Genomic DNA, 72,089 nt, shown 5'->3' with positions numbered 1-72,089 from the left:
CATAGGAGTTCCCCCTGGATTGCTGTAACATCCCAAAATTCAAGACCAAAAATTTCATTTTAATTAAGTTATTATATAAAACCAACATTATAAAAAGATTCATAATAATATTTCATGTCAAAACCAAAGTGTCAATAATCAAAACATATTATCATAAAACCATATCAGAGTGTAATCCCAAGGATCTCATGTATGGAAAACATAGTGTGATGCGATGCGATCGAGCCGGATCCTTTCCTTTGAAAATGAGTATTTGAAACCAAAACTGTAAATCGTAAGCACGAAGCTTAGTGAGTTCCCCCATCATACCATATACCATACACATATACATTGCCAAGAATATATGGGTACTGGCCTCCCCTTCGGTGTATTTCAACCGGACATTGCCATGCATATCTGGGTGTTGGCCTCCCCTTAGGTCTATTTCAACCGGATAACTGCTTAGCATATCTGGGTGCTGGCCTACCCCTTCGGTATCTTTCAACCGGTAACCGGGGACTATTTCACCCCTACCACTACCACATAATAACATAGCATAACATACATACATAAATATACTGTCAGGGATATCTGGGTGCCCGACCTACCCCTTCAGTATCTTTCAACCGGTATTCGGGGACTATTTCACCCCTACCACTACCACATAATAACATAACATACTAGCACATAAAGCATACAGATAGTGGCATACCAGATAATTATCACAAAGACAATCATCTAACAAACAACTCCTACTAGTAGGCCGACATTGTGGCCTTAGACCCACTTCTACTGGAAGGTAACTCACCTCACACTGTTGAAGTCCCGCAGACCCAACCCCAGCTGTTGGATGATAGGTTCTCGAACTGTCAACATCAAAATAACACCCAATTAATAACTGGGTTCCAATACATAACCATAAGTCCATGCTTGGGGGTAAAAGACTACTCTACCCCTAACTTGGCTTGATTCAAGCCCAAGGCCCAAAAGTCTAACTATGGCTCAAGGCCCAACATATGGCCTAATTTTCCAAATTGGGCCCAAACCTTCACATGGTCTCATTCTAAGGCCCAACCATTTATTCCAGTCCAACAATTGACATTCTAATGGCCCAATATCATATAACCATTAAGGCCCAAACTATGGCCCATCTATGGCCTAATTTTCCAAATTGGGCCCAAATCCCTCACATGGGCCTTACCCTAAAGCCCATTAAATTATTCTAGTCCATTTGCTTGTTCTTGGATGGCCCATTAATAACCCAATTACCAAAGTCCAATAGAAAGGCCCAACTCAAGGCCCAATTAAAGATTAGGGTTTCTTACATGAAATGGTGATTAGGGTTACGTGTTCCTACTTAACCCATTAAGGACTTAATCTATCAAGTCCAATATTGCTTTAGGTTGATTGCAAATGATTATTAATTAATATATTAAGTTTAGTGAATAATTCAAGTGCGGGTCCCGATCAAATTCCCAAAATTAGGGTTTCACATAAAATGACAACTAGGGTTAAGTTTTCTCACTTAACCCATTAAGGACTTAATCCATTAAGTCCATCACTCTTCTAAATAAATCATATGGTGTGATTAGGCTATATACACAATTCCCATTCCAATGGCCCAAATGTGGGTCCCAATAAGTCCAAGGCCCATAAATCCAATATTAGGGTTTTCTAAACCTTAATTAGCGTTTCCAACCCCATCTTAGCCTAATAGGCCCAATAGCTAGGTCTTTTGATCAATTAAGGTTCATTAGGCCCATTAGTCACGTGTTTGGGCTTTTAGGTCAATTAGGGCTTCATTGGGCCCATTAGGGTTTATTAGCCCCATTAGGGTTTTAGTCCCTTTGTCCAAACATCCCAAATGAGTCACAATACAAACGAGGCACACCGCCACCCGACACGGCGGCCGGTGGCGGCAGCCACCACCCTATGGTGGTGGTTTTGAGCTTTCTTATTATTATTCCGGCACGGGTACAATTCTACAATGCAAAGACTCAAATAAACCCACACACTCGCTAAGATACACACACATACAGTGGTGCATGGTGGCAGCCACCACCTCACGGTGGTGGTGGTGGCTTTTCCCGATTCTCCGGCCAAACAACACCATACACACAAATACACCACTAATGGAAACACACCCACCCATGCTTCTGTTTGCAAGCACCTAGCCACCCTCCCGGTGGCGCACGGCGGTGGCAACAACGGTTGATGGCGGTGTTGACAGCAACAACCACCATGGCCGACTGTCATGGTGGTTCTTCACGACATTACTCGGTAGAAGGCCTGCCCACGCGAACACAACAACCCCCTTGGGATGGTAAACGATAACCGGAGCAGCAAGGGGAGTACACCGGCGGCGGTCTCGGTGGTTTTATGGCTCCAACACGGTAGCAGTGGCCTGAGATGCAGCAAGCGCAAGACGGAGGAAGGGGCGGCGACGCGAGTTGTAGCGGCAACAGTGGACAGAAGCGGCTGGAGTTGACGTCGGAACCGCAGTAGCAGTTGCGCCGTCGGTCGGAGATGACGGCGGCAGAAGGCATAAGAAGAAGAAGAAGATACGAAGGGACGGTGGCGGCGACACTTCATCGCTTAACGTCCGGTGGCAGTCCTGTGGTCGCTGGCGGCCATTTGTTGATCGGAAAATGGGGTAGCGGCGGCGTCGGTATGGGAGGCATAAGGGTGGAGGTGGCAGCTGCACTCCTTTAGGGTTAGGGTTTAGGGACCGGTGGGTTATGGTTATATACCCGGTGCCCTAAAATCTTATTTCCATAATGGCATAAACAGTCCCTCTCCATAAAATTCTTTTCAAAACAGCTCCCATATTTACCTATTACACCCTTGATCTTATAATTCTTTTCATAATTAATCCAACAGTTACTAAACAACCCCTCCCCTACAATTTATTTTCAAATGAAGTCCATATGTTACCATTCAACCCTTAGCTTCCAAAATCTCTTCAAATTAAGTCCCTATAATTTACCAAGTAGTCCCTACCTTCAAAAATATTTACGAAACCAATCCGAAACTTACACTTTTAACCCCCAACTTTAAAATTATGTCGGTTAACTCCTCGAAATCACACCTTGCTATATAATTATTGATTTTAGGGCTACTATTCGTTCATTAATTTTATTTATTTAATAAACGGGGTGTTACAATTGCGGATGGGAGTTCCCCCTGGATTGAAGAATGGGTGATAACTCTTGAGTCTGATCTTCTGTCAATGTTTTCAATTTCTGCATCATCAGAGTCCGAATGGACATTTGGTTGGATTGGGACTCTGTGAGAAGGTACTGGAGCTGCATCTTCTAGTACTGGAACATCGATAGTTGGCTGAACCAGAGTTTAACTTTCCCCATCAACCGATGAGGTGGAGGTATTGAGTGATAAGTCATCAGAGAGAGATGGACCAGATACTTCAGCGTGTTGTTGTTGAACTACCGGAGACACAAGTATTTCAGAGAGGTGGTCAGTCTCTGCGGGATCAAATAGATCATCATAGTTAACTTCAATTATGTGTAGGGGACCCGAAGAGGCTGGGATACCACTCTCTAGGATGAATTTTGTTTCGGTTGAAGGAGCAGTGTTGCGGACATAATAGTCATCAAATTTAACATCGAAGCTTTCGACTATCAGTCTTGTTAGTATGATGAGAAGCCGGTAAGCCACTTTGTTGGTAGAGTAACCAAGAAAAATGCCTTCATCTGATTTGGGTGCAAATTTGTTAAGATGATCCTTGTTGTTGATCACAAAACATCTGCACCCGAAGATGTGAAAGAATCTGACATTTGGTTTGCGATTGTTCAGGCCCTCATATGGAGTTTTGTTTAGACGCTTGCAAATGATGCTTTGGTTTTGAACAAAGCATGCAGTTGCCACTGCTTCGGCCCAAAAGTATAGAGGAAGGTTGGCAAATTTTAACATTGATCTAGCTGCTTCAACCAATGTGCGTTTCCTTCACTCTACAACTCCATTTTGTTGCGGTGTGTATGGAGCTGAAAAATTGTGCCTGATGCCTTTGGGAACCAAGAAATTGTTCAAAAGATGATTAGTGAACTCGGTTCCAATGTCACTTCTGATTATTCAGACTTGTAATTTGATTTGGATCTCAATATCTTTGATGAAGTTAATTAGGACCTGCGGTGTTTTTGATTTGAGTCTCAAGAAGAAAACCCAAGTGAAACGAGTGAAATCATCAACTATAACTAGTATGTATTTCTTATGATGGAGACTGACTACGGTAGATGGACCGCAGAGATCAATATGAAGCAACTCTATTGGTTCTGAAATTGAAGAATCAATAATGAATGAATAGCATCCCTTTGTTTGTTTTCCACACTCGTAACTTGGGCAGAGTCTGTCATTGTTGTATTTTAGGATGGGGAGACCTCGGACGAGCTCCTCGACGACCAGGTTGTTGATATACCGGAAGTTAAGATGAGCGATTTTGTGGTGCCATAGCCAGCTAACTTCAGATACTGCTTTGGTCAGAAAGCACAACTGCGGTTTACCGATGATCAATGAGACATCCAAAGGATACATTTGATGGGTTTTGAGCATTCTAACACTTCCTAAGTGTACATACAACCCTAATAACCTTGGATCTATGTTTGTCTAATAATCATGCAAAGTTGAATTCCAAGGTTATATTCCTATCTAGCATACATGGGGAACATTTTTAACTTGAATGAAAGATAGAATAACTTACCTTGTTGTTGATTATGATCCTTGAAACCTTGTGAGCCTATCACCCCAAGTGTGATGCCTCAAATGCTTCACACAACACCAAATGCAAAGGAGTAAACTTTAAGAGAATCTTACACTTGCAAAATCGGCTCTAGCCCTCTTGTTTCTTAGTGTATCTAATTTTGGTGGAGAATGGGTTTCTTATATAGTGTTGACACATCTAGGGTTACACCATGTAAACCCTAATGTGTCATGACTCTTCATTTCCATGACCCATGGGTTTGTAACTCCCATGGAGCATCCTATGGGTGGAACCCAACTTGATAATCCATGGAACCTCTTAGCCCACTATATAAGATATGGAAGATTTACATAATCTACCCATATATTTAATTAGTTATCTTTTGATCACTTAATTAATTCTAAATTAATTCTTGATCAAACTAATTAAATACTATTATTAATATATTAGAACTTATAATATATTAATAAACCATAAGTGTTATTTCTCTCATTTTAGTTTATCCAATTGCATGGTGCCATGCAACCCAAATGGACCATGCCGGGTCGGGTCAACTACATACCAGAAATAGTTATGGACTTAGACACCTTATCCAACAGTCTCCCACTTGGATAAGTCTAATAACTATAACTGCAATACTTCAGGAACCGATCGGCAATCGTAGCTCTTTCAAGGTCTCTCGGAACTGAGAAGATGATGATACGCCATTTAAGATAAGTGATCATATAATCCTCTGTTCTAGATATCAGCCGGACAAATACATGGAACAATGTCTTACTTATTGTCCAGCAGTTTGTTTCCCGATTTCCGATTTGTTTGACAAAGAACTTAATTGAACACATCAACTTAGTTCTGACCGGGCCCGGTACATAGGTCAAAACAAAATCATCGAGGGGCCCAGATATCAGCTTCTAATCCAAGAAGGAACAGATAAACTTCGACTCATATGTTTGTTCTACCACTCATTGAATTATACACAAAAGCACATTTTATAACATCGAGTTACCAATGCGTTAACGTACAATCAATGCATAACCAACTCATAAGTAACAAATCATATCTCTAGGTTTGAAGACTTATATGATATTACCGTCTCACGATCACTCGAGATAAATTCCATGAAGTGATTCCAGTGAGCGTGGGTTGAGTCCAATGCTCAGAACTTATGAGCACTTATGAGTGTTGTAGCCATGTCCAACAGCTTAGACCTCTGCAACCAATCATGACAGTCTTGATTCATACCTACTTCCGACATATGGCCGACTGTGGAGGTTCGAATAATATGATATACCAAACATAATTATTCTGGAAGTCAAAACATGCAAAAGAAATATAGTAAACGATCGACAAGAGATAGCAACACTTTACTCATAAATAAAACACCTTTTATTCATCATCTAATGTCAATTACACTTTACAAATTTCAAGGTTATCTAACTACTAAATCTAATATCATCCTTCAGCCCTATGCTCCGAGCATGCTGGAGATGCTTAACCCGAGTCAGTCCCTTCGTGAGGGGATCTGCTGGATTCTCATCCGATGATACCCTCTTTGCCACGAGGAGTCCTTCTTCTATTCGATGTCTGATGAAATGGTATTTTCTGTCGATGTGTCTAGATCTCCCGTGATCCCTTGGTTCCTTGGCTAAGGCAACTGCACTTTCACTATCACAGAAAATTTCCATTGGCTCTTTAATCGCTGGTACAACTCCAAGGTCTCCAATGAAGTTCTTCAGCCATATCGCCTCCTTTGCTGCCTCGCTAGCTGCTATATACTCTGATTCGCAAGTTGAATCAGCCACTGTCTCTTGCTTGGAACTCTTCCAAGAAATTGCTCCTTCATTTAAGGTAAAGACCCAGCCTGACTGAGAGCGGAAATTATCCCTATCAGTCTGAAAGCTAGCATCACTATACCCTACAACTCTCAAGTCTTCACTCCCACCGAGGGTAAGGACCCAGTCCTTAGTCCTCCGTAGGTACTTGAGGATATTCTTTACCGCAGTCCAGTGTGCCTTGCCAGGGTTCCCCTGATACCTGCTAACCATGCTCAAAGCAAAGGCTACATCAGGTCGAGTACACGTCATAGCATACATGATCGATCCTACAGCCGAAGCATAAGGTATTCGACTCATTTATGCTATCTCAGCCTCAGTACTAGGGCTTTGTGTCTTACTCAATCTGGCATTACTCTGGATGGGTAACTCTCCTTTCTTGCAGTCCTGCATGCCGAATCTCTTCAGCTCCTTATCCAAGTAGGTACTCTGACTAAGTCCAGTTAGTCTTTTACTCCGGTCTCTCAAGATCCTTATCCCTAGAATATAGGCAGCTTCTCCTAGGTCCTTCATAAAGAAACACTTCCCAAGCCAGGACTTAACTTCCTGCAGAGTTGGGATGTCATTTCCTATGAGTAGTATGTCATCCACATACAATACCAAAAAGCTAACTATACTCCCACTAGCCTTGACATATACACAAGATTCTTCTTCACTCCTAGAAAAGCCAAATTCCTTGACTTTCTCATCAAAGCAAAGATTCCATCTGCGAGGTGCTTGCTTTAACCCATAAATGGATTTCTCAAGCTTACACACTCTATTAGGGTACTCTGTGTTGATAAAACCCTCTGGCTGACTCATGTAAACATCCTCAGCCAACTTTCCATTAAGGAAAGCGGTTTTGACATCCATTTGCCATATTTCATAGTCATGAAATGCGGCTATGGCTAACAGAACCCTAATAGACTTAATCTTGGCCACTGGAGAAAAGGTCTCATCATAATCAACTCCCGGAGTTTGTGAGAAACCCTTTGCAACCAGTCGTGCCTTATAAGTGTGTACATTACCATCCATGTCGGTCTTCTTCTTGAAGATCCATTTGCACCCTACAGTCTTACGACCTGGTACATTCTCAACCAAGTTCCAAACTTGATTGTCATACATGGACTGTATCTCGCTGTCCATTGCCTCTTTCCACTTGGCTGACTCAGGGCCTGCCATGGCTTCCGCGTAACTGTTAGGTTCATCCAGACCTATCAGTGTCTCATCACTGATAAGTGTATCACCTTCCGCAGTAATATGGAATTTATAGTAATGCTCAGGTGCATTCCTAACCCTTGTGGAACGCCTCAGAGGTACAGACTTGTCAATTGGCTCAACAGAAGTTTCCTCCTCAAGTTGAGTGCTAGGGTTTGAAGTTCCTTCACCACTTGACTCTTGAATTTCTTCAAGGTCAACTTGCCTCCCACTGTCTCCTTGGCTTATGAACTCTCTCTCTCGAAAGAAAGCCCTCCTAGCTACAAAGACCACATTCTCACTAGGTCTGTAGAAGAGGTAACCAAAGGATTTCTGTGGGTAGCCGATGAAAATACACCTCTCACTTCGAGGTTCGAGCTTATCATGAGTCTCGCGTCTCACGAAAGCCTCGCAACCCCAAATCTTAATGTGGTCTAGTTTGGGTACTTTACCAGTCCACATCTCATGAGGAGTTTTGGCAACTTTCTTTGTGGGAACTAGATTAAGGATATGGGCGGCAGTCTCTAAGGCATACCCCCAAAATGAGATTGGTAGCGAAGCTCGACTCATCATGGAACGAACCATATCCAACAAGGTTCGATTACGCCTCTCAGCTACACCATTCAACTGCGGTGTCCTGGGAGGTGTCAATTGTGAGACAATCCCACATTCCCTAAGATAGTCGAGGAACTCTGAACTAAGATACTCACCACCTCGATCGGATCGAAGCATCTTAATGTTCCTGCCCAATTGATTCTCGACTTCCTGTTTAAACTCTTTAAACCTCTCAAAAGTCTCTGACTTATGCTTGATTAAGTAGACATATCCATATCTACTGTAATCATCAGTAAAAGTCAAATAATAACGATTAGCATCCCTTGTGGCATGTTTGAAGGGCCCACACACATCCGTGTGTATAAGATCCAACAAATATTCACCCCTCTCACAAGAACCTGTGAAGGGTGACTTTGTCATTTTTCCAAGTAAGCATGATTCGCAACTATCATCTGACTTTAGGTCAAATGACTCCAATACTCCATCCTTTTGGAGTTGGCCTATGCGTTTCTTGCTTATATGTCCAAGACGACAATGCCATAATGATGCTTTATCCAAGTTATTATCATTAACAGAATCAATACACAATACATTATTTCCTAAGTTATCAACCACAGATACAGTTTCATACACACCATCACAAGGTAATGCTTTAAAATAAAGAACATTATTAAAGAAAGTATTAATCGAACCAACTTCATTATCAAATGAAAAGGTGAAACCTTGTTTATACAATGCATGAAAGGAAATAATATTTCTTGCCATTTCTGGCGAATAGCAACATTTATTCAAATCTAAACTAAACCCACTACTTAGCGATAAAGTATAAACTCCAATCTTGGTGACAGGTAAAGCTTTCCTATTCCCCATGATTAAGTTTATTCTTCCATGCTCTACATTCTCACTTCTTCTTAGTCCCTGCAAATCAGAACAGATATGAATATCACAACCGGTATCAAGGACCCAAGAGTTAGAATGGGGTGAGTTATTAGATAAGATAGTGTAAATACCTGCATGGTTGGGTTTAACTTTCCCATCCTTCACATCTTGCTGGTACTTTGGGCAGTTCCGCTTCCAATGTGACTTTTCATGGCAATAGAAGCATTCAGCCTCTTTAGGGTCAGAAGAAGGAGTGACAAAACCTTTCTTGGTTCCACTTGAAGAAGAGCCATCAAGGGTCCTAGCCTTGGTACCCTTCGAAGAGCTCTTCCTCTTCTTCCCTCTACTTTTCCCGATTGCCAAAACCGGGGCGGAGTTTGGAGTAGGAGTGTTAACAACCGACTTACCCTTAAGACCTGTTTCTGCGGTCTTGAGGAGTCCCTGAAGTTTGCTGAGTGTGACCTCTTCCTTATTCATGTGATATGTCATGCGGAATTGATCATAGCACGATGGTAAGGAGTGCAAAATGATATCTATTGCAAGCTCCTCAGGGAAATTCACATTAAGCTTCAGCAACCGATCCACATACCTTTGCATTTTCTGCATGTGGCTCGTGACGGATTCCCCGTCCTTCATCATGGTTGTTATGATAGAGCATATGATTTCATACCTCTCTTGTCGTGCACTTTGATGGTATCTTTCCATCAGATCTTGGTGCATTTCAAAAGGGTAGAAGTCCTCATAGGACTTTTGGAGTTCCGCTGTCATGGTGGCCAACATGATGCATGCCACTTTTGTAGCATCCCTTTCATGTGCCCGGAAGTCAGCGATCTCCTGGGGAGTTGCAGTGGTCTCATCAATCTCCTTAAGCTCCTTGTCAAGGACATATTCTTTGTCCTCGTAGCGGGTAATCATCCTGATGTTTCTGATCCATTCATTGAAGTTGGATCCATCAAAAGTGACTTTCCCACACAAGTTCATAAGGGTAAAGGAGCCATTAGGATTAGAGCCAGAAGCAGCATTGTTTGAAGACATCTGAAAGAAGAGAACAAGATTAGTTTAGATATTAAGAGAGCCCTTAATAAAACACCCAAATGTAATATTAAGGCTAGGATCCAATCACAATATATTATAACTTAGAAGAGGTATGCCGTAATCCAAGCTATAACATATTTGAAAGGTAGGTGAATGACGATTCACCAATTTCCACCATGAAAAACGAAATATAAATATTATGTTTTTAATTGGTTCTTAGAAATTCCTAGATTCTTTTGAGATTCAATGAACTTTTCAAAGGCATGTTTCAATCTCGAGTGTGCCCTCCAAGTTTTGTGACTGGGATACCGAGGATCACAAAACGAGGTGTGAAGTAACCATGCAAATCACTTGGTACCCTCAAGGTTTATCACTCAATCGATGTGCCGGTAAACCACACACGCTCCACCGATGCTATGGTAAACCTTAAGTCACCCTTTACCTACCTTGTTAAGTCCAAGTTAGTGTGTCGGTTAACCACACACGCTCCACCAACGACTTAAACAAAGTGTAAAGTGTAATTTCATGGATTAGCACCTTATTCACATTTTCCTAAAGTAACTAAGATTGGGAATTTAATAAAAGAATTTAGTTACTTTATAATATTCATCATACTTTTAATGAGAATTTATAAGTCCTTGTCTTACCCGGTCGGCTAACGACCCTCCACCGATCAAGGAAGCGGTGGGTGAGAGTGGACACCCATTAAGTTGCCATTTTATAGGCAACAACCTTATACCCCCCTTATAGACCGGCTTCGTGAATGAGGCGTACTAGCGGTAAGACGACTTGTTGTTATACATATATATATTAGTAACTTATAATATTATAAAGTATAAGGGTTGAATTTTAACTTTTAAAATTCTAAGGGTTGGAACTAAAGTTTTAATCAAGACTTTACATGTTCCAAAACTTGAGGGCAAGTTTTGTAAACTTCCAAAACTTTTCATTTCTTATAACTTATGAATTAATTGAGTAATAAAAATGAAGACTCCTCATTTTTATAACTCTTGTGTTCTTTTAATGGCTTTAATAAAAGTGAGACTTTTGGTTTTCCATAACTTGAGGACAAGTTATGGACTCCATTAAAACACATTATGATCATGAATTAAACTATCATGAAGGTTACAAACAATTCCTATGATCATCTAATCTTCATAAGTTCAAGAACATGAATATGAACACTTTCAAGAATCAAAAATTACACTTAAAAAAAACTTGTAATTTAACAATTTTTTTTTCCAGCTGTTTACACACAAAAAAAAACAACAAACAAACCTAGGCTCTGATACCACTGATGGGTTTTGAGCATTCTAACACTTCCTAAGTGTACATACAACCCTAATAACCTTGGATCTATGTTTGTCTAATAATCATGCAAAGTTGAATTCCAAGGTTATATTCCTATCTAGCATACATGGGGAACATTTTTAACTTGAATGAAAGATAGAATAACTTACCTTGTTGTTGATTATGATCCTTGAAACCTTGTGAGCCTAGCACCCCAAGTGTGATGCCTCAAATGCTTCACACAACACCAAATGCAAAGGAGTAAACTTTAAGAGAATCTTACACTTGCAAAATCGGCTCTAGCCCTCTTGTTTCTTAGTGTATCCAATTTTGGTGGAGAATGGGTTTCTTATATAGTGTTGACACATCTAGGGTTACACCATGTAAACCCTAATGTGTCATGACTCTTCATTTCCATGACCCATGGGTTTGTAACTCCCATGGAGCATCCATGGAGCATCCTATGGGTGGAACCCAACTTGATAATCCATGGAACCTCTTAGCCCACTATATAAGATATGGAAGATTTACATAATCTACCCATATATTTAATTAGTTATCTTTTGATCACTTAATTAATTCTTGATCAAACTAATTAAATAATATTATTAATATATTAGAACTTATAATATATTAATAAACCATAAGTGTTATTTCTCTCATTTTAGTTTATCCAATTGCATGGTGCCATGCAACCCAAATGGACCATGCCGGGTCGGGTCAAGTACATACCAGAAATAGTTATGGACTTAGACACCTTATCCAACAACATTGTCCCTTCGGACTTGGATTTGATCAAGCAGGTGCTTTTATCACTTGTCATGATGTAGCAGTATTCATTATCAAATTCAACTCTATGACCCGCTTTACACAATTGAACCACATTTATCATATTATGCTTGAGACCTTCAACATAAGCAACCTTTTCAATTGAGAAGTTGCCCGTAGTCATAACATCATAACCTCGGATGATTCCATTCGTATTATTGCCGAACGTGACATGTCCACCATTACATATAGGCCTAAAGTCTCGAAGATATTCTATCCTCCCAGTCATGTGCAAGGGGCAGGCACTATCTATTAACCACTCCTCTTCTTGTTCCTCCTTGCACATTGCATGTTCGATGATGCTTAGAGTTCCATGTTTTGTCATGAAGCAGTAATTTTTCTCTAGCTTTATTGATCCATCTTCATCAGTAGTTGCCATCATGCATATTTTTCCTTTGCCCTTGATGTTATGGTCTTCACCTTCATCTCCGGATGACCATACATGATGATCCCTTTTTACATGGGCCACGTATGCCCTTGCCTTCTCTTTTTCTTCCATTTCCTGAGCCATTCTAAGATAGAATGCTTTATCTTTCACAACATTGGCTTTGCGATCTTTAGCAAAGTGATTTTCTTTATTGCATTAGTGACATATGATGACATCATTTTTGTCTTCAGTTGAGGTACCGGAGTCAGTTGACTTGATGGACTGTGGTGCCTCTTTGGGTTTATGAGTGTTTTGTAGTTGCGGAGATGGGAGAGGATTTCTAGGATATCGAGAATAGTTATTTTGTGGATTGTAGTTACGGTTGAAGGGTGGTTTGTTAAACTGCTGATTTTTACGAAATGAGGTTGGTGGTAGCCTATTGAATTATTGGCTAACCAGGGCAACGACATTTTGAAATTCTTCTTCATCATCATATTTCGTATCAGCTGTATAGGACTGCGGTGAATTGTCATATGAAAGAGGGTAAGGTTCGTATGATTGAGTGGTTTTGCTTTGTGGGGCTTGTGCTATGAGAGCAAGTGGACCTCCGAAGTCTGCACAATCTTTTAGCACTGTTGATTCCTGTGCCTAAAGTTCACCATACAACTTGAAGAGAGAAAGTGTGTGAATCTTCCTATCACCTTGGACTATCATCTTGGCCGTAGTCCAATGTTTACCCAAACCATTGAGAAAATGAAGGTTTGTTTCATGATTGCTTCGGACGGTGCCCGCATTTGATAACTTTGTGATGATAAGATTGAACCTTTTGAATGAATCTTCAAGACTTTCACCTGGATAAGCTTTGAAGTTGTTGAACTCGTTAAGTGTGGTGGTGAGTTTCTTGTCTTGAGCTTACTCAGAACCTTCCTACAAGTTTTTTAGAACATCCCAGATTTCTTTGGCTGATTTGTAGTTGATGATGATGTCAAAGTTGTCCGGGGCCACTCCGCACGAGATTTCATAAAAAGCAACTGCATCATTTTCCATTTTATCCGGGTCATCTTTAGTGGGACGATTCATTACAACTTGACCTCCACCTAGTCTAGCTTGAGCACCATCAGCTTGAACCGGAGTAAGGATGGGGACATGAGGCCCCTCTTCCATATATCTCCATATATCTCTGCCAAGTATTTTCAGATACCTCTCCATTCTTTGAGACCAATGATGATATTCGCTTGCAACAAGTATTGGGGCTCGGTTAGAACCACCAACACTGTTGGAAACGTTAAGTGATAAAGCTTATGCCATTTCCTTCGATTTTTTTTTAAAGATTTTTTTTTTAAAAAAATGACCTTCAGTGGTATAGAAGGCCTTTTAAAATCAGAGTTTGTTTAAAAAAGCAACCACTTTGGCTCTGATACTAATTGTTGAGAGAAGAACTTTGGGAAATACTTGAACAAACATTAGTACAAGTTATACGTTGCGGAAATAAGTTAATCTCAAAGGATCATAAAGCTCAACAATAATAAGAAGTTAGAGTTGTTAGATAGTTAGATGCGGAAATGTAAGTGCAGAAAATGAAGGAAATATAAATGACAACAAGTTATATATCAATTAAACACTAAGCTGATTCTTAACAGGGTTTGAAATCAAACCGATTTAGTTCATGTGATCGGTTTAAAGTGAAAGAAGTCTTAAAGACTTGCTCCAAAGGAGATATGAGAGTTGATCTTAATATTTGAGTGAATGTTCAGAAATATCTTAGATAGTAAGAGATAAGAATTCAGAGAGAGAGAGAGATGTAGATGAAAAGTAGAGATAGAGATATATTAATTCATGAAGTTGAGAACTCTATTTATAGAGTCTCATAAAGTTACATTACGAATAAACAAATAAGAAACGTCTGACTTACAGTGACTATGAAAATTTCATTGGATAATACATTGAAAGATAACAAGTCAGCTAATGTAACTAAGTCTTCATTGCGGATGATGCGGATGACATCTTCAAAAGAGGTTGCGGTAGTAAAAGACGTTGCAGACAGAAGGTGATTCTAGGGAGAAGATCCGTTGCGGTAGAGGAGTAGACTTCAGATTGATAAGTTTAAGAGGGTCACTTTCTTGATTCAACAACAAGGTCAAAAAGTCATATGTCAAAGTCAACGCCAACTGAACTCAACATCGTGGCCACCTATTGGCCACATCATGGCAGCTTCACGACAAAGCAGTCATGACCGGACCACCCACCACCTCGTGGAGAGCATGCCACCACGTCGTGATAACTGCATAGGAACAACTTAATAGATTAAGCTCTTAACTCCTAATCCCAAGAGCTCTAAAGCTCAGATCTAAATCTTATCAACGTCTTGATGGATAAAGTTTCCAACTTTATCCATTAAGACACCCCAATAAGTCAAGATCTCTAAGCGTAAGTTCTTAATGGTTGCACCAACTGAATATACACCAAGCCAAGTCATGCAAGACCACTTTCCAACCAACACCATGGTCTAGAAGCCAAATGATGCACTTAAAGGCTCTAGAGTTCACTTGAACTCCAAGGATAAGAATATTGGGAACAAAAAGCTCATAAAATGACCTAGAACAATATCTAGAGAAGTAATGAGCAACGTTGAAACTTTATACCTCCAAAAAGGTCATAAATGTGATGAAGATGCTTAATCTATGCTGAAACCAAGCTCACAAGACACAATATGAACTCCTTTTTTCAACCTTCACAAAAATGACTTCACACACAAAGAGGCTAGAGTTTGGGTGGGGATTGATTTCAGAGGACGGAGGGTTCCAAGTGAGGTAACCCTATGATTTAGTGCCTTTAAATAGGGCACTAATCTCGTAATCTAGGGTTTTGAACCCTAGTCGTCACCACGTCGTGGCCAATGCCTTGCCAGATCGTTGTGCCTCGCAATGACACGTTTCTTGAAACCAAAATGCCACTTCATGGTCACTTCAGCACCACGTTGTGGCCAAGAGAACCCCCCCCCTTCTAAAAAAAACTTATATTTAAATGAGATAAACTTGGAAGAAGCATACTTGGAAAATCGATGTTACAACTCTCTCCCAATTGAATCAGATTTCGTCCTTGAAATTCGCTGCTGGAAATAACTCTAGGTAATGCTCCCTCATCTCTTCATCGGGTTCCCATGTCCATTTGGAAACCTTCCGGTGCTTTGAGCTTTATGAGCTTTCATGAGAGCCTTGAGAGTAAAACCCCATTTAAATGGTTATTTCTTCATTTTTGGCCTTATAAGCATTGCATGAACGTAAAGTTTGAACCTTTACGTGACTTTCGAGTGTTAGAAGGTTGGATCTACTGGTTGGTGAAGCAGATCTGACCTCAAGAGATCTTTTGAGAGTTTTCATGGGAGGAACTCGCCGAGCCCATAAGGGACTCGACGAGTCGAGTCGGGTTGCCCTGCGACTCGCGATCTGTGACGACCCGTGGAGTATAGGGTTGACTCAGCGAGTCAAGTGAGGACCATGGGCGAAGAGGACAGACATGTACTCGCCGAGTCACTCTAATGCACTCGGCGAGTCCGGTCAATGTTGACCGTTGACTTTCGTTGACTTTTAGGGTTTAGTCAGTGTTTGGACTTATGAGCCATTAGAGGGGTAGAATGGTCTTTTACCCTTCTTAGAGAACTTATAGAGAGGGGTTGGCCTAGCCTTTAGAAGTTGTATTAATTAGAGTAATTATTTATGTGATTAGGCGAAGGCTAGTGCAGTATTCAGAGTTCGAGGTTTACCGAGTTACCCGAGGTGAGTCTTCTCACTATACTTTACCTTGAGTGGTAATTAGAGTTATGTGACAGAGTATCTTGTATGATATGTATGTGATGTGTTGCACTGCATTATTTCTATGTGATTTATGCTGTGTGCATTCCAGAGTTAGGACCGGAAGGTCCACAGAGTTAGGACCAGAGGGCCCACAGAGTTATAGCCTCGAGTGGCTAATATGTGTTACATGTGGTATTTTGGGGAACTCACTAAGCATTTATGCTTACAGTGTTTTGTGTTATGTGTTTCAGGTACCAGTGGGGATCGCGGGAAGGCGTCGGCATGATCAGTACACACTATTGGAGTTTTATACATTTTGATCTTGGGATGTGTTTTATGGATTTGATATGTGATACTTTGGGATTTGAGAATATTTATGAATGAAATTATATCTTTAAAAGTGAAAAATTGTTTTGAAATTTACGGTGTTACAAGTTGGTATCAGAGCCTTGGTTTGAGGGATTCGGATGCACCTTCGAGCGCATTTGAACTCAAACTGAGGATTTGAGAAATTTTTGCGAAATAAAACAAATTTTTCTAAAAGAGTAAAAAGGAGTTTGAAAAGAGCAGAGCAGAGCAGTGTGTACGATCAGCCAGCGCCCGAACGGTGATTTCCCAAAATACCCTTTACATTATGTGTTATGAGATATTATGTGGTATGTTATGCATGCTAGAGTAGGCTAGGTTTTCATGGATAGGACTAGAGTGGGCCTGATTTGTGATGCCTTAGCCTAGGAGTTATTGCTACTATGAGATACTTCGAGAGTAAGTAGGTGGCAACGAGGAGTTTATGAGTGGTCTACCGGAGAGTAGCCTGAGTTTAGTGAGATATAGAGTACTTGTGATCTGGGATCCTAGGAGGAGGACTTGGGGTGAATACTGATGCGCTGTGGAAGGTAGTATAAGGGCCCGTACTACTGGAAACACCGGATCGGTGAGCAGTCCAAGTAAGAATCCTTAGGGTACTAAAGAGCAAGTAGGGTTGGGTATCGAGTGTGAGTATACTCGAGCGAGTCTCTGATTTCTTTTGTGTTGTATTTCAGAGACATCACGGTTGGGACGCGCCACCACCCAGGAGGCAGTGGTACCAGTGATGAGGAGATCCGTAGGTTGATTCACGAGGAGGTGGCTGCGGCCATTCGAGCCGAGATACCAGAGATGTTCGGGTCTATCAAGACCACGTTGATCGAGACTTTTGATGAGCGGTACGCTGCTCTTACTGATGCTGCTGTTGATGCAGCCACCGCAGCCGTCGCTGCTGCGAGATCGCAGGGGGGTGACTCGTTGTTGTACCGAGAGTTCAGCAACACGAAGCCACCAGAGTTTGATGGGACGCAGGATCCGATCGCCGCGATGAGATGGATTTCTGATATTGAGGGATGCTTCTATACGTGTTCTTGCCCGGAGCATCTGAGAGTTCGATTCGCACTGAACCAGCTTCGCTTGGGAGCGAAGGACTGGTGGAAGTTCGTGACAGCGCACTACTCTTCTGCAGAGCTTGCCGCGGTGACCTGGGAGAGGTTCACCGCTATGTTTCGTGATGAGTACGTTCCCCCGGTGGAAAGGGAACGTTTGGGCCAGGAGTTCTTGACCCTCAAGCAGGGTACCGAGTCTGTTACTGTGATCACTAGGATGTTCCATGAGAGGGCGATGTTCTGCCCTGAGCAAGTGTCTTCTGAGCAGGCACGCATGAGTCGATATCTGAGCATTTTGAGGAGAGACATCCGCGAGTTCGTGGCGAACTCGTCATACCGGACATTTGTCGAGCTTCAGGCAAATGCTCGGAAGAGGGAGATAGAGCTTGAGACTCAGCCTAGGGAGGAGACGGAGTCTCAGACGAGGGATCGGCGACCGGCACAGTCCCAGCCGGCAGCCAAGCGGGCCAAGCCCGCCGATTCGAGATCAGGGAACCAGAAGAGCCGCACTTGTGGCAAGTGCGACAAGAGTCATGAGGGGGTTTGCAGAGCAGGTTCTTGCTACAAGTGCGGCAAGGAGGGGCACATGGCCAAGGAGTGCCCCAAGGGGTTTGCAGTCTGTTTTTACTGCAACCAGACAGGACACCGGAAGGCCGAGTGTCCGCAGTTGCGGGGGTCAGCCCAGGGAGCATCACATGGATCTGCCCCTGCTACCGTTCGAGCTGCAGAGAGTCAGCCAGCGAAGGCCGAGGCGCCAAAGGCTCGCGGGAGAGCCTTCTAGTTGACAGCGGAGGAGGTCCGCGCAGCGCCAGATGTTGTGGCGGGTATGTGTTCTTTCATCTATTTATTTTAAGATTATGGTGTTATGCTTATATTATGATATGCGTAGGTACGTTTCTTGTGAGTTCTGTACCTGCTTTGGTGTTATTTGACTCGGGTGCGAGTCGGTCTTTTGTGTCGTTAGCCTTTAGTCGGCACATCAGTACCTGTCGAGAGGCGTTGAGTCGACCTTTGCGAGTTTCCATAGCTGACGAGAGAGCGGTATATGCCACTGATGTGATCCGAGGATGTGTACTCGAGATCTTCGGCGTTGAGTTTCCGATTGATTTGGTCCCGATTGCGATGGGAGACATCTGTGTCATCGTGGGCATGGACTGGTTGAGCAGGTTTGGAGCGGTTATCGACTGCGAGTGACAGTTGGTGACCATACGAGACCCTAGTGGGGGAGTTCTTACGGTTTATGGCGAGGGTACCCGTTCGGGGTCAGCATTTTGTTCGGCCGCTAGAGCGAGGCAGAGCCTACAGCAGGGTTGTAGTGGGTTTGTGGCTTATGTGGTGGATACGAGAGTAGATGCAGAGAGACCGAGGTCGGTCGATGAGGTCCCGATAGTGCGTGAGTTCCTGGATGTTTTCCCCGAGGAGTTGTCGGGCGTGCCTCCCGAGAGGCAGGTAGAGTTCCGCATCGATTTGGTTATGGGGGCAGCGCCTTATCGCCTTGCGCCGCCAGAGATGCAGGAGTTATCCTCGCAGCTTCAGGAGCTGCTGGGGAAGGGGTTCATTCGACCGAGTAGCTCGCCGTGGGGAGCGCCGATCCTTTTTGTCAAGAAAAAGGATGGTTCACACCGGATGTGCATTGATTACCGGGAGTTGAACAAGTTAACGGTCAAGAACCGTTACCCACCTGCCGAGGATTGATGATCTGTTCGATCAGTTGCAGGGAGCATCTTGGTTCTCCAAGATAGACTTGAGGTCTGGATATCACCAGATGAGGGTGCGAGATGAGGATATCCAGAAGACGGCGTTCAGGACTCGTTATGGGCATTACGAGTTTGTGGTGATGCCTTTTGGGCTCACCAACGCACCGGCAACGTTCATGGATCTCATGAACAGGGTGTGCAGACCGATGTTGGATCGATCGGTGATTGTATTCATCGACGATATACTGGTGTATTCGAGGTCCAGAGAGCAGCATGAGGAGCATTTGAGGGAGATCCTCGGAGTCCTGAGATCGGAGAGGCTTTACGCCAAATTCTCCAAGTGCGATTTCTGGTTACGAGAGGTCCAGTTTTTAGGACACCTCGTCAACCAGAACGGGATATTGGTCTATCCGGCCAAGATTGAGGCGGTGATGAGTTGGGAGGTGCCGAGATCCCCCACCGAGATCAGGAGTTTTTTGGGGTTGGCTGGCTACTATCGGAGATTTATCAGGGACTTCTCCAAGATCTTCGTGCCTCTCACTAGGTTGACCCGGAAGGGTGTGACTTTTTCGTGGGGACCAGAGCAGCAGACCTCGTTTGAGACACTTCGCCAAAGGTTATGCGAAGCCCCGATGTTATCCCTCCCGGAAGGGATGGAGGATTTTGTGGTGTATTGCGACGCATCGATATCAGGGTTGGGTGCAGTACTTATGCAGAGAGGGCATGTGATAGCGTATGCATCGAGGCAGCTGAAGCCTCATGAGACGAGGTATCCCACCCACGATCTGGAGTTGGGGGCAGTGGTGTTCGCCCTCAAGATCTGGCGTCACTATTTATATGGGGTTCGGTGTACCATATACACTGACCACAAGAGCTTGAAGTATTTGATGGATCAGCCCAATCTAAATATGTGCCAGAGGAGATGGTTGGACGTGGTAAAGGATTACGATTGTGAGATCCTGTACCACCCGGGCAAAGCTAATGTTGTAGCGGATGCCCTGAGTCGCAGGGCGGAGAGTGCCCCGATACAAGATGTTTGTTTGAGATTGACAGTGATGACTCCGGTGTTGGACACCATTCGGGAGGCCCAGGCAGAGGCCGTGAGACCGGAGAACCGCAAGAGAGAGCGGGTGATTGGACAGGTACCTGAGTTCGTTACCGATAGCCGTGGGCTTATGACCTTTCAGGGCCGGACTTGGGTGCCGTATGCGGGCGGGACGCGCACCACTTTGATGGAGGAGGCGCACCGATCGAGGTTCTCGATCCATCCCAGGGCCACTAAGATGTATTTGGATCTGAAGAAAGATTATTGGTGGCCCTGTATGAAGAGGGATGTAGCATGGTTTGTTGAGAGGTGCTTGACCTGTCGCAGGGTTAAGGCTGAGCACCAGCGTCCGCACGACAAGTTGCAGCCACTTGAGATTCCCCAGTGGAAGTGGGAACAGATTTCCATGGATTTTATCACCAAATTGCCAAGGACCGCGAGGGGTGTCGATGCGATTTGGGTGATTGTCGACCGGCTGACGAAGAGCGCTCACTTCCTTGCTATCAGTGAGAGCTCTTCTGCAGAGAGATTGGCAGAGTTGTATGTGCGGGAGGTGGTTTCGCGGCATGGAGTACCGATCTCGATTGTGTCAGACCGAGATGTGCGTTTCACTTCCAGGTTCTGGAAGAAGTTCCATGAGGAGTTGGGTACGAGACTGCATTTCAGTACCGCTTACCACCCACAGACGGACGGTCAGAGCGAGCGGACGATTCAGACACTCGAGGACATGCTCCGAGCATGTGTGTTGGACTTTGGGGGAAGTTGGGACACGTATCTGCCGTTGGCTGAGTTTTCTTATAACAACAGCCACCATACGAGTATTGGTATGCCTCCCTTCGAGTTGTTATACGGGAGGAGATGTCGGACTCCCATTTGCTGGGGAGAGGTAGGACAGCGCGTGATGGGCAGCATTGAGATAGTGCTTCAGACGACCGAGCAGATTCAGCAGGTTAGACAGAGGTTGTTGACGGCTCAGAGTTGCCAGAAGAGTTATGCGGATAGGCGACGATCCGAGCTTGAGTTCCAGGTGGGAGACTTCGTACTCCTAAAAGTGTCTCCTTGGAAAGGAGTGATTCGATTCAGGAAGAGGGGCAAGCTGGGGCCCCGGTATATTGGGTCGTTCAGGGTGACCGCGAGGGTGGGCAGGGTAGCATATCGGTTGGAGCTACCTGCGGAGTTGAGCCAGATTCATGACACCTTCCACGTGTCTCAGTTGAGGAAGTGTATAGCCGACGAGTCGGCGGTGGTGCCGCTGGAAGATATTCAGGTGAATGCGAACCTGAATTATGTTGAGAGGCTAGTGGCGATTGTGGATCGGAAGATCAAGGTTCTGAGGAACAAGGAGGTGCCCCTGGTGCAGGTCCAGTGGCAACATCGGAGAGGGTCCGAGCTGACTTGGGAGCCGGAGTTGGAGATGCGGGAGCAGCATCCAGAGTTGTTTGCTGAGCAAGACTTCGAGGGCGAAGTCTGATTCTAGTGGGGGAGAATTGTAACATCCGGATTCCCAGGTATCTTATTGTAAGTATTATCTTGAGTTTTAGGGAGGGACTCGGCGAGTAGTCGCTCAGACTCGCCGAGTAGGATCGCGAATTCTTGCCCGAATTAATGAAGGACTCGACGAGTCGATGTGTGGACTCAGCGAGTCCGCGCTGTAAAGTGAAACCCTAAATCTCAGGGCCTGAGCCCTGTTTAAAGGCCTTTATGGCCTCCATTTGCGGCCACTTCACCCCTGAGAAACCCTAGAGAGCAGAGATGTCGTTTGTGGTGCAAGAGGAAGGCTAACTCACCATTTCTTGTGTGTTTTAGCAAGAAGGAAGGAGGTAGAGCAAGCTAGGCTGATTGTGGAGCTTGGATCTGTGTTGTTCTCACTGATATACACGTTTTGAGGTACAAGTTCCTTCCCATTTCGTGTATTTGATAGATTCCTTGAATCTAGGGTTTCCTTTGTACAATTTTGAGTTAGATTGTGAAGCATGTAAGGTCCCTCTGAGTATAGGTGATAGATCTGGACCTTGAGAGGTCCAAAAGGTCCCAAGCTTCCAGCTTTATGAGCTTTCATGAGAGCCTTGAGAGTAAAACCCCATTTAAATGGTTATTTCTTCATTTTTGGCCTTATAAGCATTGCATGAACGTAAAGTTTGAACCTTTACGTGACTTTCGAGTGTTAGAAGGTTGGATCTACTGGTTGGTGAAGCAGATCTGACCTCAAGAGATCTTTTGAGAGTTTTCATGGGAGGAACTCGCCGAGCCCATAAGGGACTCGACGAGTCGAGTTGGGTTGCTCCGCGACTCGCGATCTGTGACGACCCGTGGAGTATAGGGTTGACTCAGCGAGTCAAGTGAGGACCAGGGGCGAAGAGGACAGGCATGTACTCGCCGAGTCACTCTAATGCACTCGGCGAGTCCGGTTAATGTTGACCGTTGACTTTCATTGACTTTTAGGGTTTAGTCAGTGTTTGGACTTGTGAGCCATTAGAGGGGTAGAATGGTCTTTTACCCTTCTTAGAGAACTTATAGAGAGGGGTTGGCCTAGCCTTTAGAAGTTGTATTAATTAGAGTAATTATTTATGTGATTAGGCGAAGGCTAGTGCAGTATTCAGTGTTCGAGGTTTACCGAGTTACCCGAGGTGAGTCTTCTCACTATACTTTACCTTGAGTGGTAATTAGAGTTATGTGACAGAGTATCTTGTATGCTATGTATGTGATGTGTTGCACTGCATTATTTCTATGTGATTTATGCTGTGTGTATTCCAGAGTTAGGACCGGAAGGTCCACAGAGTTAGGACCAGAGGGTCCACAGAGTTAGGGCCAGAGGGCCCACAGAGTTATAGCCTCGAGTGGCTAATATGTGCTACATGTGGTATTTTGGGGAACTCACTAAGCATTTATGCTTACAGTGTTTTGTGTTATGTGTTTCAGGTACCAGTGGGGATCGCGAGAAGGCGCCGGCATGATCAGTACACACTATTGGAGTTTTATACATTTTGATCTTGGGATGTGTTTTATGGATTTGATATGTGATACTTTGGGATTTGAGAATATTTATGAATGAAATTATATCTTTAAAAGTGAAAAATTGTTTTGAAATTTACGGTGTTACAGTCTTCCTGTCAAGAATCACTGGCAAAACACTTGCACAAGGTATATAATTCAGACGCTCATCAATCTGAATGTCATCCAAGGGAACCACAGTGGAATCATCGGCCAAAAACTTCCGCAGCTAGGAGACATGAAAGATATTGTGGATCTGACTAAGCTCCACATGAAGATCTAACCGATAAGAAATGTTGTCCACCCGGGAAATAACCCTGAAAGGACCGATGTATCTGGGGCCCAACTTGCCTCATTTTCGGAACCGGATGACACCCTTCCATGGTGATACATTAAGAATCATGAAATTCTCCACCTGAAACTCGAGATCGGAATGACCTTCTTCAGTATAATTCTCATGTCTACTCTGCACGGTCTGCAGTCTACCATACACCTACTATATCAACTCTGTGGTTTTGAGTACTACCTCAGTGCTCCCCAACACTCGCTGACCAACCTCACCCCAGAAAATCAGGATCCGGCATTTCCTCTTATACAACAGGTCAAAGGGAGGCATAACAATGTTGGCGTGATAGATTTTGTTGTAGGAGAACTCAACTAAAAGTAGATGTGTATCCCAACTCGCACCAAAATCTAACACACATGCACAAAGCATATCCTCGAGAGTTTGAATGGTCTACTCACTCTGTCTATTAGTCTGAGGGTGGAAACTAGTACTGAAAAGCAGCCAAGTACCCAATTCCACGTGAAACTTCCTCCAGAACTTGGAAGTAAAAAGGACGCACGATCTGAAACAACAGAAACCAGAACCTCATGTCGTGAAACCCCTTTATGTAGATCTTAGCTAGCTTCTCAGTGGATGAACTCTCCTGAATCGGGATGAAATGAGCACTTTTGGTCTGCCTGTAAAAAATAACCCAGATAGAATCAACCCCACATGTCGTCCTGGGAAACTTTGTGATGAGATCCAAGTTTATCTCCTCTCATTTCCACATGGGAATGTCTAACGGCTACATCTTGTCGTGGGGTCTATGATGTTCGACCTTGACTTCCCGGAAAGTCAAGCACCGCTCCACATACCAAGCTATCTCCCCCTCTCTATATAGGGCCACCAATAGCTAAGAATCAGGTCTCTATACATCTTTGTAGCACCTGGATGGATCGAAAACTCTGAATCGTGCGCTTCTTCCAACAATGTCTGCCTAACTCCACCAGAAACAGGGACCCACACTCTGTCAGACTGAGTCAATAATCCCCGACTATCTCTGACAAATGAAGGAATCTAAACCCTAGTTTTTTTTCTTCCACTTCTCTTCCTTTAACCCCTCAATTTTCACCTCTTTGATTAAATCCAATAGTGGTGAAGTGATAATCATCCTCAAGCATAGGTCTCTGATAGGAGCACTAGTCACTTTGCGACTCAAGGCATCAGCTACTACGTTGGCCTTCCGAAGATGATACCGATTCTCACAATCATAATTCGTCACCACATCCAAACATATCTGATGCCTCATATTTAGGTTCGACTAATCCATCAAATATATTTTACTCTTAATTCAATCAGACACTGCTTGACTGAACTAATTTTACTCTTCTCGTTGCCCTGATATTTCTCTTTCAGCGTGTTCTAGATTTCTTTTGATGTTTTGCATCTTCGTACATAATTATACACAACTGGAGGAAGGGCTCCACGAAGTTCTCTCATACATCTTTTCTCGTTTTTCAGCAGCCTTGCCGTTTGATCAGCAACATCTGGATTAGTTGCAGAAGTACCAACACTTTGAACAGAAGAAGGAGGATGAACATCATCAGTAATGCGCTTCCAAAGTTCTTCATCAATTCCGTTTAAGTAATCCTCCATACGATCCGCCCATTGATTGTACTAATCTGGAATTAGCATCGGAATTTTCGTTGAAGAACCAAGCAGATGAAAATAAGACGTCATCGTGTTCATGTTGAAATTCGCCATGGATGTACTGACAAAATTTCAGAAAAGCTTTAGGAATTTGAAAATTTATGGATGAATTTGCCAGAAAACACAAATCGATCACTCGATTAAACAAACTAATCGCATAATCGAATCACAACTGAAGATCTATGAAGATTTTTAGACTCAAAAGTGCGGAAACTTTTGAATCTAGAACTAGACTCAAAATGCTTTTGACACGAATGAAAATTAGATCATTGCAGTATGATTCCTGCTCTGATACCAATTGTAGTTGTTACGTAATCGAGTGAGAATTATAGAATAAGAGTGATATGAAAATGATGAACACAAGATCTAAATATAATCTGTATGGCTCGATTATGCTTTCAAAAGAGTACAGAGTGAGTAGACAATTACATGAAAGTTCCTATCTAACTCTAGTACTGATCACCTATTTATAGGGAACAAAAAGAATACAAAAAATATAAGGGCATAAACATAATAAGTTTCAACACTAAAGTACCCTTATAATAAAGTTACAAACTAACGAAACTATCCTTTAGACCTTCGACACCTCACAACTAACTTCGACATCAACACTCAATACCAGAAATGACCCACAAATATGCTAGAATTGGCCTAAAACGCTTGAATGAGGAGATCTAACACTAGAATGATTAAGGTAACAACTTTTTACCTTCAAATGGAAGCCAAGACAGAGTAGGTACTGGATCTACAAGCTTCTCCTTCATACAAGCTCTTGAGTCTTCAAGTTTCTTTCACTAAAACCACATTCCAAGCTTTTACACACACAAAATGAGGAGTGAAACACGATTAGGGTTTTCTGAGGTAAAGGGGGTGATAAGAGAGGCAGGGGGGCTAATGAGCCTTTAAATAGGGTGCAAAACCCTGGAAATTAGGGTTTCATATTCCAGCTCCGACTCGTCGAGTTGGGTCCTCCAACTCGTCGTGTAGGTCCTAAAGTTCATGCGACCGAATCCTTTTCTACACGACGAGTTGGGGCATCCAACTTGTCGAGCAAGTCTAAAAACATAAATATAAAGCTTTGAAATTTATACATGGGAGTCGCGGTGTTACACAAAGATATTGTGTTTTTTAAAGCGTAAATAAAATGTTTTTTTTTGTTCTGAAAAATAGGAGATGTCACAGATTTACTATGAATTTTACAAAACAATGACATATTGTGCACATTCATAACTTTAATATACTTCCTGTTTTCTTTTATCCTACATATTGTGTCATTAATCTTGTGGATTTAGTGTTTGAGTTCCCAACATGTTAAGTTCTTATTAATATCATAAGAAATGCTTTAAGTATAGGGAAAAGGATTCAAATGGATAACAATATCAAAACTTCACAATCATATAGACAGTGGTGCGTGATTGGTTTTCGGGGTCTTAGGGTTGTTTCCGACCATGAAACACCTACTATATGGACCTAGGGTATTAGAGACACCTTATAGGATTTTAAACTAAGAAGATGAATATCCATAACCTGTCCATAATAACCCCATACATAAATCTAGGTTTTGTGGATACATGGTGGTTTTAGATTAAATAGATGTTTCTTTAGGGTTCTAAATGGGTATGAATACATTAGGGACATATTAGAAGAGTTTACTTGCTTTCTAGGATCATAAATCACACTCAAAAGCCCTGAAAATCTCCCTTTCTCTACTTTGTTTCTTCTTGGCAAAAAAAACTTCACTTCTTGGCCTTTCTTTGACTTTTGTAGGACTTTAGGGGAAAAGTAACAACTCCAAACTGATAGGGATTATATGGTAGAGGGTTAGGAAGGTTTTAGGAAAGGTAGGGTAAAAATCGTGGCCATAATCGGGAGAAATCATGGTCTAAATCGACTTGGGTCACAAGTTATAGGATTTTTCACTTTTACTCCCTCAAGTTTGGCTATTGTTGTATTTTCCCAAAATCTCATTTTTCTTAACATTTTTGGTCCATTCCAGGTATTACACCTTGGTTCCTAAACTTTGTTTCTTTTTCACTTCCTACCCAAAACATAATTTTCCTTACAAACCTGATATTTTCCTGAAATGATACTTTACCCCCTCAAGTTTTATACTTTCATATTATTCTAATTCATCCCCTTCAACTTGTTCAATGTTTCATCTTTTGCCTTTCTTTCCATTTTAAATTTACATTTTGGATTCTTATTAATTGTAATTTCTCTTTATTAAACTTTTTAATATTTACATAACCCCTCTAATTTATTTAATTTATTTATTAAGGCTTAGAAATTTATTCTTAAATATTTACTTATTCCTTTTATTTATTGAAACCCATTTTCTTTATTTTATAATCCTATAATTCCAATTATGCTATACCAAGATAAAAAATAAATAATACTATATTTATTTAGAAAAATAAAAATGGGGCGTTACATAAGTTTTCTGGCTTTTTCATCCCTTGCCACGTCTATGGTCATTTGGTGTATCCCCATGTGGGTTCGAAGTAGTGAGTCTGTGTTATGGATTTAACAAGATTGGGCATGGTGTAATAACATGTGTATATGATTTTATGTGATTAAACATTAAACTACCTTTTTGTATGTTTCGTTGGTTCAAACCTATATATATATATATATATATATATATATATATATATATATATATATATATATATATATATGCATGGGTCAGATCCTTATATATCTCACTAGGATCCCGAGCCTAACATACTATTTTGATGTGTTACACGGGTGATTTTTGTTAGGGGATGCTTAGCGATGTTTGAGAGTATAGAGGCCTTAGACTTTTAGCCATTGTGTTATGTTCGTTATATCAGGCAAGCTTTTACTTGTGAGTTGATATACACACATTTGACATCCCATGAGTTTAAAATGATACTTGTATACAAATTAAAATGTTTTGAAAACTAGGAATTTCCACTATTAAAAATACGATTTGTTTTAAAATTGAGATTAAATTGGTTTTAAAAATAACCAAAAATAAGGGATGTCACATCCTTACCCATTTTGCATGATCGATATTACCAAGTCAGACACATTCAATATTGAGTATTGTATATACACATCTTTTGTCATATGTTAAATAAGTGTTAGAGTAAATTACATCTTTTGTTCTTGATGTTTGTATCTAAACTAAAGTGTCTCATGTGAAGATAATGGTTGCAAATCCCTTTGCTTCTTAGTTTTAAGGCAGTAAATATATGTAGTTTAATTTGCTATCTTCTATTCATATTATTGATGGTTGTGTTTGGTCTAAGAATTTACTTTCATGGTCACTTCATCATTCAACTTTTCATCTAAACTGTAATATATGAAGTTTTCTTAGTAAATTGTACCTAGAAGACTAAGAACAATAAATGCAGGAACATTTTATATGAAAATGTGGAAAAAATGAGATGGTTTTGTTGAAGCTTGGTCAAGAAGAGATGTTGTCCGATGAAATATGTGAGAGAGGTATACAAGCAAATTCCATGGCACTCTCTTCACTAAGTTATGAGTTTTTAAACAATCATATTCAAAATGTATGATAAGGTGCTTATCATTATTTTACAAGGGACTCTTGAGGTTGAAAAGGGCAATTGAATCAACCAGTGTAAATGTGGGATATGCTAGGATGAGGGTGTGGGTCGATGTATCTGTTTGTAAAGGATATTATGTAAATTGTAAAAATTAAATTGTTATATATAGAAAACAAACAAGTTTTGATATGAATTTTAATTTATTATAAAGATTATTGTATATTTGTTTTATAGTTTTTTTATATAGATGTTTTGTCTATAGTACGATATATTACATAGGGGCACTATTTTTCTCCAAGGGCATGTTATAGTCTACCAAAATTCCATTCAAAATCTGACATTGTATATGATTTGTATGTCAGCAAGAACAAAGATTTCATTAGTATACTTCCACCAATCCTAAACTGCAAACTTAAAGCTACACTCTTACAACAATACTCATGACATGAATATGGGAAGACCTAGCCAATTGAAAAGTCAATCACAATATTCGTATTGGTTATGAACGCTATTCACTAGTATTCTTAAGATATTTCTTTTAGTGTTGGTTCTGAGGAATTATATATTTTAAAAGGCTCAAAGCGAGTCGGAAAAAAAATGACCCTTATACTTATTATAAGTTTTTATTTTTAAATAAAAATATATAATAAAAAAATTGGGCCCTGTGCGACTGCCCACTTTGCCCCCCCCCCCTCCCCCCTCCCCATGATTTCTTTAGCCTCCGCATGAACCAGATACAAGAGTCGACACCATCCGTCACGCCTAGATAAAACGTTACATACAGGGTCTAGTTGTTTCCATCCATAGTAACCACTATGAAAATTAACCTTAGCTAGTCCATTCTCAGAGGGACACTCCCTATAAAGACCACTAAGATCACCGTAGAATATATACAAGGAATGCATTAACTTATATTTATTTGCCACATCAATTGTAACCAAATTAATAACTGGAAATTAATAGCTAAGATTTGACAAAATGTTTCTTAGCACACATCCAAGAGCCATAAGAGAAAGCTGAAAACAATCCATAACATCTGATGTTGGTAAAACTATGGAAGTTGTTTTTTAAGCTTATGCAAGTAAACATGGAGATTGTAAAAGTTTTTTTTTATGATCACGATCTGAGTAACCCATTTTTATAAATTCTAAAATACAATTACAAATTTTTTTTATAAGTGAAAGAAAAAATGATGGAAAATATAACATATGTAGTGTAAAATAATTTGAAATAAGTGTCAGAAATATGTGTCTGAAATGTACTTAGAAGTTACATATGGTCAACATGTCCACACTAGGGATGAGATTTAGAACCGGAAAACTGGACCGGAACTGGAACCGGAAGAACCGGAATATGTAAAACCGGTCCGGGTCCCGGGTTTAAAGAATGGCTCTATCCGGGTTCCGGGTAATCCGGGTTTCGGGTCCTTCGGGTCCGGGTAAACCGGGTTTAAGAACCGGAATCGTGTTAGGAACCGGAACCGGTTTCTATGGAAAGTTTAAAACATGCATATCTCATTCGTTTGAAGTCGAATTGGCATGAGGTTTTTTCCATAGTATAGTTTATAGTTTTTACATGATTTTCGACTATAATTTTGTCATTTTTGGGTTTATATTCATTGACTTATAGTCTCTCAAAGTCGGGATATCAAAGCTGGAAATTTTATGTTTTTCAGCCTTTTTTTGTATTCTGTGATAGTTTTAAAACATGCATATCTCATTCGTTTAAAGTCGGATTGACATGAGTTTTTTTCCATAGTATAGTTTATAGTTTGTACATGATTTTAGACTATAATTTTGTCATTTTTGGGTTTATATTCATTGACTTGTAGTCTCTCAAAGTTGGGATATCAAAGCTGGAAATTTTATGTTTTTCAGCTTTTTTTTATATTCTGTGATAGTTTTAAAACATGCATATCTCATTCGTTTGAAGTCGGATTGGCATGAGGTTTTTTCCAAAGTGTAGTTTATAGTTTGTACATGATTTTAGACTATAATTTTGTTATTTTTGGGTGTTTATTCATTCACTTATAGTCTCTTAAAGTTGGGATATCAAAGCTGAAAATTTTATGTTTTTCAGCTTTCTTTGTATTTCGTGATAGATTTAAAACATGCATATTTAATTCGTTTGAAGTAGGAATAGCATGCGGTTTTTTCCAAAGTGTAGTATAGAGTTTGTACATGATTTTAGACTATAATTTTGTCATTTTTGGTTTCATATTCATTGATTTATAGTCTCCCAAAGTTGGGATATCAAAGCTGCGATTTTTTTTTCTAAGCTTTATTTTTGTATTTTGTGAAATTTTAAAACATGCATTCGACCCACTTTACCCGATTCCCCTGGTTTTTTGGTTTTAGACCCACTTTACCCGGTTCCATTCGACCCACTTTGATATTTCCAGGTTTTCCGGTTCTAGACCCACTTTACCCGGTAACTTACCCGGAACCGAACCGGAACCGGTTCCTATATACCGGTCCGGTTTCCGGTCCTAAAAAATCTCGTTAACCAGTTCCCGGGTTTTCCGGATCCGGGTCTACCGGTCCGGGTTTGGACCCACTCTCATCCCTAGTCCACACATATAGTATGGAATGCTGAAAGACAATCCAAAATGTAAGTCTGACATATGACAGTACGACGTTGAGTCTGCTAGTTTGGAGTTGACTATGTCATGCCATAATGTACTATGTCAAATTCACGGACAACTTTACGTCAAAAGTCACCCAACCCACGGTAACTCCGGAATTGATGTAATTACTCCGGAATACGGTGTTATGAAAAAAATATTATTTTTATTAATAAGATTTCAATTTCCCATATAAATTAAATATATTATTATTTCTAACCCAAAGGTTTAATTTACGTATCGAAATATAAGTTATCTCTTTTAACTAAATTTTCCATTTTTATATAGTATCAAAATAACCGTTTTTTTTTTTCCAAGGAAAATATAAACGTTTATAAAGTATTGGTTGATATTTGGAAGCAGTTTAATGCATTTATATCCTTTTGTTTTCATAATCCACTTTTTTTAACTTTCGATAATACAAGATACGTAATCTTCTTCAATTCGAAATCTAGGGTTTCACTTCATTGATCTTTCAAGCTTTCTTGTTGCGTTTCTTGTAAGCAGTTCTGCGGATCTGAATTCAGATCGTTTGAAGATGTTTTGGCGTATGACCGGTTTGTCCACTGTATCTCCGGTAAGCGCTTCATTGTTTTTTGAATTTTATAGCTGCTTATAAGCATCTCTTTGAACTGTAGTTTAGATTGATCAGCATTTAAACTAATAGCAAGTATGTGCCGTTGATGTGTTTTCTTTCTTTTCTCTAAAGCCCTACATATCGTGAAGGTGTTCATACTTAGCCATTGAGTTTTCTTGGTATGATAGTGAATTCCCCTTTGGTTTTAGGTTTATAAGGTTGGACTCATTTGAAAGGAGTTGCATCTGTTTGTATAAATGAACCAATCGGTATCTAATGCAATAGTGTGATTGAAAGAACCTCAGAATGCGAGCTGTGTAATTGATCACATTTGATACTCCATGGAAGCATAAATTAGAATCATGTCAAATTTACACAGGGACGCTTTTGGACCCTTGTATTCGTTATTGATCTGGAGTAATAGAAGGAGGTTTATGTTCTTGTGAATGCTTTCAAATTCCCTAGGGTTTTAGAAGAGACTGTGTACTCATACTCTTGAGGAAGCCAATACTGCATTTGAATTAGCTATCTCACATGTATACTGATATATTGCAACATTGTCCTCTGGTGGAGGTATAGTCTTGTAACAGAGTCACTCCCTTAGAAGTGTGTACCATGGCCTTTTGTTCCCTTTGACATGACCTTATATATAGAGAAAATAAACTAGCACGAGTGATAAATTGATAACCTGTAAGATCTTCTAATCACTCATTTTACTTGCATATTTTGGTTTGCTTTTGTAGTTAAATGAAAATGAACCAACCATATAGTATGGAGTTTACATATAATGGACCTGGATGGGTAATTATTTTTTTCAAGTAAAGAGAAAGCTTTTGGTACTCAGCGATTGATTTTATAATTTCTGTAAAGGAGTAATTGCCCTTTGTTAAAGAATCATCAGTAGATAATGACAAAACAAGAGATCTGAGTTCATCTGATATATCTATCCAGATAAGGATCTGTGATTATACTTGATTATTAGTTTGAAGTTTTATATCTTTTGATATGATTTTGCACCAGTGGGATTTTCTTAAATCATGCTGATTTATCTTTTTGATGTACTTAATACATAATATTCATCTAGTTGCTTGTGGTTTTATTTATGTGGATTCATGCATACTTTTTGTAAGCTAATGGTTTGAACAAGAACTTAAAACATTTGACTCAGGACTTAGTTTTATAGAAGTTGTTGATAATGGGATCTAAATCACAAATGGGAAAAAAGTAAATTGGGATTGTAAACCTTCCAAAAAAGGAAAATCTGCATTTTCTGGGACAACCCAAAATGGAGTGTTGATTTATTGTTATTTTGTCTATATTTCTGCTCAACTTTATTAAACTGGGAAGATTTAATTTGCTGTAACTTTGACTTTTTATGGTCTTGAAATTAATCTTTTTTTTTTTTTTTTTTTTAATCCAGGTGGACACAATCTTGGATCAGGAAAACTTTACACTAGAGGAGCTTCTTGAGGAGGAAGAAATAATCCAAGAATGCAGAGCTCTTAATAGCCGACTTATCAATTTGTAAGCTAAAATGTTCTTTCTAATTCTAGCAACCTCTACCATTCATAACTCATTGGTGGTATTATTATTACAATTTACAATATTGTATATAGTGGTTCATATGCCTTTTATGTTCATTTATTGTCTAAATTACTTCTTGTTTTATTTCAGCTCCTTTAAATCTATTTGAGCACATCTTGGCTTCTTGGATTCTGTATGTTTTGCAGAGTAGGCATCTTGCTGCTATTTGCTGATAAACAAGGCTTGAGTCATTATTTAATAATCTAATAGTAAATGCAGCTTAGTGACCTTTTAATGCATTATAGTGATACATCCATATTTAGGTGCTCTTTTTTGAATTTTCTTTTGCATGGGGGGGAACTGACTCTTTTCTTGACTTATTCAACTTGTGAATTACTGAATTTGGTATTATTTGTTTCACTAATGCAGAGTATTTGTCATATAATGCTCTTAATCTTTTTTTTTTTTTTTTTTTTTTTTTTTTTTTTTTTGGAATTTAAATGTAAATTCAATTGCTGTTCATTGTAGCTTGAGGGAAAGGACTCAAATTGAACAGCTTTTGAGGTACATAGTGGAAGAAGCTCCTGAGGATGCTGCAAAAGGACGTGCTTTTAAGTAGGTATCCATGGGCCCACATGGAAAATATGTTTCTTTCATATTTATATAAATATAATTCACCAACATATTTTTATTTGTTTATATATTAGGTACCCGTTTATTGCTTGTGAGATATTTACCTGTGAAGTTGATATCATACTCAAAACCTTGGTAGAGGACGAGGAGGTAAAAAACCATTAGTATCTAGAATCAGAAAGTATTGAGTAATTATTTTTATTTTTACTATGATGATGATAATAAGTTCATTTCTTTTTCAGTTGATGAACTTGTTGTTTTCCTTCTTGGAACCAGAACACCCTCATTGTACCCTACTGGCTGGTTACTTTAGTAAGGTAAATTTTATTTACTTTTGTAAAAATTCATACTTCTAATTTTCCAATTTGATGTTTAAGATGAATGATCATGTGTTATTGTCTTATGTAGGTTGTTGCATGCCTATTGTTGCGGAAATCGGCTCCTTTAATCAACTACATTCAAGTTAGTTCCCCACATGAATTTTTTTACCCTTGAATATGTAATCATAATATTTTTGATATAAATCTATAATTACATAACGAAGTTGTTAACGATTTTGTAATCAGGCACATCCAGACATTATCCAAAAGCTGGTTGATCTAGTAGGAATTACATCAATCATGGAGGTGTATAAATTATAATTATTCTCTAACTTTCTATTCCTTACATTTTTTTATTTTTATTTTTACCTTTTTACCCCTGTATCTTTATCCCTTCTAATCGAAAATATTTTTACTGAACAGGTGCTTATTCGTCTAATTGGTGCTGATGAAAATCTCTACACCAGTTTTGCAGACTCAACACAGTGGTTAGAAGACATTGATGTGCTAAAAATGATTGTTGATAAATTCAGTTCTTCAGTAAGTTATCTATTTAATGTAAAGTTTTTACTGGAAAAAATATTGTTTCAACTAAAATTTGAAAACTCAAACTCTGTAAGGATTCTCCTCAAGTGCATGCGAATGCAGCAGAGACACTTTGTGCTATAAGTAGATATGCTTCCCCAGTTTTAGCTGCTAAAATATCCAGTCCAAGGTTAGTGTCAAATATCGATAATGCCCTTTAGTTTTTACTTTTTTCTATTGGCTGTTTGCAGCTGATCATCTCTACTTGTAATAAAAGATTGTTTTTTTTTCATGTGTGATTTTTCAGTTTCATAGCAAGATTATTTCATCATGCATTGGGGGAATCAAGGCCAAAATCGGTTTTAGTGAATGCATTGTGTGTATGTATATGTTTGTTAGATCCAAATAGACAAACATCTGCAACATCTTACTTCTATAATCGACAATTGATTCATAATTCATCAGTAACAACAAATCCAGAGATTGTGGAAGGCATGTTGGAGAGCTTAGGTATGTTAAATTAGTGAATAATTTCAAGTTTGTACCCTTATTTTGTAGACTTTTCTCCATTATTGCAGAATGGAATTTGTCAAAGGAATTATAATCTATCATGTGAATGGAATTCAAGTTCATTCCCTTGCTTGGTTTATATATTAAGAAAAAACTAAATTAAAATTTTTCCATAGAACCTAAACCTATATATATATATATATATATATATATATATATATATATATATATATATATATATATATATATATATATATATTTAACTTTTATACATGAAAAGAGAAGTTTGATAATTTTTGTAAATTTTATTTATAGTTAAATGTGTTTTTTATGTAGTAAGTATAAAAATATATAATCAGTTTTTCTCTTTTTATTTATCACAATATATATATGTGGGTATTTTGGTCTTTTATGTTCATTTATTATTTTGATTTTTATATATCAAATAATAAAAACTGCTTAGTTTTTTTTATTCTTTATTCATAAGTAAATGTATTTTATATAACATAAAAATATATATTTAATTTTTTTATTATTATTTATGATGATACATATGGAGGGTATTTTGGTCTTCTATTATATAAGAGAAGGAATGTAATTTAATTCCTTCCACCCAACCCTAGGAATGATAAAGTCCATTTGAAGGATTCCAACAGAATTGAATTCCATCCATTTGCAACCAAACATGCCATGGAAATATGGAATGGAATCTCGAATTCCGATTCCATGAACCAAACACGCCCTAGTTTTCTTAATGTAATAAATTGTGACATCCAAAACTTGTCTTACATCACTTAAGCACCTCATTTTCTCTTTACTCTTTTACATTGCAATTTAATTATTTATTAAACCATATCCTATCATGTCAGTTGATGTACTATAACATTCTTATTGTAGGGAATTTGTCAAAGCTGTTGGAAGTTTCAACAGACGAAAAAGTTTTACTAACAACATATGGCAAGTTGCAACCACCTCTTGGGAAACATCGCCTTAAGGTATCTTTGTCTTTTACAAGACTTATTAATCATTATCTTTGATTCTTTTCCATGTATATACCCTTTTCATTGTTGAAGTAGTAGTATAATATTAATACCCCATCTTGAAGTATCTTATTATTTTGAAACTGGAAATTTTCAGATTGTTGAGTTCATCTCAGTGCTAATGAGTGTTAGAAGTGAAGCTGCAGAGAATGAGTTGGTTCGCCTTGGTGTTTTAAGACGTATTTTGGAATTATTTTTTCAGTAAGTCTTCCATTTTTCCTCTCTCTCTCTCTATATATATTCTGTATTTATAATTCATATAACCTTACTTTATTTTGATGGCTTTTAGGTATCCATACAATAACTTCATTCATCACCATGCTGAACAGATTATAGTTTGTTGCCTTGAGAGCAAGAATGCTTCACTGGTTGAACACATTCTTGAGGACTGTAATCTTGTCAGGAACATTATTGATGCTGAGGGGAACAGTGCATCCAATACTGACAAAAAGATTGATATGGTAAACTTTTATAATCATTTTTTTAAGTTCAATTTGTGTTTTGTGAAAATACACATGACATTTTCATGTTGAATTTGGTGAATATTGTTTCAGCCAACAGTCCTTGCTGAAGGAAGAGTGCCACCTAGGATAGGGAATGTTGGACACATGACACGCATAGCCAACAAACTCATCCAATTAGGGACTCATAACACCTATATACAGGCACATTTGCAGGTTACTTTCTCCATTTCACAACTTTAAAAAAGTGCTTTCTTTATCCACACAACACTTGTCACTTTTTTTGTACTTATGTTTCATGGGGTTAGGATGTTTCTTTTTAGGGTCAAATTCAAAAAGTAACAATTTACTTTTATTGATTTGTGTATATTATATAGCATACTGCTTTCATTTCTCCCTATTACAACTTTGTAGTTTGAAAAATTCTACCCGATTGTAGCAATGTTATCCAAATACAAAGCAATTTTCACTGCTGTCATCGGGTGGATTTTTCAAAGTATAATGTTTTAATAAGAAACAAATTTAAAGTACAATGTCTTAGTAAGAAAAAAAGAATTTGTAAATTCAATGCTTTAATAGAAAGCAATGGGATTAGGATGCTATAATAGGAGTCTTTTTGTTGTATTTTGAAAATGTATAAATTTTTGACAGAATAATAGTGAATGGGTAGAGTGGCATGCAAATGTACTTGAGGGACGCAATGCACTTGAAAATGTCTTACAGTGGGAATGCGGGTAGGTATTCTACATTAACATTTGTTATCTATGTTGCATCACAGTAAATGACTATTTTGCCCTTCTGTCTGGAATTAATCGATTTACAAAAACGTTCCTTCACTTGTCCAAATCTACAGGAGACCTACACCACTTCATGATCCAAGTAGGGATAGTGATGATGATGATTACCATGATAAAGATTATGATGTGGCAACTTTAACCAATAATCTAAGCCAGGCGTTTGGGTACGGTTTTTATGAAAATGCTGATAGCAACGAGGTATCCAACTTTTTTATTATAATTTTGCTTGCTCAACTTTTTGCTACAAAGTTTATCCGATGTTATTTGCTTGTGGATATAAATGATAAATATTAAATAAGTATCATACATGTTAATAGAGTTATAGAAAGAAAGAAATAAAAAATACTTTACACGTGCATTTGATGAACTTATAAAGTGGAAAGTAGTATAGTTGTATAATATATTTTATAATAATATATGTTACTAAAGAAGTTTAGTAAAAAAAACAAACTAAATCGACTAAATTAAGTCGATGTACATGGTAGCACATGCTACATGGTAGTCTATGTAATTAAACCATGGATGATAGGTTTTGAAGATGAACAAAGGGAAAGAAATCATGCCAACATATGTATCACAAGAAAGGTCCAATGTGTTGACCTCAAACGAAAAATCAAAGAAAATGGAAAGAGGAGAAATGTCTGAAATGCCCCATAAGGTTCTTCATCATGGTCCTCATGAGTATCATCATAAGGGTGCTAATGGGAATTGTCCTAAGGCTCCTCAAAATTCAATACATCCACGAAGAATGAGTTTTGTTGACTTTGAACGGGATAAAAAAGATTTGATGAGAAAGAAAAGACTAGTTGGTGAACATATAGAAGATCTAAAGAGGGAGATCAAAAGACTAAAACGACCTTCCTCTAAAAGAGACAAAGAAGAGAAACCCAGAGGTTTTGTAGAGCAAGTTAAAGAGATTATATATAAAATAGTGAACCGAATGAAGAAATGACACCTATGGCCCACCACTATCTATATTAACTCCCTATAAAAGCACCTAAGTGAGTATATAAGTCATTTCAATACTCAAAAGTAGTCTTAGTAGAAATTGTGTTTAATATTTATATATGCCAACTTTTGTAAAGATAATACATATGAAAAGCCGTAGAAATGAAATATATGCCATCTTGTATAGTTTTTATTGGAAGGTCTAGTCCCCGCATGAGTGGAGGTATGACTGTCTACATATGTGGGACCCGTTGGTGGAGGGAATTAAAGGGTGGTGTATGCCTTAGAATGGAAGTTTAATTTTATAAAATAGTTAACCACTTGGGTTGATATGGTGGATAAACTATTGACCCATGTTCAAATCTTGGCACTACTCAGCTCCTGCGGCCATGGAGGTTCGTCTGCAGTGACTCCAGTGCATGAGGCATACCCTCATGTTTGCAACAGGGGATTAGTTGTTGCGTGAAAGCTGCCCAGAACCCTCGTTAGGGAAGTTCCATTTCCAAAAAAATAATAATAATAAAATAGTTTCAAATTTGTTTAGTGAAAGAGCGATTATTTAAAGGGTATAGGCGTATTTTAGTGGAATAGGAGAGAGGTTGAGAAAAGTAAGAAAAAAAGATTGGCAATAGTAGAAATTGAAATAAGAGGATAGAGGAAATTGAATTAAGAGATGTAAAACCCTAAGCTAAGGTGGTGTTTCTTTTTGACTTAATGGGGACAACACTTTATACAAATAGATATATAAGGGTGTTTCTTCTAGACTTAATACATACAAAAGTAGTGCTAAATTCATCCCAACAATTACCACATTCATCGAACTTATTAGTTCGGATTTGTTGGAGTTTGAATTCTATCCATCCATACAAACCCTGTTGGAAGGAAGGAAGGTCTACACTTATTTTGGTTTTTAGATGGGTAAGAGGGAAACATACATGTATGGATCTGACAGGGTTTTCCTACTCTTGGAGGTTTCACTGTGGGGCAGGGCAGGTTGCTTTAAAAGCTACCTCATGCAAAGTGACAAAGCATGAGAAAGCATGCATGGAAAATCAACACGTGTTTATACCATTCACGTTTGATACTTTTGGTTTCCTTGTGCCAGATGTTGTGGAACTCCTCAGTAGACTCCATCAGAGTCCACCAACAGGTCATGCATAGTAATGTTATGACCACAAGATCTATGGATGTAGTCTTGAAAAGAATTAGTTTTGTCATAAAGGGTTAGCAGTGCAGCTTGTTGCCTGTTTGACTACGACCTTGATGTAAAAATTCTTTTAAATTTGTAAACCATCAGGTAAAAGGAATTCGTCATTCCTTCCATACACATCCATGGAATGACGAATTCCATCAAAATGAATTCCATCGAAACATGTAATTTGGAGGAAATTACGTTATTAGGTAAAGGGAATTCATACTACTACTACTACTACTACTACTACTATGATAATAACATATTAGTATTATTATTCTATTGTAGTCATTTATTAATAATATTAATAAGTTCTGTTTATCATTATTTTCGTATTATTAGTATTTTTTTCCTTTTATTTTTAGTATTTTCGTATTATTAATTATATTATAATATATTATAGTCATTTGTCATTGTTATTATTATTATTAACATTACTAAAAAAAGTTGAAGCTTTTTATAGCTTTAATCAGCCTTCAAAAGAATAGGCGAATTAAATATACATCAAGCTTTGCCACAAAATTCTACAAACATTTTAATTGTTTACAATGAAAGTTTAGGCACCAAAGCATGCATTTCATGTGTAGAATGTGAAAAACCTAGCAACAAAGGAAAAAGGGAAAGCTATTTTCTAGTTGTAGGTGGAATGAGTTGTAATTTTATTTTATTGTTTTTTAATTGTCATCATATTAATATGCCACATCACCAAATAAGTTAACAAAAATTAATTTTCTATTAAGAGTAGCAAGAAAGTACAATGTTATTTTACAATAAGGGCAACATGTACTATGGTTCAAAATCTAATTTACTCATTAAATAAATGAAAATCATACGTCTCACAACATATAATATACATTTGTATTATTAGTAGTATTATCTGTGTTTGTACATGTCTATGGCCCTGTTTTTGTCCCATTAAGTGTTGTATGGATAAATGATTGTTAAAAAGTATTTGAGAAAATGACATCACACTTGGGAAAACAAAAAAATTTGTTAAAATTGAAGTTGTTCTTTGTGTATTATGTAAAAATGAAACACTTATATTAATATATGAGATTAAATCATGTCCTCTTTAAGTCCAAAAGAAAAAACACCTTATTCTCACTTTTGTCATTTATCATCATTACTTGTAATATCTGTATTCTTCAATAGTCTTTGCTTTTTTTAGAATATTTTTATTTACAACAAAAAACTTTGGTCGCCTTACAGCACAATTTAAATTTTATTTTATTTATTTTTGTGTTCTCAGGCTCATGGCTCAATGGAAGGAGATGATGAGGTATGTGTTTTAGTCTTTTATTTCACAAAGAAAAAAATTGAAAGAGAAGAAAAGGGAGTCAAGTATTGAGGATATCTTCCTTTAATTCTTTGATAAATAATAATAAAATTATTTGGGTTAATTGTGCATTTTATTTTTTTTAATAATACATGCAATAAAGTGGTTTTTCTTATAGTTTCATTTTAAGATAAAAAAAATATGCAATATTTTACATGTAACCTGTAGAAACATGGTTGCATATAATATATTGGTTGTATATATAGGGTTAATATCATAAAAGACCTTATATATTGTGTTTTATCCTGATTAAACCTCAACTTTATATTTTTCGTGCATTTTTCCATTTTTTTTATGTGGCCCTTTTAGCATTTTTTTCCTGAATAAACTTGTCCAATGTGAGGATTTTTTTCAGAAAAAAATAAATAGTTGAGGTTTTTTTCTCGGAAAAAATGGAAAATTGAAGGTTTTTTTTAGGGAAAAAAATAAAATAAAGGTTAAACTCGGAAAAAACGCAATATGTGTGGTCTTTTATATATGTTTTGGTTTTGTGACATGAAAAATAACTGAACTTTGCAGGATGTGTATTTTGATGATGAATCTGCTGAAGTAGTCATATCTTCACTTCAATTGGGAGATGACCAAGAAAGGTTTGTTAATTATCTTGAATTATATAATTTAGAGCTGAACACAAGAAAGACACTTTCATTTCTTCATATCCTATCGAAGCATTGCAATCAGGTTGACTTTTTGAAGTTCAATGTCCTAATAGAAAGTTTAATATACAATGCTATAATTGGGTAGGTTTTTAAAGTGCAATGCCTTTCAAAGAAATAAAAAAAAAAGTTCAAAATTACATTACAATGATGTAAAGAAAAGTATTAAAGTATAAGATGCTATATTAAACAAATATTTAAAAGTAGGGAAATATGCAGAAAAGTCTCATTATTTTGGGAAAATTCTTAATAAAGTCTTAAAAAAAAATTTGAACAGAAAAGTCCCATTTATCTAATATTTTGTCCAAATTAACAAAAAAAGTCTTTATTTTCTTTTTAACAGGAAATGACAGATTATCATGTAAAACTAAATAATCGGGACTTTTCTGCTCAAAAAATAATAATTTAGGACTTCATCAAAAAAGTTCCCAAAATAATGTACGCTGCTATTTTTCTTTATTTTTGCATTTAGCTCAATAATATATTCACAAATGTTTCCTATTGCCATGTGTTGGTTTCTGGACTATGATATCTATATGATTATTATTAGACAAAATTACAGTTTTGGTCCCTCTGGTTTGACAGAAATGGAAAATGGTGGGTTAGATGTTTTTTTTATAATTAATAAAATATTATTTTAAAATTGGAAAAAAATAGAACAGGGTAAATTAGTAGTTTCATATCACTTTTGTAACAAAATCAAACCACGAGGACCAACCTCGCAAGAAACGGAAATCACAGGGACAAAAACTGTAATTTTGTCTTATTGTTATAACTTATAACAATAGTTGAGTGAGTAAATGCATGAAATAGTGAAAATACATTGTGTTTATCTGTAATTCTATACTCATCTAAAAAGTTAGTTTTATTAAATGGTCAAAAAGTATATATAATATTATAATGTTTTAATCACTAGAGAAAATAATTAAAATGATTTATTTGTTGAAAATTTTATTGCAGGGGATCTCTTTTTACAAATTCGAATTGGTTTACTGCGGATGAAGAGGTGGTTTCCGAATCATCAACTAATGCCACCTCACCTCCACCTCCACCCACCACCGAGGCGGCCCCTGGCGGCAATGATGGCGGTTTCACACCGGAAAACAATGATGACTTGTCAGACACCGCCACGAGTTCAACCAATGATTCAAGACCCAGTGAGACCGATAAACCACCGGAACAGGTTGACCGGAAAGATTCCGGCGAACCAGGTGGCACCACCACCACCACCGCCACCGACCCTGCCAGAACATATCCGTTGAGCAGTGAACCTGAACCACCAAAGGTAGAGACTAGTGATAGGGGAGATGAAAGGGAGGCTTCATCTTCCACTGCCGCCGATGAAGTGGCGGCAGAGGGTGGCGGGCCGCCACATTCTGAAACACATACCGATGGTGAAGAGCAAAAGTAAATACTGTAAATTTTGATTTTTTGGTTTTGGTGGGGTTGAGTTTTACTAAAAATGTATTTTTGAGATTAGTTTTGGTGTACATTGTTAACGAAATAGGGATGACAATTCTTTACCCTTGTCTTAGGTTTTTTTTTACTAAATTGACGGATGGTCGAGGGGTATACTAGTCTTTTCTTAAGAAGAGGGTTTTTTGATATGTCAAATTCATTGCATACTCATACACGTTGAATATAACACGTTTATCGCTGTAGTATACTAGTATGGCTTGTTAATTGTATGATAAAAAAATGGTCAAATTTGTAGGTAAGTCATTATAAACGGCTATTTAAAAAAATGGATTAAGGAATTGACCGATAAATATTGCGTGACGAATTAATCAATTATTCAACGGCGAACCAAGGAAATGATTACTTGATGACAAGTATTGGACTAGAAGTTATAAACCAATTCATGTCAAAGGGCTCTAGTTTTGAACCAAACAAGCCAACTAGTTTCTCCAAATATGGCTCTATCTCTTGTCTCAATGTTTAGTTATATATTAATAAAAGTTTTATTTTTAACATTAATTGCAAATGTGTTTAGATCACAAGATTATTAACTAACACTAACAGACACGAACAAATATATTGTTAAACAAACAACACAAAAAAATTTGTTTCTTTATATGTTTGTGTTCATTTGTTTGTTCGGTTATACTTAAGCAAACAAACATAAACAAAACTTTTGTTTGTGTTTGGTGGTTTTGCCCCGGCCCTATCCTAGTCTATTCTTGTAATTTGATCTAACCAAGAAGATTAGTTATAATCAACTCTTTTAATAAGACAATATGATTAAATAACGATTTTTATAATCAACAATCCTCATAAAATCAAGTTTAAAATTTTAACTATAAAGCATATCTTATATGAGTTTTATTTTATTTTTATTTTTATTTTTTATTTTTTAGTTCAATATCTAATAATCAACCCAACAACTCTAATAGCTTTTTACCATCAGTAGTTTTTGAGTCATTTATAACAAAATCTTCTAAAAATGATCAATGATTATAGCTTTTGATTCAAGTATAACAAAACCTTTAAAACATTTCATAAAGACGAGTGTAGATTAATCTGAGGGCGGAGATGCTATTCTTTGGGGAAGAATTTTCGGATCCTGGGTTGATCTTGTCTTTCCTTCTCCCCAAGAGTTCCTTTAAGTGTCATTGCCCCAATAGGTGGCGGATCTCCTTTCTGAAGGTGAAGCAATCTTCGGTAAGATGTCTAAAATCGTCGTGGTAAGCACACCACTTAGATTTATCTTTCGATCATGATTATTTATCGTTTCTCTTGGGCCATCTTGCCTTGTCTACAAGATCATGCATTACATAGGGCAAACCTGAAACATGAACAAAAAAAAGTAGTCAAATATCTTGGGGTAATCTTCATCTTCCTCCTCATCTTCCAGAACATTAACCTTATGGTTCTCAGGCCTTGATTAAGGTTTAGCTTTGTAAGATTTGTGGGAGAAAGATTCATTCTTCCTGTTGGGATGATCGTAAGATGGTGTTGGCTCTCTTCTAGATCGTTTTGTCCTCTTCAAGCTTGATGAATGTTAGGGCTCTATTTCTGACTTTATCCAACTTCTTGCATGGGGTCATGGCAAGATCCTCGTAAAATGGAGAATCTTTCTTTAGTCCCATCTTGAAGGCTTCCACGACTGTCGCAACATCTAGATGTAGAATATTTAGGGCTTCCCTCCCAAACCTGTTAACATAATCCCTCAATGATTCATCATTGTCTTGGGTTACTCTGTCAAGGTCACTTGTTACTTTTTCAAAAGTTCTACTACAAGAAAATTAATTATTAAACAAGTTCATGAGATGTGAGAAAGAAGTGATGGAGTAAGGAGGAACGTTTAGGAGCCACTTTAGTGCAAATCCTCTAAGGATTGAACCAAAACTCTTGCATAGATAAGCTTCCTTAAAATGTTGGGGAATTGGAACAACCTCCATGCGTCCTCTATATTGGGCGATATGCTCTTCATGATCCGTGGTTTTATCATACATTTTCATGTTAGGTGTCTGGAACCTTTTTGGAACTTCGATGTCATAAATATGGGTGCAAATCTTGAGACCCTATGGTTGAGAGGTGACACCTCTGGTATAGGTTAAATCATGTTTGGCACACTTGAGATCACGTATCTCAATTGGCTAGTTCCTTCGCCATAGAAGACTTATCCCTAGATCTTGGGTATTAGAAGGGATGTTGAATATCCCTCCAAGATCTTAGGAATCAGGACCTCCCGAGCTAGTAGTTGCACCATCTGTAAAGATAGGCACCTGCCTTGATATGAAGTCTTCGGCTTGGCATTTTGAAGATGCACCAGTTTCGAAGTTCAAGATCATAGGCTGCAAAAATGAAGGCGGAGTTGGTGTAGTTTCCATAGGCCTTCTTGAGTCTGCACTTAGTTTCTCTATTCTTTCGAATAGCATCTTCTTGGTCTCATCCTATTCAGTAATATGTTGTTCCATCCTGGTCAACATAGAAATGACTTTGGTGTTAGACCATGACCGATATTTCTTAGGTTGTCCCTCCTGGATATTGAACTGGTGAAGATGTAGAGCCAGTTCTTCTAGGGACTTCGACACTACTCCTTTGTGGATTAACAACAGGAGGGGTGTGTGGGGGGGGGGGGGGATAGGTTTTGACCAACAAAAATGGATGGAATAGTGCTACAAGTGGATTTTGGTAAGGTAGACATTTTTAGTGCAAGTGACTAAAAATCACAGAAAAAGCTTTTTGAATAACCTCAAGAAAAAATATAATAACACCACTTGTCACACGGATGGCGCCAAATTGTTTTGGTTAAAAATTGAGAAACTAGTTTCGTAACCAAATTAGTGAGTGTGACGTGATGTTTAGAATACAGTGTTAAACGGTGAAATGCTTAAGATCTTGAATTATGTTGAACATCTTGGTTAAAACCAATATCCTGAAAAGAAAACAACAGTAGTCAGAGAGTTATTTAATGATGTTGTTTTGTTTCGAATCAAAGATAAGTATATTTGTAAGAATTGGGACAAAAATAGTGTTAAAGTTGTGAACTTGTTAAATAAAGCAATAATTCTTAAGATATTCAAAAACGTGCCAAGATACTACATAATATCTTGGTATTTTAGCAAGATTTCGATTGTAAAACCAAATAAATGATTAATTAAACATGTAAAAAAATGTTATAATTAACCAAATATCAGTAAGAAAATAAAAATAAATGCAAGTACAGAAAGATATACGAGGAAATCCCTTAATCCTTTTGGATCTCCGGCATAAAACCTCGGGAAGTGATAATATCACTGACCTTTGAACTTAAATTAATAAAAAATGAATTACATGTGCTAGTTGTAAGTGTTGTAAGTGTAATCGAGCTCAAGCATAATCAAAAAGAAGGTGAGAGTAGAAGCAAGAGCGTAATGGTGAGTAGTGGATCAAATAGGCTTTATATATACGTGTACATAAAAAACTTACCTAAATTCTAGGAATCTTCCTTGATCCATGCTTGACATGGTTTTTTTAAAATGAATTCAACGTTATTACACTATGACCACGTGTCTTTTGACATGACCTATTCCTTTCTAGTTAAATCCTTGATTCATGCATAAGAGATAACAAAAAACACTAGGCAGTCCCAAGATATTGACTAAATCCAAGATTTTGGGCTAACCAGGATGTTAGCATGTAACTACTAGCACGGGAGGTCCTGATTCCTAAATCCAAGATTAAGAGCCACCATTGTCCTAAACCCTAACCTCGAAACCCTAAGGCAATTTTGAGTGTTGTGAGCCATTTTGAGTTTTTTGTGGTGTGTTTAAAGCCATTGGAAGGAAGGGAAGCTTGGTAAGAGTTGGTGATACAAAAAGGAGCTGTTAGATCTCGAATCTTTGCTTCATTTTCGACACGTTTCTGGTAAAAAGTCTCAATCTTGCTTTGTGAATTCATAGATCTCCTTCTTAGAGTTCTTTTGCATGTTTTGCTCCAAATGGAGTGGTTGTTGGGAGTTGGACGTCCCATTTGGGCAAACCCTTTCAGATCTATGGTTCTATGGAGCTCTTGTGGCATAAAGGTGCCAACTTTATGGTCTTAAGGGCTCTATGCATCCATTAAGCCCTTATTATGGTCTCTTTTAAGCTTTTAAGTTCCCTATAGCCTTGCATGTGAGTAAAGTTGAAGACTTTACGTGACCTTTTAGTCTTTAAGGTCCATATTTGTGTTCATGGGTTCTATCTTGAAGATATGGTGGTTTTGGGATTAAGACATAAGCCTTTTTGGTTTAGGGTTTGAACTTAATGCCTTTAGGGTGGTTCTTAATGGGTAAAGTTGGAAACTTTACCCTTCTAGACGTATTTTCAGTCTAGATCTAGAAGATAGGGCTTCGGTTTGAAGAATAGTGGCTGAATGCATTAAGTGGGTTGGCTGATCGAAGAACTCGACGAGTTGGATTGGGTTTGTCCCGATTTTGTTGAAAAAAGGAGGAAATCGACAAATTAAAGGGAAACTCGGCGAGTTGGATCGAAATATCGCGATTCTGTGCTTAATGGAAACTCGGCGAGTTATGGGATAACTCAACGAGTTGAGTCAACTCGAAGCGTTGACTTTGACTTTTGACTTATGCTTTTGACCAAGTTTGTCCCAAGGAGTGTTTGAGGTAACCTGAATTGTATTCGAGGGAAATATGGGCTTAGGATAAGACCCATATGGGATCGAGCCCAATTTGGAAAATTAGGCCATTAGTGGGCTTTTATGGATTTTATAGTTGTGGGCCTTGTTGGTTTTGGGCTTGGGCCTTGGTTGTGAGTCTTGATGTGTCACACCCCCAAACCAAGGATGGCGGAAACATTCAGGGGTGGAGGACTTCATGTATAGTATCACAACAACAAGTATAATAGTGTGCATAGTAAATACAACCATGATAAATATAATTGAAAAAGTTACACCACAGTATGAGTTTACATGTTTCAAAATCAATTACATTATGATGACAAAAATGTATAATTTGACGTCTTGCGTCCCATCCTCAAAATCAGTTGATTTCCTGTTTCACTGGTTTCCTGAGAATACAAGTAGTTTTGAAAGAGTGTCAACAATTAAGTTGGTGAGTTCATAAGCTTTTGGGTGAAATGTTGGAAAAACCTTTATTGGTAAAATGTAATGTATACACAAGAAAATCCCAATATTTTCCTTATAAAATATTATGTAGTCTTAAATCCCAAGACCGAATGCATGAGCGTGTGTTCGTAATTTAAACGAAGAAATGCAGTTTTAAATAGATAAAACCCTTTTTGTTTTCCTTTTTAAAGTAGAATTTCCCGTAAACTTTAAGTGATGTTAACTCCCTATGTGAGTCGCTATAACCATACTACAACCGGATGACCTGTTACAACGTTTTTCAGACGTTAAAATTTGTTATGACTTTTGTCACCCGTAGACCTGCAGGTCCCGCTGTAGCTAGCAGCAAGGTGTGGGGTGTCAATCCCAATATAGATCTATACAAAATTATCACGCTCTCCCTACAAGAGATTCTGGTTATAACTTACAGGGGTTTTTAACCCGTACTCTAAGAGTACATTTGAAGAATTGTCTCACAACTTACGTTAACGAGTTTACGTGTAGTGTTTGAGTAAGAATCTTTTCTGTGGTGGGAGTGAAATCCCCCTTTTGTGTACCAAATTAGTGATGTGAAGTTCCTAAACCATAACTATTATAGTTTATCATGTAGTAGTTGAAAATCCGATAGTATTGTGGTGAGACCCTTCATGTGTGTGTAATAGTTTAACCAATGCATAACTATACTTATTATATTTCATCTTGCATTATTTGTAATTACAAAGGACCCTTATACTTGATAGAGTATTTTCTGTTATATAAACATATCACAACAGATAAACACATGCAATATACAAAGTCATCAAAGGTTACACTTTGCTCAACATGTTACAAAGTGTTATGAACATTGTAAGCTGTTAACTTGTTTTTAATTTTTCTACACTGTTTTAGAAAAGTCATAGAAAAATCATACGAAGTCAAAAATCGATTCCGTAAACTCAGAGAGTTTAGAAAATGTGTCTAGTTTATTCATAATTTTTATTATAATTTTTAGAAGTCTCTAACTTGTGTGAAAATGTTCATATTCACAGACTGGTCCGAATTTGTTTCTGAAATGATAGGCAGTTTTGTAAAAATCACCATAAATCGTAGAAAAATCGTATGGAGATGTGCAAGTAGTCATTTTAAAGGTAAGAACCTGAAATATTTGAATATTAAACAGTTTTGAAAGATATTAAGTTTAAGATGGTCAAAACAGTCCGTGAATGGAAACAAACTTTCCTGTTGAAAGCTGAAGTTTGAGTTTAGTTATGTATTTGGTATTATAACTTGTATTCTCCCCCTAAAACTTGAAGAAAACATGAAAATGTGGGGGTATGAACTCACCTTGAGTAGGGGTGTTCAAAAATATCCGTATCCGAAAATCCGAAACTCCGAAGTGAAAATTATCCGAAATTTCGGATATCCAAAAATTCAGATATCCGAAATCCGGATATCCGATTTTTCGGATTCGGATACGGATAGCTATTTTCTAAATTTTCGGATAATTCGGATATCCGATATCTGAAATATATATATTTTTTAACAATTTTTTTAAATAATTTTTATTTCAAATTAGAATAAATCATAGAGAGTTGAAGTATATAGCTTACTGTGATAACATAAATTACATTGTTTCATTGATATTTTTTTAATTCACGTAGTATCATATTGGTATCATATTGTGTGATAAAATATCTATATTGTTTTACTTACTCTAATTATATTAGCCAATATATATATATATATATATATATATATATATATATATATATATATATAGAAATGTTGTTAGTTAATTCAACAATATGTTTTGGTATATGCTATATTTGTCCATACTATAGAAATAATAAGCTAAAAAAGACAATAAGTCTTGCGATGATTTTTGCTTTCATTGCAACTAATTATAAAAAATATTACATTTTCGTTTTTTGTGTGCAGCAACTCCTGTAGGTGAATTGCGAGATTGAGTTTTCTAAAATGTAAACTACGTTTGCGACTAATTATAAAAAATATTATATTTTCGTTTTTTGTGTGCAGCAACTCCCGTAGGTGAATTGCGAGATTGAGTTTTCTAAAATGTAAACTACGTTTGCGATATTCAATTATAAATTTTATTTAACTGGCCCAATCATAGATGCACTATTGTTTGAAAATTGGAACATGAAAATATAGACTTATGTTGTTTTTTCTTACTGAACAGTGAATCAATAACAAATAACTTGATACCATTTGACTTGAATAAATTAAATTGCATATTCTTTTTTTTTTTTTTTTCTGTTTGCGACGTTGTGCAACTTATCACTATATTCTAACATCTAGTAATGTTATTTTGAGTTTGTTATAAATAGTAAATGAATAAATTTCGGATATTTAAATGGATATCCGAATCCGTATCCGAAATTCCGGATACGGATTCGGATATCGGAAATCCACTATCCGAAATTTCGGATATCCGAAATTCGGATATCCGAATTTTCGGATATCCGGTTTTGAACACCCCTAACCTTGAGTTATTCCCTGAGATGAAGGTGGAAGAAGAAAGGTTTCCAAGTCAAGAACACTTGGGAGATACTTGAAGATTCGAAGATCATAAGCACAAATATGACGATATTTGTATAAGAGATTCATGATTTGAGTGAAGGAGTGTAGAATATTCAAATGTAGGATGAATTTACTTACCAAGACTGAAGTGAAAAGCTCAAGAACAGCCTTGAAATCTCGAGTTCTAGAGAGGGAAAGTGAGAGAGAGAGAGGTGTTTGCTTTTTGGTGAGAGAGAGTGAGTAAAGTGGAAGGTGATATGAGAGTTTCCAACTTTTGATGAAGCTATGCAGCTGGAGGAGGGGTGTCAAAGGAAAAATAGTTAACTAGGTAGGGAGGAATAGTGATTGAGGGTTGTCCTATGAGGCTATGGGTGTTAACTTGTGTCATACTCTAGATAAAGTCAACACTCTAACACCATATCTTACCCAAAAGATTTTGTACTTAGTTTAGGATCCCCCTCCTCAAAATGTGATTAACATATGATAATATAGGGTCTCTTAAGTCAAAACACGAGTTTGGGTGAAAATCCCGCGCTAAAATCATGAAAAACGAGCTTAAAACGAAGTCGGGGTCGAAAACCGGAAAAAGGGGCGAAATCTGCGAAATTCCGAGTTTAGGGCCGAAGGTTCGGTCCTTAGGAGCTTAGAACCGAGAGGATGGTTCGGTTGATGCATGAGAACCGAGAGAAGGGTTCGGTCCGAGCCTCACAAGCGAAGCCATCAGAAGGAACCGAAAGCGAAGTAGGCTAGAAGCGAAGGGTAGTTCGGTCCGATGGGACCTTCGGGTTCGGTTCTTGTAGGAGGTTTCGGTCCATGGCAGTTTCGGTCCTTATGAGTTCGGTTCTTAAGCTAGTCTCGGTTCTAATGAGGTTCGGCTCCTTAAGAGGGTTCGACTCTATAAAGCTGTTTTTCCCATAAACTTCCGTTTTCGAGTTGTTTTCGACTAAATTAAGGGGCAGGATGCGCCGAGTGATTATAAGAAGTTAAGAGAGGTTTTAAGAGAGATTTCACATACTTGGAGAGATTTCATATTCTTGGAGAGATTTCACATACTTGGAGAGATTTGGGAGAGATTTCACATACTTGGAGAGATTTCACATACTTAGAGAGATTTAGGAGAGATTTCATATTCTTGGAGAGATTTCACATACTTGGAGAGATTTGGGAGAGATTTCACATACATGGAGAGATTTGGGAGAGATTTCACATACTTGGAGAGATTTCACATACTTAGAGAGATTTGGGAGAGATTTCATATTCTTGGAGAGATTTCACATACTTGGAGAGATTTGGGAGATATTTCACATACTTGGAGAGATTTCACATACTTAGAGAGATTTGGGAGAGATTTCACATACATGAAGAGATTTGGGAGAGATTTGAGGTAGAGAGAGATAGAGCGAGAGAGATTTGAGAGAGACTTCGTTTGAGACCTTTTTGGATGTTTAGCTTCGCTACGCAAGGTTTGTAAACCTCGTTAAGCCTCGTTATGAATGTTATACGCCCCCGAGGGGTACGGGATAGTGTTTTACCAAGTAGTTTCATCCCTTATCCTGATTAGGGTTTGAGAATTCTAAACCTATGAATTTTTCAAGTGATAACTTCTTATTAAAATAACGAGTTGTACAGTAGTAACATAATGTAAACCCTAATATACAAGGTCAATTGAGTTGACCGGTTTAACTTGTTGACTTTATTTGACTTTGACCTGAACAGAATTTGACGGTTGTCATATCATCCCCCCGTTAGAAGGAATTTCGTCCCGAAATTAGCATTTTGACTGGGACTTCAAGAGTTGGGGAAAAGATGCGGGTATTTTTGTTTCATTTGATCATCGCGTTCCTAGGTGAATTCGGGTCCTCGTTTTGCGTTCCAACAGACCTTCACAATAGGAATACGACTTTGTTTCGTCCTCTTGATCTCTCGATCCATGATTTCTACCGGTTCTTCTATGAAGTGGAGACTATCGTTGACCTCGATTTCCTCGAGTGGGATCATAAGAGTCTCATCAGACAGACACTTCTTTAAATTTGACACGTGGAAGGTCGGGTGTACGTTGTCAAGTTCTTGGGGTAGCCGAAGTTTGTATGCTACCGGGCCAATCCTGGCAAGGATTTCGAACGACCCGATATACCTTGGGTTTAGTTTACCACGTTTACCAAAACGTATCGTTCCTTTCCATGGTGAGACCTTCAGTAGCACCCGATCCCTAACCTGGAATTCCAAGGGTTTGTGTTGCTTATCGGCGTAGCTCTTTTTTCTATCTCGAGATGCTTTCAGTCTTTCTCGAATTTGAACAATCTTTTTCGTAGTTTCCCTTATGATTTCAGGGCCAGTGAGGCTGTTGTTAGGGACTTGCCCTTTTGCTAACTGTGTATCTCCCACTTCAGCCCAGCACAGTGGTGATCTGCACTTGCGGCCATAAAGAGCTTCAAATGACGCGACCTTGATGCTAGTATGATAACTGTTGTTGTATGAGAATTCAATAAGTGGTAAATGGGTATCCCAAGCTTTATCGAAGTCTATCACACACGCTCTTAGCATATCTTCCAGGGTTTGAATGGTTCTCTCGCTCTGCCCGTCAATTTGAGGATGGTAGGTCGTACTCATGTCTAGCCTGGTCCCTAGAGCTTTCTGTAAGGACTGCCAGAACCGTGAAGTGAATCTACTATCTCTGTCAGAGATAATGGATATCGGCACACCATGTAGTCGTACAACCTCTTTGATGTACGTCCTAGTCAACTTCTCCATCTTGTCGGTCTCCTTTATTGGCAGGAAGTGCGCAGATTTAGTCAATCTATCGACGATTACCCAAATGGTATCAAGACCACCCGTTGTCTTAGGCAGTTTGGTTAGGAAATCCATGGTTATTCGTTCCCACTTCCAGTCGGGTATCGTAGGTTGCTGTAGCAAACCCGAAGGCTTTTGGTACTCTACCTTAACCTTGGTACAAGTCAGACACTTGCTCACGTATGTAGCGATTTCGGCTTTCATGTTCGGCCACCAGTAGAGTTTCTTCAGGTCCAGGTACATCTTGTCTGAACCAGGATGTACGGAGTATCGTGTTTTGTGTGCTTCATTCAGGACGACGTCCCTGAACCCGCCGAATTTTGGTGTCCAAATTCGGTTCATGAGATAACGAGCTCCGTCGTCCTTGACTTCTAGATTCTTATCCATTCCTCTTAAAGCCTCACCTGCCACCTTCTCAGGCTTCAAAGCTTCCAGTTGAGCCTCTTTGATTTGTATGGACAGGTACGAATGGATTGTCATGGTTAATGACTTTACTCGGCGACCCGAGTATTCTTTTCGACTTAAGGCGTCAGCTACCACGTTGGCCTTGTCTGGGTGATAACGAATCTCATACTCGTAATCATTTAGTAATTCTACCCATCGTCTCTGCCTCATGTTGAGCTCTTTTTGATTGAGGATGTGCTGAAGGCTTTTGTGGTCGGTAAAGATAGTACACTTTGTTCCGTAAAGGTAGTGCCTCCAGATCTTTAGGGCGAATACTATTGCTCCCGATTCGAGGTCATGTGTGGCATAGTTGACCTCGTGCGTTTTTAATTGCCTCAATGCGTAGGCAATGACCTTTCCTCGTTGCAGTAACACACACCCAGACCCTGGTTTGATGCGTCGCAGTAGACCACAAAGTCTTCAGTTCCCTCGAGTAGGGACAAAATCTGGGCGCTGCACAGGGCATGCTTTAATGTTTGGAAAACGGTTTCTTGTTTCTCTCCCCAGCTGAAAGTCACACTCTTTTGGGTCAGGGTGGTAAGTGGTTTGGCAATCTTGGAGAAGTTCTGGATGAATCTTCGGTAGTAGCCAGCGAAGCCTAAGAATTGGCGGATTTCCGTAGGCGTCCTTGGTGCTGACCAGTTCTCGATCGCCTTGATTTTGGAGGGATCCACGTTTATCCCTTTCTCGCTAACCACATGACCGAGGAAGTCTACTTCTCGGATCCAAAATTCACACTTCGAAAATTTTGCATATAATTTTTCCGCCCTTAGAGTCTCCAATACCTGTCATAGATGTTGGCTATGCTCTTCCTTACTCTTTGAATAAACTAGAATGTCATCTATGAAGACAATCACAAACTTGTCTAGGTAAGGCCGGCACACCCAGTTCATTAGATCCATGAACACTGCGGGTGCGTTTGTTAACCCAAAGGGCATTACTACAAACTCGTAGTGACCGTACCGAGTTCTGAACGCCGTTTTGGGGACATCCTCCTCCTGAACTCGTAGCTGATGGTATCCCAACCTCAGGTCGATCTTTGAGAAGTAAGAGGCTCCTTGGAGTTGGTCAAATAGGTCGTCGATTCGGGGTAAAGGGTATCGGTTTTTGATGGTAAGCTTATTTAGCTCGCGGTAGTCGATGCACATACGAAATGATCCATCCTTCTTTTTCACAAATAGAACTGGTGCTCCCCAAGGTGAGAAGCTGGGTCTAATGATCCCTTTGCTCAGCAGTTCGTTTAGCTGACTGGATAGCTCTTGCATCTCGGCCAGCGCTAGACGGTAGGGCGCTCTGGCTACGGGGGTAGCTCCGGGGATTAGGTCGATTCGGAATTCGACTTGTCGTGCGGGTGGAACTCCGGGAAGGTCTTCCGGGAATACGTCAGAGAAATTACAGACCTCCGGAATATCCTTGACGTTTTCACCTCTTGTTTCTTATCCACTACGTGGGCTAAGAAGGCGTGGTATTCCTTGCGGAGATACTTTTGAGCTTTGGCGCAAGAGATGATTTGTAGGTTTGTACTGGGTTTTTCGCCGTAGACGACAAGAGTTTCGCCACTCGGTAGATTAAGGCGTACGACCCTTTCGTAACACAGAATGTCAGCACGATTTGAACCTAACCAATCCATGCCAATGATGATGTCGAAGCTTTTTATTGATACCGACAATAGATCGATTTTGAATGAGTGATTGTCTAGAGTGAGGGTACACCCTGAGTATATGTCGTCAGTGCTTTCTGTTTTTCCATTAGCCATTTGTACGACGTATGTATCTTTTAGTGATTGGGGATTTTGTTTTAATAATTGTTTGAATTTGTGGCTAACGAAAATCCTCTCAGCTCCACTATCGAATAATATGCATGCATATGAGTTATTGAGGAGAAACGTAACGGTAACCACCGTGGGATCTTCCCTCGCTTCCCCCTGCCCTAAGGCCAAGATCCTTCCGACACCGCCGGTGTTTGCGTTTTTAGCTTTTGGGCAGTCCCTCTTGTAGTGCCTAGTCTCCCCGCAACCGTAACAGGCTCGGCTTGCTCCGGCGTTGGCGGCCGGGTTGGCTTGTTAGGCAGACACCCTGCAAAAATGGGCGGTATGCCCCTTTTTGTTACAGCTTTTGCAGTGTATTTCTCGACAAGGACCGTTGTGGTGAAAGTTGCACTTGGGGAGGGTTCCCGCATATTGTCTCAGTGGTGCTGGAGTGGAAGGAGTAGTGGCATCATGGATGGCAACAGTTTGCTGCTTCTTTGCGGGGCCCTGTGCTGGTTGCTTCTTTTTATTATCCCATAATTTCCTCTTGTTGTTCCCTCGTCGTGCTTGATCGGAGGTGGTTGTCACAGTGATATGGATGGCCCGATGATCAATGAGTTGTTGTGCCAACTCCTTGGAAATCTCGAAATTAGTTGGTCGTGAGGCCAACACACTATCTTGGATCTGGAAAGATAATCCCCAGAGATATCGCTCCACCTTCTTGCTTTCCGGAATGACCATCGTCGGGCAGAGGAGTGCTAGATCATTGAATCGGGCGGTGTAAGCTGTGAGGTCAGAGCCCGTCATCTTGAGACTCCAAAGTTCCTGTTCTAATTTCTGCACTTCACCCCTTGGGTAATACTCCTTCAGCATCATGGTTTTCAAATCTTCCCAGCTTATCGAATTAGCCACGACGAGAGTTAGGGATTTTACGTGGCCATTCCACCAAGTAAGGGCCCTGCCGGTGAAAAAGCGAGCTACGAATTTGACTTTGTTTGCTTTGGGGCACGTACAGATCTCGAAGACAGATTCGGTCTTCTCGAACCACTACATCAAATCGATGACTCCCCGGCTACCATTGAACGAATTGGGTTTGCCATTCGTGAAGTCCTTGAAGGAACACTCTCTCGAACGCCCTTGGCTATCTCCTTGAGTGGAGTTATTAGTACCGCTCCCTGTCCTCCTAGCACCGTCAGTGCTGATTTGGGACATAGCAGATGCCACCACAGCTGTGACCGCGGCTTGGAACATTACAGGGTCATACTGGGGAGGTGGTGGTGGTGGATTTGTTTGCGTTCCGCCAGTGCGCCTAGAGGATCTACGAGCCGGCATCTTTCTGTTATAGAATTTTAAAGACGAAATGAGTATAAGTCTTTTAGCAATGGTTATCAGTCGGGAGTTGCAAAACTAGGTTATTATCTTTCAAGTATAGTGTTTCGCGTCCTTCCAATGTTTATAAACAATTCATAGCAGGAGTTTATGTAATTAAACTTATGAATTTAGTAGTAATGACTCAAATGAAATCTTGAAATCTTTGTTCCATACCTGATCCACTCATAAGACCACTCGATGTATACCAGTTGTGTGTAACTAAGGTTCAATAGATCGTCGAACTTAATGAGTCTGTCCTAAGTCCACAACCAAACAAGGAACAGGACCCAAGGCGGATTCACCATTTCTAAGTCGATCATCTCTTAATTACACATAATCTCGAGGTATATATCAAATAATCTCAGAGTTACCACAATCAAATCATTTGTAATGCTATGTTATGCAATCTGAGGTGAACTCCCAATAAAATAACATGCATGCCAATTTTCATTGATATAATTTAGTACATGATTTTAGGAAAATTTGACCTTATAGAAGGTCTACATTATATCAATGTAACAGAGAATTTTGACAGCACATAGACCCTTTGACTAGTGTAATCACTTAGACGCAGGGTCAAACCTACTTACAGGAAAGAGTAGTCCCAACACATACTCGTAAACCTAGTTTATAACAAAATGTGAGTAGTGCAAGCACTACTCGAGGCGGGTGGTATCAGCTGGTCCATTGTGGCCTTGAGACGAGGTCGAGGCTCCTTGAAGCTCCGCAATCTGGCATTCGGCCACGATCAATCTCTCCTCGAGAGCCGCGTGCCTTATCTGGTACTCCCTTACCTCCGCCCGAGCGGTGGTAAGGTCCTCGATAAGTTGGTCCATGGGATAGAAGTCTCTTTCCAGGTCCCGGGTACGAGCATCGGATGCCTCCACCACAGCGTTGAGGTCCCGAACTTGATTCGCCATATCTCGATTCTGGTCCCCAAGATTCGTGATCTGCTGGATCACGACTGGGAGGGCTCTGTCAGCTAGTCCCCCATGACTGAGATCGTAGTAACCCCGTTGATCGCCAAATGGTGATCGTTGTCGTTGTTGACGGCTCGACCTCTCGATCACCGTTGCCCAACGGGGCTCGGGCCCGTTGTAGCCAAATCGGTTCGCAGGCACCCTGACGATGTAAGGAGGGTTGATGACTTCCTCCTCCGGCTCCTCTTCTTCCTCTTCGTCTCCAATTCCTCTTCTTCTTCATCCTGTTCGGGGTCTTCTTCGGGTTCCTCCTCGAATACTTCCTCGGGATCCTCTTCTGGTTCTGCTTCCAACCAACCACCGTTCCCCTGGTTCGGAAAGTAGGGGTCTCCGGGTAAATAAAATCCTGCCATGTCGTCTGTACGAGAAAGGGGTGTAAGAGGCACATAATGGATCTAGAAATATGGTGCTTACTTAATCATAAAATGCTCCTATAGTATTTTAACGGTTGTGTTTGATTCTTAACGTGTTTCTTGCATGGGTGTTGGTAAGTTGATAGACTTGTTGTCCACCATGACTATCCCCTGGCATATACTAGTCACTTCTCGGACGAATATAGTTGACCAGGCTATATTCCTCCCAGACTTGATTGCATATTCCAAGGCATTTTCACATTGCACAACTCCTCTATTTTTAACTTTTTCATTTTCCTTAGACGTGACACTATATCGGTATGCATGTAGTACTTATACTTTTTCATAAAAATAACGTTTTTTTATTATTTTTAGAAGTATACTTGTAGGGAAAACCTTTAAATCAGAGAATCTCAGTCCCTTTGTGTTTATAGTTTGTATATCTTATGTGGTTTGATATACTATGTTCACTATAAACAATGCTCTGATACCAATCTGTCACACCCCCAAACCAAGGATGGCAGAAACATTCAGGGGTGGAGGACTTCATGTATAGTATCACAACAACGAGTATAATAGTGCGCATAGTAAATACAACCATCATAAATATAATTGAAAAAGTTACACCATAGTATGAGTTTACATGTTTCAAAATCAATTACATTATGATGACAAAAATGTATAATTTGACGTCTTGCGTCCCATCCTCAAAATCAGTTGATTTCATGTTTCACTGGTTTCCTGAGAATACAAGTAGTTTTGAAAGAGTGTCAACAATTAAGTTGGTGAGTTCATAAGCTTTTGGGTGAAATGTTGGAAAAACCTTTATTGGTAAAATGTAATGTATACACAAGAAAAATCCAATATTTTCCTTATAAAATATCATGTAGTCTTAAATCCCAAGACCGAATGCATGAGCGTGTGTTCGTAATTTAAACGAAGAAATGCAGTTTTAAATAGATAAAACCCCTTTTTGTTTTCCTTTTTAAAGTAGAATTTCCCGTAAACTTTAAGTGATGTTAACTCCCTATGTGAGTCGCTATAACCATACTACAACCGGATGACCTGTTACAACGTTTTTCAGACGTTAAAATTTGTTATGACTTTTGTCACCCGTAGACCTGCAGGTCCCACTGTAGCTAGCAGCAAGGTGTGGGGTGTCAATCCCAATATAGATCTATACAAAATTATCACGCTCTCCGTACAAGAGATTCTGGTTATAACTTACAGGGATTTTTAACCCGTACTCTAAGAGTACATTTGAAGAATTGTCTCACAACTTACGTTAACGAGTTTACGTGTAGTGTTTGAGTAAGAATCTTTTTTGTGGTGGGAGTGAAATCCCCCTTTTGTGTACCAAATTAGTGATGTGAAGTTCCTAAACCATAACTATTATAGTTTATCATGTAGTAGTTGAAAATCCGATAGTATTGTGGTGAGACCCTTCATGTGTGTGTAATAGTTTAACCAATGCATAACTATACTTATTATATTTCATCTTGCATTATTTGTAATTACAAAAGACCCTTATACTTGATAGAGTATTTTATGTTATATAAACATATCACAACAGATAAACACATGCAAAATACAAAGTCATCAAAGGTTACACTTTGCTCAACATGTTACAAAGTGTTATGAACATTGTAAGCTGTTAACTTGTTTTTAATTTTTCTACACTGTTTTAGACAAGTCATAGAAAAATCATACGAAGTCAAAAACCGATTCCGTAAACTCAGAGAGTTTAGAAAATGTGTCTAGTTTATTCATAATTTTTAGAACAAATTACTGAAATAGTCCCTGTGGTTTGGCTAAAGTTGCGCGTTTGGTCCCTATCTTTTGTTTTGCACTCGGACCATCCTCACGTTTTCTTTTTATTACCTGCCTGGTCCCTGGGTCCGTTAGTGTAACATCCCGAAATTTCAGAAGTTCAATGAAGGGCCAAAAGTGTAAATAAAAGAAGGGACTCGATGAGTAGGTCTGCTTACTCGCCGAGTTGGAGCGGGATTCTGTCGCGGTTTAAGTGGCCAACTCGCCGAGTCGACGGCTTGGACTCGACGAGTTGGTGCTGTAGAGAGAAAACCCTAATCCCGGGGGTTGTGCCCTATATAAAGAACATTATAACCCACCCTTAGCCTCTTTACTACCCTTTTGAGATCCAGAAACCCTAAAATCGAGTGACCCTCCATTAATAGAGAGAATAGAGCTTTGGAAGAGGAAATCTTGGAAAGGGGCTTGAAGATCAAGAGACGTGCTGCAAAGGAGTGGTGTAGATCCGGGATCTACTTCAGTAGGAGCTTATATTGGAGGTAATAATCTGTTGCTTGGGCTCTTTTGCATCTAGATCTTTTATCATTTGAGATTTGGGGCATTTTTGGTATGATTGAGAGCTATTTCGAGTTAGAGGCTAAGATCTGAGGTTGCTACCTCAGATCTAGGCTTGTGATGGTCCAAAATGTCATAAAGCTCATGTCTAAGAGTTGTTGGTGAAGCCCCTAGTCCTTAACCCTAGCCCTAGAGTGTTTTGGGCCTATATCTCCTTAGTTTCACGTAAAAGTTTGCCACTTTATGTGAGGGTTAGACTGTAGAAGAGTGGATCTATGGATTGGAGCCCCTGCATGGTTCGAAAAGCCACTGTATGGATTGAGAATTGGAGAGACTCGGCGAGTCACATGGGTGTACTCAACGAGTTGTATGAACATGTGCATGGACTCGGCGAGTTGGAAGAACAACTCGGCGAGTCTGTTGAAGATTGCCTTGGACTCGGCGAGTCTGGTCGCAGAACCCCAATCTCTTCTGGTTAAACCTCGAAGCAGTGAGTCGGGAGGTAACTCGGTGAGTTGAGCAGGATGGGACTCGGAGATCGTTGGACTCGACGAGTCTTGGGGTGACTCGGCGAGTTGAGTCGTGTTCTAAGAGTTTTCAGAGTATAAGGACTCGACGACTCAACGGGTTGACTCGACGAGTAGAGTCAGTCATGAAGTTTGACTTCGGCCTGGACTTTGACTTTGACCTTCATGGGTGTTATGGTAATTGGTTATTTATGTCAATGGTCCATTGATGGCAATAGGTGTTGGGGTTTGGAGCAGTGCTTCAGGAGAGTGTTTTCGTGGTTCGGTTCTTCGTTTCAGGTGAGCTATCCTCACTATATCAACAGGGTCTAAGGCACCAAGGCCGGCCCTTTATCGGATGGAAATCCGGGTATTTATTTCATATGTATTGATTTGCTATGTCTGTATCCTGGTAATTAGGATGGTATTATGTTAGTGACCTCGTTAAGGTCGGTATCCTGGTATATAGGGTAATGCTATGCTAGTGACCGGTTAGGTCGGTATCCTGGTTAGGATGCTGTTATGCTGTTTGATCTGATAGATCGGTTTGTCTGGGAATTATTATGTGATTGACTGTTTTATGTGCACATGGTTGTTTGACTAAGGTTGGGTTGAGGCGGGTCCTGCTTTGTGCTGTAGGCCAACATACCCAGGGCGGACCGGATAGACCGTAGGCACAGCGAGCGGTCCAGATAGGCTGAAGGCCCAGGAGGGCGGTCCAGACGTGCCGAGGCTCGAGGAGTGGACCAGACGGACTGAAGGCCCGGTGCGGGCGGACCAGTCATATTGTAGACTCAGAGAGTGGACCAGGTGGACTGAAGGCCCGGTGCGGGCGGACCAGTCACGCTGTAGACTCGATATGCATGGCTGTTCTGTATTATGATATGATTTGATATGTGTATGGTTATGTGGTTGGTATTTTGGGGGTAACTCACTAAGCTTTCGGGCTTACAGTTTCAGTGTATTGTTTCAGGTACTTCAGGAGATCGTGGCAAGGCGAAGGCGTGATCGTACCGCTCCTCATTTTTATGCTAATGTTTCTGGGATACTCTAATAATAAACTAATGGAAAACCTTTTTGTAACAAATAATGGATTTGGGTTGTTTTTGAAAAGTTTAAATTGGTTGGAAAATTTTGGTTGTTACAAGTTGGTATCAGAGCCTTGGTTTGAGTGAATTGGAGGAACATTCGTGTGAATCCAGTCTCAAATCAAGGAGGGATTTTCAAAATGGTTTTCAAAAGGTTTTCGAAATAAGTAAAGGAGGATGCAGAGGGTACGATCAGCCAGAGCCAGTAAGTAACCCCAAAATACCATACAAGTTATTTGCTTATGTGATATGTTAGAACAGCATGCTAGTATTAGGCTAGGGATCTTCAGGAATTGCATGATAGAATTGCCTGATTATGTGATGCCTACTAGCCTAGGGTTTTCCGTATTTGAGATATTCAGCTTTTCCTCTAGGAGTGAGGATTGAGCGCTCGCCGTGTGTGTGTATATGATTAGAGTGTTGTAGTGATACTTGAGACAAATATGGGTAGGTGTGGAAGGTAGTATGGGCCCGTACTACTGAAAGCACAGGACCCATACGTATATCAAGGAAGTCACAACTCTCTAGGGTATCAGTTATGAGATAGTTCCTCGGGCGGGTATGTGATGTGTCTAAGGGTCATGTTGGTGTATTGCAGTATGGCGATTACGAGACGTTTCGGGGCAGGATCCGATTCGGGATCGGGATCAGGAGAGGGTGGTCAGGATGGACCAGTACCACCCGAGGTCATTGGTCAGATGAGTACGGATGAGTTGGATGCCAGGATTTGTGAGATCCTGCATGATGAGGTTGCTGCCATGTTCAGGGCTGAGTTGCCAGAGATGTTTGGGTCGATCAAGACCGCCATGGTTGAGTACTTTGATGAGCGTTATGCAGCTCTTGCGGAGATGGCTACCGCAGCAGCTACAGCGGCTGTAGCAGCGGCAGGGGGAGGAACCGGTCGAGGTTTCCAGTATCGGGACTTCGATAATACGAAGCCCCCTACCTTTGATGGAGTTCAGGATCCTATCATTGCTATGAGATGGTTGTCAGACGTGGAGGGTTGTTTCTTCACATGTTCATGCCCTGAGGATCAGAGGGTGAGGTGTGCTCTGAACCTTTTGAGACTCGGGGCGAAGGATTGGTGGAGGTTGACTATGGGATCTTATTCTGATGCGCAACGGGCTGCGGTTACTTGGGATCAGTTCCGGGAGATGTTCAGTACTCGTTATGTTCCGCAGGTTGAGAGAGAGAGGTTGGCTCAGGAGTTCCTGGAGCCGAAGCAGGATTCAGAGTCGGTGACGGAGATCACCAGGATGTTTACTGAGAGGGCGATGTTTTGCCCGGAGTTTGCTTCGGAGCAGGCTCAGATGTCCCGATATCTGAGTATGCTCAAGAGGGATATCCGACAGTTTGTGTCCGCACAGAGATGTGATACCTTGTTGGAGTTGCAGGAGGCCGCCAGGCGGCGCGAGTTGGAGATTGAGTTGCAGTTGCGAGAGCAGAGGCAGGCCCCGGTGCAGTCGCAGCCGGCGCCGAAACGGTCCAAAACCGTTGACTCTAGGGTTGGAGGTCAGAGCAGCCACACTTGTGAGAAGTGTGGGAAGGGTCATGCCGGAGTTTGCAGATCCGATGGTACGTGTCGCAAGTGCGGGAGAGAGGGGCATTATGCGAGGGATTGCCGTCAGTCGGCCCCGGTGCAGGATATGAGGATTTGTTATCATTGCCATCAGGTTGGACACTTGAGGGTTAACTGTCCACAACTTGTTGCAGGACCGGTGCAGGCTCCAGCACCGGCCAATTTGAGGATTGCGGGCGGGGGACAAGGTGGAGCGGAGCCTCCGAGGGCTCAGGGACGCGTTTTCCAACTTATAGCAGAGGAGGCCAGGGCGGAGCCAGATGCAGCTGCGGGTATGTTTCCATCTTGTTATCTTATTATTTGTGTGGTATTGCAAATATGTCTGCCTTTTTCCGCATGATTCGTAGTATGATTGAGGATCTTAGTAGTTAGTTGTTGTAGTGGTTAGCGTCCAGGAGGATTCATGGTCGGAAGATAAGATATATGATCTCGCTGCAAGGAATAAGCAACTGCGATGTGAGAGGTGTTCAGTTGAGATTCGAACTTCCTTAGAGTTCGGGATGTGCGATGACGGGATAGTTGTTCTGTGGAGGGTGCTCACTCCAGAGGGAATTAGTTCATGGAGAAGGGGTCGATACCAAGTGGGGTCGATCGAGTCATGCCGATTTTGCCATTGGTAATTAGTAGTTGGTGCACTAAGTGGGGAGAATTGGCAAATTCTCAGGTGAATCAGCAAGCATCCAAGGTGGGTTAGCTGTTTGGATTCAGCAGTGTCATTAATCGAGAGTGTGGTATGGTTAGAGCATGTGATAGTCATATGGGGCAGGGAACAGACCATGGTTTCTGGTATGGTAGTTGATCGACGGGAGGCCTGGGATTAGGCCGGGGTGAAAATTCATAGAACGGATTTAGAGTTCGGAACCCCTAGAGGGCTAGAACAGACTGCATGGGAGAGATTCCCGGGAAGAATGGTTCAGGGTGATGAACAACAGTTTTTGAGCGGTCCGGATAGACTGAAGGCCGGTGGGCGTACCATTCAGGCCGAAGGCTCGAAGAACGGTCCAGACAGGCTGAAGGCCCAGAAGGGCGGTCCAGACATGTTGAAGGTTCTAAGAGTGGTCCAGATAGGCTGAAGGCCTGGTGAAACGGTCCAGTCATACTGAAGACTATGTATGTGTTAGTAGACCTGTATGCGGAGAATGAGTGAGTATATCGCCGTGAAATAGCAATCGATAAGGTCTGGCCCCAAGTATTGATCATGATAATGGAGTTAGCTAAAGGTCGTGTATGGGCTTCGTTAGCTGTGTGATCAGATTCGGAGTATATGGGAGTTAGGGAGTAGCATTTGCTCTGCATGGGTGGTGCAAAGTGGAGTTTTAGCACCATGACACTTGTGATGTGGTAAAGGTCGTTGAGTAGACTTCCTTGAAGAATGGAAGGGAAAGGTATGTGGCTCCGGGAAGGAGTGTGGGTCATCTGAAGGGAAAGCAGTAGTGTAAATGGATGATCGGAAGTATTTCGGTTATTGATAGTGAGCACTGAGATTGTACCAGTTGTATGGAAGCACATCCGGGTTGGATGTTCATTAAGGTTCTGGAATGGTTAGCGCTGATGTCGAATCAGAGGAGTTCGGAAGTGATGCAAGGGTGGATCCTTGGGATCCACGTATGGATGTAGTCATGAGTTATGTATGTGGGGTGTCCCATCTGAGGGATGACTGGAACCGTTATAGGCATTCCTGGTATTCCAGCCCGAGGCTGATTGGGCCAGGTACGAGTGACTATGTGATATGGTTGGTTGATGGGTTATGGGAGCTGAAGGATGCAGTATCCTGTCAGCGCGTAAGGGATAGAATCAGAAAGGGGAATAGAGTTCGTTCCAGGTTGCAAGTACCAGGGTTATCGCCAATCTTGGGTGAAGGAAGATGGATTAGTGTCTTAGTAGAGCTCAGTGGGTGTCTGTAGAATCTAGCGTTTGCAGGGCGTGGAAGTGTGCCCCTGATAAGAAGGGTTAGTATCATCGGGTGATTCGTGATTGATAGGTGGTGCTTTTGAGTTGAAAGGCCAATGGTCGGCTTGGAGTAGTGGCAAGGATGCCACGCGAGAATAAGCCATGTTAAGAGAGATGCAGAAGTAGGGTTTGTAAGAACCCGAGTTGATTGAGAAATGGGAGTCTGCAGTGCAAGGGGTTTGTTCTGAAGCGTATGCTGCAGTAGGCTTTGAGGACGAAGCCTAATTTAAGTGGGGGAGAGTTGTAACATCCCGAAATTTCAGAAGTTCAATGAAGGGCCAAAAGTGTAAATAAAAGAAGGGACTCGACGAGTATGTCTGCTTACTCGCCGAGTCGGAGCGGGATTCTGTCGCGGTTTAAGTGGCCAACTCGCCGAGTCGACGGCTTGGACTCGACGAGTTGGTGCTGTAGAGAGAAAACCCTAATCCCGGGGGTTGTGCCCTATATAAAGAAAATTATAACCCACCCTTAGCCTCTTTACTACCCTTTTGAGATCCAGAACCCCTAAAATCGAGTGAGCCTCCATTAATAGAGAGAATAGAGCTTTGGAAGAGGAAATCTTGGAAAGGGGCTTGAAGATCAAGAGACTTGCTGCAAAGGAGTGGTGTAGATCCGGGATCTACTTCAATAGGAGCTTATATTGGAGGTAATAATCTGTTGCTTGGGCTCTTTTGCATCTAGATCTTTTATCATTTGAGATTTGGGGCATTTCTGGTATGATTGAGAGCTATTTCGAGTTAGAGGCTAAGATCTGAGGTTGCTACCTCAGATCTAGGCTTGTGATGGTCCAAAATGTCATAAAGCTCCTGTCTAAGAGTTGTTGGTGAAGCCCCCTAGTCCTTAACCCTAGCCCTAGAGTGTTTTGGGCCTATATCTCCTTAGTTTCACGTAAAAGTTTGCCACTTTATGTGAGGGTTAGACTGTAGAAGAGTGGATCTATGGATTGGAGCCCCTGCATGGTTCGAAAAGCCACTGTATGGATTGAGAATTGGAGAGACTCGGCGAGTCACATGGGTGTACTCGACGAGTTGTATGAACATGTGCATGGACTCGGCGAGTTGGAAGAACAACTCGGCGAGTCTGTTGAAGATTGCCTTGGACTCGGCGAGTCTGTTCTTGGACTCGGCGAGTCTGGTCGCAGAACCCCAATCTCTTCTGGTTAAACCTCGAAGCAGTGAGTCGGGAGGTGACTCGGTGAGTTGAGCAGGATGGGACTCGGAGATCGTTGGACTCGACGAGTCTTGGGGTGACTCGGCGAGTTGAGTCGTGCTCTAAGAGTTTTCAGAGTATAAGGACTCGAAGAGTGAACGGGTTGACTCGGCGAGTAGAGTCAGTCATGAAGTTTGACTTTGGCCTGGAATTTGACTTTGACCTTCATGGGTGTTATGGTAATTGGTTATTTATGTCAATGGTCCATTGATGGCAATAGGTGTTGGGGTTTGGAGCAGTGCTTCGGGAGAGTGTTTTCGTGGTTCGGTTCTTCGTTTCAGGTGAGTTATCCTCACTATATCAACAGGGTCTAAGGCACCAAGGCCGACCCTTTATCGGATGGAAATACGGGTATTTATTTCATATGTATTGATTTGCTATGTCTGTATCCTGGTAATTAGGATGGTATTCTGTTAGTGACCTGGTTAAGGTCGGTATCCTGGTATAGAGGGTAATGCTATGCTAGTGACCGGTTAGGTCGGTATCCTGGTAAGGATGTTGTTATGCTGTTTGATCTGATAGATCGGTTTGTCTGGGAATTATTATGTGATTGACTGTTTTATGTGCACATGGTTGTTTTACTGAGGTTGGGTTGAGGCGGGTCCTGCTTTGTGTTGTAGGCCAACATACCCAGGGCAGACCGGATAGACCGTAGGCCAAGCGAGCGGTCCGGATAGGCTGAAGGCCCAGGAGGGTGGTCTAGACGTGCCGAGGCTTGAGGAATGGACCAGATCGACTGAAGGCCCGGTGCGGGCGGACCAGTCATATTGTAGACTCAGAGAGTGGACCAGGTGGACTGAAGGCCCGGTGTGGGCGGACCAGTCACGTTGTAGACTCGATATGCATGGCTGTTCTGTATTATGATATGATTTGATATGTGTATGGTTATGTGGTTGGTATTTTGGGGGTAACTCACTAAGCTTTCGGGCTTACAGTTTCAGTGTATTGTTTCAGGTACTTCAGGAGATCGTGGCAAGGCGAAGGCGTGATCGTACCGCTCCTCATTTTTATGCTAATGTTTCTGGGATACTCTAATAATAAACTAATGGAAAACCTTTTTGTAATAATTAATGGATTTGGGTTGTTTTTGAAAAGTTTAAATTGGTTGGAAAATTTTGGTTGTTACAGTTAGTCGTCAATTCCAATCGCTAAGTCCCCCACGTGCTTTGCACATTAGGGGTATTTTCGTCATCACTAAATTCGGGAAAGAACTCAAAAGCTCCCTCAACACTTCTACAAAAGATCACAGAAATCTAAAAAGTTCGAATCTTTAATCTTGAATCTTGAATCTTGAGTTGATTATACGAAATCAAGAACAAAAAGGGAAGAAAGGGTATTAGGGTAAATCATATATACCTAAATGTCCTTGATTTGCGGCGATATGAAAGGGATCGTAGCCATTGTTGGCGGCGATTGATGCAATTTGAAGATCGAGGTATTTGAAGATCGAGGTGTTTCAGATGCAATTTGAAGATCGAGGTGTTTTAGAAACTACATCAACATAAAGAGGGGTTTCTCCTTCTTGATTTTGTTTCGATAATACGTCGAGGGCAACACTCTGAACGATTTCGATGACTTTTGATAGATTACCTCCTCTAGAAGCGAGATAAAGCAAAGAATCCCCACATTTTCCTGGTGAATCTTTGGGTTTCTTTCTGTCGACACCGAAGCTCATCTGTCTTCCCATGGCTATTCGAAAGCTCTTTTGTTTCTCCATAGCAGAAACACGAAAACTCTGTTGTTTTTCCATCTTTCCCATTCGAAAACTAATCTGTTTCTCCATAATCAAGAGCCAAAAGATGAATCTTTTTGATGAATTAGTAACCAAGAAACTTGAATAACATTAGATTTCCATATTCGAATCTGTGGAAAGACTAGATTCTTGATGGAAAGTTGAAAAGGAGTCAAGAGACATGAAGTGGAAAAGGGGGAAAGTTCGATGAATTTAAAGATTAGATTGAATGATCCAGAGAGAATGCTTTTCGAATTAGGCAGATGAAGAAGGAAAAAGAGAAATGGCCGCCATGAGAGGTAACATCGATGGATGGATGGTGAAGATGGAGCCCAATTCGAATATTATAAAAATGATGAATATACCCCTCATGTGCGAAGCACGTGGGGGGACTTAACGTTTGGAATTGACGACTAACGGACCCAGGGACCAAGCGGGTAATAAAAAGAAAATGTGAGGATGGTCCGAGTGCAAAACAAAAGATAGGGACCAAACGCACAACTTTAGCCAAACCACAGGGACTATTTCAGTAATTTGTTCTAATTTTTATTATAATTTTTAGAAGTCTCTAACTTGTATGAAAATGTTGATATTCACAGACTGGTCCGAATTTGTTTCTGAAATGATAGGCAGTTTTGTAAAAATCACCATAAATCGTAGAAAAATCGTATGGAGATTTGCAAGTAGTCATTTTAAAGGTAAGAACCTGAACTATTTGCATATTAAACAAGTTTGAAAGATATTAAGTTTAAGATGGCCAAAACAGTCTGTGAATGGAAACAAACTTTCCTGTTGAAAGTTGAAGTTTGAGTTTAGTTAAGTATTTGGTATTATAACTTGTATTATCCCCCTAAAACTTGAAGAAAACATGAAAATGTGGGGGTATGAACTCACCTTGAGTTATTCCCTGAGATGAAGGTGGAAGAAGAAAGGTTTCCAAGTCAAGAACACTTGGGAGATACTTGAAGATTCGAAGATCCTAAGCACAAATATGACGATATTTGTATAAGAGATTCATGATTTGAGTGAAGGAGTGTAGAGTATTCAAGTGTAGAGTATTCAAATGTAGGATGAATTTACTGTTGGGTTTTGAGCATTCTAACACTCCTAAGTGTACATGCAACCCTAAATACCTTGGATCTATGTTTTCTCTATTATACATGCAAATATGATTATCCATGGTATTATCCTAACTAGCATATCAAAACATTGATACTAGGATACTAAAATAGATAGAATACATACCTTGTTGTTGTTGCTTGACTCCATGAAGCTTGAGAGCCTAGTGCCCCAAGTGTGACACCTCAAATGGTTCACACAACATCATGAACTCTTGGAATAACCATGAGAAGAAGACATACATGTTTAAATTGGCTAGCCCTCTTACATATGTATCACTAGTGCCAATTTCTTGAACTAAAGGGGTTCTTATATAGTGTGGCTATTAGGGTTACACCATGTAACTCATGACTTTACCCATTCCTTATGCTCCATGGGTTTTAACCTCCATGGAGTATCCATGGATCACCACATGGGTTAAACCCAACATAAAGGAATCTTGGATCATAAGCCCACATATATAAGAATGAATGATTTACACAATCAATCCCCATATATTTAATTAGTCTCTTTTTGATCACTAAATTAAGTCCAAATTAATTCTTGATCAATACTAATTAAATAACATGATTTCATATTAATATATTAGAACTTATAATATATTAATATGTCACAAAATGTCTTTTCCTCATAAACGGTCTATCCAAATGTTCTGATGCCATGCAACCCAAATGGACCATGCCGAGTCGGGTCAAGTACATACCAATTATAGTTATGGACTTAGACACTAATCCAACAGTCTCCCACTTGGATAAGTCTAAAACTATTATTGCGTATGACTTCAGGAACCAACTGGCAATCGTAGCTCTCAAAAGCCGCTGTCGAACTCTGACCTTGTAGATGAACTCTGACCTTTGTCAATGACTTGTCCATTAGATAAGGGATCATATATTCCTCCATTCTTGATATCATATGGACTGAGACATGGATTATAATCATTCTCTCTGTCCATTTGTTGTTTCCCGATTTCCGATTTATGACGACTGACTAATTGAACAAATCAAATCAGTCCTGGCTCGGCCGAGCACTTCCATTTGTCATCATCAAATCATCGAGGGGCCCACAGATATTGCTTTTATCCCGAAGGTAAAAGGAATGGATAAACTTCGACTCATATGGCTTGTTCTACTACTTGTTGAATCATACACAAAGGCAGGTTTTATAACACCGAGTTACCGAATGCGTTTTCGTGCAATCAATGTACAACCAACTCATAGTAACAACTCATATCTCTAGGTTTGAAGAATATAAGATATTATCGTCTCATGATCACTCGTGATAAAATCCATGAAGTGATTCCAATGAGCGCGGGTTGAATCCAATACTCAGAACTTATGAGCACTCATGAGTGTTGTAGCCCCTTGTCCAACATCTTAGACCTCTACAAGCCAACCCATGACAGTCTTGATTCATATCTACTTCCAACATATGACCGACTGTGGATAGTTTGAATAACTTAGTCAATCAGGAAGAACGACCTAGTTATTCTGGAAGTCAAAACATGCAAAATGAAACACAATAATAATAGAATCTAATATGGTATCAAAACCTATGAACATAAATAAAACACCTTT

General features: G+C 39.8%; 1 protein-coding gene across 4 annotated transcripts; it reads left to right on the top strand.

Annotated features, from left to right (window-relative positions):
• The first annotated feature begins 32,105 nt into the window (after positions 1 to 32,105).
• LOC145166487 (uncharacterized) lies at positions 32,106 to 43,864 on the top strand. 4 transcript variants are annotated; one of them, XM_079085476.1, is made up of 19 exons: positions 32,106 to 32,308; positions 33,729 to 33,832; positions 34,361 to 34,447; positions 34,540 to 34,615; positions 34,708 to 34,782; positions 34,874 to 34,927; positions 35,032 to 35,091; positions 35,209 to 35,325; positions 35,406 to 35,500; positions 35,618 to 35,820; positions 36,718 to 36,815; positions 36,958 to 37,061; positions 37,150 to 37,321; positions 37,415 to 37,537; positions 37,973 to 38,055; positions 38,175 to 38,316; positions 41,508 to 41,537; positions 42,114 to 42,184; positions 43,211 to 43,864. In XM_079085476.1, exons 1-19 carry the CDS (start codon positions 32,270 to 32,272, stop codon positions 43,659 to 43,661), a joined length of 2,184 nt encoding a protein of 727 aa, XP_078941602.1. In that variant the 5' UTR covers positions 32,106 to 32,269; the 3' UTR covers positions 43,662 to 43,864. The 4 variants fall into 4 exon arrangements, with proteins under 4 accessions (XP_078941602.1, XP_078941605.1, XP_078941614.1 ...); XM_079085488.1 differs by lacking the exon at positions 32,106 to 32,308 and adding an exon at positions 33,983 to 34,039 and having other exon boundaries at positions 33,728 to 33,832; XM_079085499.1 differs by lacking the exons at positions 32,106 to 32,308; positions 33,729 to 33,832 and adding an exon at positions 34,067 to 34,237.
• The last annotated feature ends 28,225 nt before the right edge of the window (positions 43,865 to 72,089 follow it).

Source organism: Lactuca virosa, chromosome 1, assembly GCF_052849685.1.
Source record: "Lactuca virosa cultivar CGN04683 chromosome 1, Lactuca_virosa_CGN04683_v6, whole genome shotgun sequence".
NCBI lineage: Eukaryota > Viridiplantae > Streptophyta > Magnoliopsida > Asterales > Asteraceae > Lactuca > Lactuca virosa.
The sequence above is the reverse complement of the archived record's forward strand: the minus strand, read 5'-3'. Positions and strand labels throughout refer to the sequence as shown.

Excerpts from the sequence above, each read along its gene's own strand:
- LOC145166487 (XM_079085476.1), top strand. The coding sequence starts at position 32,270 with ATGTTTTGGCGTATGACCGGTTTGTCCACTGTATCTCCG. Across the intron at positions 38,056-38,174 it reads GTCTTACAGTGGGAATGCGG|GAGACCTACACCACTTCATG; the intron begins GTAGGTATTCTA and ends CCAAATCTACAG. Across the intron at positions 41,538-42,113 it reads CAATGGAAGGAGATGATGAG|GATGTGTATTTTGATGATGA; the intron begins GTATGTGTTTTA and ends TGAACTTTGCAG.